This window comes from Rhipicephalus microplus, chromosome 6 (genome assembly GCF_043290135.1).
Source record: "Rhipicephalus microplus isolate Deutch F79 chromosome 6, USDA_Rmic, whole genome shotgun sequence".
NCBI lineage: Eukaryota > Metazoa > Arthropoda > Arachnida > Ixodida > Ixodidae > Rhipicephalus > Rhipicephalus microplus.
In genome coordinates this window covers 123,721,091-123,793,179 of record NC_134705.1, presented here as the reverse complement: position 1 = coordinate 123,793,179, position 72,089 = coordinate 123,721,091, and the positions used below count along the sequence as shown (strand labels likewise).

The 72,089-nt window shown below is 42.5% G+C and overlaps 1 long non-coding RNA gene across 1 annotated transcript; it reads left to right on the top strand.

The window, feature by feature from the left end:
- Positions 1-27,931: 27,931 nt before the first annotated feature.
- LOC142764924 (uncharacterized) lies at positions 27,932-33,217 on the top strand. The gene is made up of 3 exons (XR_012883967.1): positions 27,932-28,088; positions 29,990-30,034; positions 32,924-33,217. It is a non-coding gene; the product is annotated as an uncharacterized LOC142764924 (long non-coding RNA).
- Positions 33,218-72,089: the final 38,872 nt, after the last annotated feature.

Here is a 72,089-nt window from a genome sequence, read left to right as displayed (position 1 = left end):
GCTTTCTATGACGCTCCTTATTTTTGTCCTTCTTCGTCAAGCCACATATGCAGCTTTACGCGTGGAGGCGAGAATAGACAATGCGAGTTAGTTCATATTTTCACATCGCGTGATTTTAAAATTATCTCATATAAGCCCTAGTGAAACGTTGCGTATCATGCGGAGACCTCAAGGAAGGAATTATTGAAATACGGAAGCCGTATGATGCAGACTCCGCATTTTATAAAAAGACTTATGATGCGGACTGCGCATGTTATAGAGAGACGTATGACGTGGACTCCGCATTTTATGGAAGGACGTATTATGCGGAAATGATACGGCACTCCACATTTTCTGGAAAGATGAATCACGCAGAAATTACTGAAATGTGTGCATGTTACAGAAGTGTGTGCATGTGTGCATGTTACGTCCGAATCTAGTGTAAATCAATATAATGTATAAATTGAATAGACGTCCACATCTTGAGTACATGAAATACTGTGTACAAATCACAATATTTCCTAAATATGAATGATAAGGGATTTAATCATCGGCATCTTTCTAATTGTCGTGATGCGTAAGCAAAATTAGCTTTTAAATAAAATACGTTACAAAGCTACTAAATTAACATGCTAGCAACCATAAATGGTGGTTACATTGCAACACTTGAATTCAGTGTTCTATGCAAGACCTAAAAAACTTATAAAGTTATTATTTGCAATAGAGAAGCATTCATATACACATCAGCCCTGCTACAATCAATGTATTTTTTTATTTCTCTGTATGCTCCAGCTGTGAATAGCGACATTGCTGTGTTGATGGTACGCAAATGAGGTGACTGCACCGTAATTTCACAAGCTCCACCTTAGCCATAGGATGGTGGCACAAAACACATTGTAACAGCAATTTTGGAACGAAATCTTTGAACAGAAATAATAATCATAGCAGTGTGAAAGTGTGGCGCTGTGTTTATCTCATGAACGCCTTGTGGAGATCGGCGAAATGCAGCTTGCGGCTCCAGCACCACTGTAGATTTGGGAGATCATTGCCATAGAACTTATGTGTCCTTCCTAGGCACCTGAAAATGTAAATAATTGGCACAAATATAGTTAGAGACAGACACATGTTAGCACCTTAGTTCACATGCACAAGAAATATAGCACACAGAATGAAACTGAAGATGTAAGGTACACAATCCTTCATGTTAAGCATATGCGACTAATAGAAGAAATAAGTGTATAAATTAGTTCTACCACATGAAAGAGAACAGCATGCCTATCACAGTGAAAATAACTAGGTTGTTGTCACAATTTTCAATGGTAGAGATAATCGAATAATATGTCCTTATGAAATTATGATTTAAATGCTTCCTGCACAGTAAAACTTTAGAAACTGCCAGTAAAAGCTCTCGATGTACATTTAATAGTGCCTATATGTACATTTGCTGCCTTTAAATTATTTAGTTTGTGCACAAAATTGGCATCTTGCACAATTTGGAGACGTAAAACTATGTTACCTATGAAGGTTAAAATCACCATGAAAGCAAGCAGGATCAGGCAGGTGCCAATAAAAATCTGTGCAAGCCAGACAACTATAACCAAACTGCACAGAAATAGGGGAGCAAGAGTAACAGAAGTTCAGCTGCTGACCCGCAGGTCGTGGTATCAAAATCCGGCTGCATTTCCGTAGGAAGCAGAAATTCTGAAGGCGCGTGCGCTCAGATTTGGGTGCACGTTAATAACCCCAAGTGTTCGAAGTTTCCAGAGCCCTCCACTACGGCGTCTCTCATAATCATATAGTGGTTTTGGGACGTGAAACCACACATATCAATCAAGAATAACAGAAATATACTGCCAACAGAAAAGTTGGGTGCATGTGCCATTTGTAAGTGCTTACACCTTATTACATACAGCATGCTCATTCCATTTCAAATACCGATATTGAAAATAACTGCTCTATTAGGAAATTAAAAGGTGAGGTAGAACTGAACGACTTTATAAAAAGTGACCCTATTATGACATCACATTTTCCTATAACAAAATTGACTAAGACTCTCAAACATCATTAGGCAAGAAAAAAATCTCCAAAAGAACAACCAAGTTTGAAGTCCTAATTTTTAATATGGCTACTATGACTATAACCAAGAAATTGACCTCAACATGGCTAATGTTTGTTTTTAAGGCCTATGTTTACTAGACAATAAACTTTACCACAAAAAGCACAGCGTTCAGAAAAAGCACCACACAAAAATGAAAGCAGACCTTTTTGTTATTACCTAAAATGCCTTTAAAATGGTATTTTTACCTCTACTTGCCGCTTTTTATCTAAGTAACTGGTGTGAAACAATTTAGCTGAAAATGCACTGTGCCTCTAAAACCTGTTGATTGAATCTGAATTTATAAAAATGGTGAAGCTTGCACTAAATTAGGCTTCACAAGCCATCGAACAGCGAGAATGCATGACTCTTAGGACTACTTTCGTTACTCGTGTTTTGTTTCTGGGCCTAAGCATGAAGACAAGGTCTTAATTGAATTGCTGCTAACAAAAAATGCTATCGAAATTACCCGATCGTCAAAGGACGCTGAGACATTTGTTGTTTATCACATTGGGCCATTCTACACCAATCATCCAAACTTTACTGCCTGGTGACCATCACAAATATATAGTTTCAAAAATAATGGTAATTTACTGTTTTGAAAACAGTTATTTGCTGAAATATTTTGAAGAGAAAAAAGTAGTGGTCACGTGGGTACCTTCAAAATTTTAGCATTTTAGCATTTTTATATTTTAGCATTTTGCTGTTTGCAATACAGTAAACGAGCACCATACTTTTTTTTTAAAAAAACCTATTTAGGACGGTTGGCGAAATGGCTAGGATGTTTGATGTGGCATTGCCTCACTGCCAGCATTTATTCTTCCGAAGCTCAAGCTATCACCTCTCTGTTACTGCCTTCCTTACATACAATGCCTCCATAAGAAAGAAAAAGAAAGGCAGGTCTGACAAAGTTCACAAGGCAAGATATTTTCATGTTTTATAAATTCATTATCATAAACAGCAGCAAAATAACATTCATTTTCAGTAGTCTAAGACACAAGCTATATACCAGTTTACTAAGAGCCAAGCACAAACTTTTCATTTGATCATGTGTGGTCATAGACAGGAAGCACTTATTGCAAGACTTATCAGCCTGTAATTAACTGAATGAAGTGCCATGCACTGTTCAATACAACAGCACATAGGCATCTTTGTTATAGCAAAGCCATGTGTCATTGATTCATGCACTAGATGGGACAACGCAAATGTAACAAAAAAGATGAAAAAAGAAAACAAGAGAAAAAAAGAAAAAAGGGAAGATGCAAAGTAGGAGCAGTGAAGCACACTACTTTTACTTCGCATCCCCCTTTTCTTTCTTCTTTTTCCTTTTTTTCTTTCTTTTACCTTTTTTTGCTTCCCTTACCCCCACCCTTCGACAGGAGAACACTTTGTATCATCGCAACCTAACTTGAAAAGAAGCGAGGGCTGCACTCTTCTGTGTTATAGGTTTTTTGTTCAGACAAACATTTCCAACTGGCACACACGCCTACACCAAAAGATGATGTCAATACTAACCCTATTTAAACTAATACGCCAAGGATGACAAGGTGACTTCTAAAAAATAGGTCCTCTTATCGCAACATCGGCCAGCCTGTCTGAGGCACTTCCACTGTTCACCCTGATTACCCCACTAGATGCTTCAATCTGTCGACTCGCATCTTCATTTTGGAAAACACTAAGACGAGCTCACGTTGATGAATACGCGCGAAAGTTTAGTGATGTATTATGCATCAGATTAAGCAACTGTGTTAAAAAATAATTGATAGCTTGCTTTCAGGCTTTCTATATTACAATAAGGTGCTTGAAGTAACCTGAAACTGCATAATGTCTTCTATGCACATGAACCAGATTGACAAAGTAATGCACAACATGCTTAAGAATATTGCGAGAAACGTAATAACGACAAAATGACCAGCCACCCAAATTTTTCGCTGTACATGTTTAATATGTATATGTTCACCCAAACGAGCTGCTTATGATACAAGCCGAAAAAACCTACAAGAGGGCCTTGGGGCCTTCTGTAAGTAGACGTGTAGATTTTTTCTACGCAAGGCTTTACACCCATAAGTGAGGAAGAAAACTCTTGTACAATGAAGAATGTTGGCAGCTTTAAAATATAGGAAAAATTAATGCAGTGAATCTTCCCCGACACATCTGTATATTAAGAGAGGTGACGAAGCTTCTGTCATTGGTGGCAGAAACTCCAACAGGACCAGTGTGAAAATTGGCACTACTTGGCAAGACAAATGTCCAAACATGCCTGCCCGACTCCCTCTAGCCGTCCCGGCTGAATCTGACACATGATTTCTTGACTTCTGGCTGGACAAAAACAAAACCACTGAAGCACTCACAATACACAGCGTGTAGTTCCTCTGGAGTGGTCAACATCGTGTTCTGTGATGAAAGAGCAGCACAGTACTGATAAGGCACTTCTTGATGGTTTTCAATGTCATGCTAAATTGATATGTGGGGTTTAACGTCCCAAAACCACCATATGGTTATGAGAGACGCCGTAGTGGAGGGCTCCGGAAATTTATACCAGCTGGGGTTCTTTAACGTGCACCCAAATCTGAGCACACGGGCCTTCTTCATTTCCGCCTCCTTCGGAAATGCAGCCACCGCAGCTGGGATTCGAACCCGCGACCTGCGGGTCAGCAGCCGAGTACCTTAGCCACTAGACTACAGCGGCGGGGCTTTTCAATGCCATCCAGTGACTTTGCTGTTCCTATCGAAGAGAGTTGGGTAGCTTGGAGGGTGCTTGCTCTTTTCCGGGGGCTGCTGCCGCTCCTCGTTTTCTGCTCAAGGTCAACCTGCAGAAAGTTGTAAACGAGGCTTTAAGAGTTGTATATATATTGATATATAAATTTTTTGCTGAACACACATTTCCTCGTGGCACACTGAGGAATTTCTTATAAAACTGAAGGCCTTGCATATGCAAACATTTACAATCAACCCGAAGATGCACTTGACTCTAAAGGAGCAAGTTTGTTATGTAGTGTATATGAAGAAAGGTCATTCAGCACAACTACAACTACAGTTGCACACGAAAACAACATTAGCTGAAAGCTGTGGGCCGCTTTTTTGGCATAGCTTAAGCTAACACTGATCGTGAAACGAAACTAAAAATGTGCAAAGATAGCCTGATTGATTACAGGCAGTGCTGAAGGGTAGGGCACTAATCTATCTTTCTACTCATGAGCAACGCACAAAATTCAACATCAGCACCAACCCATTCAGCTAAAAATTTTGCTGAGGATTTCTTCAATAAAGACACTGACAAGTCGCCAGAATGTGTGATTGGAGGTGGAAATCTAAATCCGTGAATTTAACTGCATTGTTTTTGCAGCTTGAGTGACATTTGCTTTTAAAATTGCACTTAAAAAGCCTAAAAATCAGTATGTCATACAGCCTGTTTGTTTACTGAAAATTATTGATGCTTTAACATGCAAAAAGATTAGTGGTCAAATATACAGCATATATCCATTTTACCTGTGCCAGCATTATTCTGCGCTGCCTACGCAGAGGAGTCAACCCTCAAAAAGTAGCACTGCCATCGTGGCAAACAGTGCGGAATATGTGCATTTCCCACGCACGTGAAATGCATGCTTTCGCTGCAAACTGCAATGCACAAACATATAAAGCTGTTATGCTGACCTCCCACTGTTTGCAGCCTGTGTTGTGTGACACTTCGTAGCAGTCAGAGACCCGAAACTTCTTGAAATGTTTCCAGCACTTTCTGTGTTACCACTAAATGTACTCATGAAAGCCATGTCAAACAAAAAGAAACAAACCCCAAAAATTCTCTTCTTTCACTGCATTATTATAAGCTCAGACCAGTACGCTTTCTATTGCAGAAAAAAACAGCTACTATAAAACTGATATTTGGTCCCAATAGCTGCTTTATGATTTAAGCCATGTTATTAAGTTAAAGACTAAAACACTTATGTTAAAGTTGTAAAAGACTATGTCTACGTAGGGCAGGTAATAACCGCAGAGCCGAACCACGAGATTGAAGTAACTAGAAGAATAAGAATGGGGTAGAGCACATTCCGCAAGCGCTCTCAAACTATGACAGGTAGATTGCCACTATCCCTCAAGAGGAAGGTATATAACAGCTGTATCTTGCCGGTACTTAGGTACGGAGCAGAAACCTGGAAACTTAAAAAGAGGGTTCAGCTTAAATTGAGGACGACGCCGCGAGCAATGGAAAGAAAAATGGTAGGTGTAACCTTAAGAGACAAGAAGAGAGCAGAGGGGATTAGGGGACAAACGATGGTTAAGGATATCATAGTTGAAATAAAGACGAGAAAATGGACATAGGCCGGGCATGTAGTGCGTAGACAGGATAACCACTGGTCACTAAGGGTAACTAACTGAATTTCCAGAGAAGGGAAGTGGGTTAGGGGGAGACAGAAGGTTAGGTGGGCAGATGAGATTAAGAAGTTTGCGGGCATAAATTCGCAGCAGCAAGCACAGGACCGGGTTAACTGCCGGAACATTGGAGAGGCCTTTTTCCTGCAGTGGACATAGTCAGGCTGATGATGATAATTATGTTAAACGGGTGTCCTGTTGTACACGATCTGGTCTGCATGAACTCTTGAACCGGGCACCATATAGGTTGAAAGACACACACAGAGTTTGAGACAAACCTAGTTTCATGTGGAGCATCCTTACGCACTAAAACAACACATCTCAATCTAGTTAGTTGATCAGAACGAGGTGAAAACAGCTCGCGTTTGAAAAGGACAGCTAAAAGGAATGGCTTCTGCACCCTGTGCTCCCTGTACATTCTCGTTGAGGGTCCAGTTTTCACCTTACCCTTATGCAATTTCGCATTTATAACATTGTTCGCTGCATATTCTTTGTGGCATTAAAGTGTGTAGTACCATCTTGTGTAGCCCATGTAAATTATAAATACAGAATTCAAGATATCTCGATTCAAAAATAACAAAGTGCATCCAGCACCATGTCCTGTAGCCATTCTTTAGGTAAGTGGCAGATTGACTTATTCTTCAAAACATATCTTACTTGTAATCCCTACAAGAGCTAACTCGCACACTGGTACATTCTCTTTGCCTCTTCAGATTATAAGGTACCTTTTTTACACCAGAAAATCTGCAAAAAGAATAGAAGTGTTGTAATTGTGAACAAAGAAAAGTAGAAGGAAAAAAGATAACCTGCCCTGGACAGGAATTGAGCCTGCGACCTTCGAATAACATGTCCGATGCTCTATCAACTGAGCTGCCATGGCGGCTATACCCCATCCGTTTTGTATGGTATATACGTGCATTTAATCATGAAAGAGTCAGTCAGCGCTGCCTGTTACCATTATGGCGAGTGTTGGACACCTTTTTTTTCTACTGGCGGCACGGAGCACGCGTTATTATTACACGAGCTAATAGCTGACGAGTTATCCCTCATATAAAACCTCATGGCACCAAGCCTACCATAACAAGTTCCTCACTACGAATGAAGGAAAGAAGGGCTCGTTTTTCTTTGTTAGAAACTATATTATTGAGAATTGACAATGCTGCCAAAAAAGTAGTAGGGATAATAATGAAAGTATTCGTAATGTGATTGAGAAGAAAGTAACGTGAAAGAAAAGGTAACTTGTCGTGCGCAATAGCCGAATCTGGAAACTTTTGAATAATGCCTCTGAAGCCCTACTAAATGCGCTACTATGACAGTTATCTGTCACATAACCGCTTGCATAACCGCTTGCATAACCGCTGGCAAGGTATATATGTGTACCTTGCCAAGCGGAAGGGGCAATAGCTGCTGTGGTTCGTAGCATAGTTGGTAGAGCACCGCACGCTTTATTCGTAGGTAGCAGGTTTAGTCCCTCGCCATGGCAAATTATCTTTTCTTCCACTTTTCTTTCTCGACAATTACGTTACGATTACTTCCAATATCGCTATACTTCTTTGGCAGCTTTATGCATCTGTTATTTCTCAGAAAATCTGCTAGTCACAGGAGGTGGCAATGGTTCACCCTCCCACCTAAATGACTGTACTTGAACACACGCACAACTGATAAAAAAACAAGTCACACACTGCTAAGATTACTGAGATTCACTCTTTCAGATTTATGAGTTCAGGAAAGAACTATAAATTTATGGGGTCGTTGTCTTTGATGAACACATTTTATTGAGAATTAACAGGCAATGCTGCCAAACAAACTATAGGGGATGTATCAAAAACAACTTTAACAAAATTGTTAAAAGAAAAGTGAAAAAAAACGTAACTTGGCGACAAGTTACAATTGAGACACGTTTTTTGACAATTGAATTGACATTACTTTTTAAAACATCCCTATATTACCTGGGTATTGTTGTCGGGTAATTCTCATTATTTAGAGTAGTGAGTAGGCTGACAAAGGAAGGATATGGCAATGATACTTCTTTTGAACACCTAATAGTTTGAGGTCCTTAAAAGAGTGGAAGCTGCTTTGAGTAGACCGGAATATTTAGTTGGAGCGAAGAAAAAGTACACACATTTTTGCCAGGCTTTCTAAAACAATTTGAGACATAAAAGTGTATGCTGCCAGTAATGTTAAGTACCATTATTTTTGTCACACTATGCACTGTAGCAGGTGTAGTTAGAGTGGTGATAGTGAAGCATTAATCAAGCATGCCACCAACTGCGATGACATCTAGGGTTGCGTATTTTAAAAATAAACCTGCTGTATAGTAAAAAAAATTAGAGCACTTATGATTTTATTAAAATCAAGTTATACCGACTGGGTAAGCAAACCATTTGCATAAAATCAAAAGGCATAAAGTCATTCATGCATTATAACTATGTGAACAATTTCAGCAACACAGGCAAAAAGACAACAGCTCTCTTAAAAACCCCTCTCATTATAACATGCATAAAAAGCACCACACCAGAATATTTTATAGTACATGTATATAGAGACTACTATACTGTCTATTGACCTTTTAGAAGAAGGGTATCTCTTTCAGGTTCAAAGGGCAACCACGTAGCCTTTGCCTGGGCTTTTCAGTAAATATTTCCTGAATTTCAGATACCATTAGGATAAATTTACAGTAAACAGATTTTGATTACGCATTGAAACCTAGTTTTGTACGTAAAAGCAATAAAGAATGCCAAACCAACTCCAATTATTTTTTAACCCGTCAAACAAAAGTGTGAAACGACTTCAGAATAGTGTCCTGATCAACAATGAGAACTGCAGCAGCACAACTAGCTATGGGTGCCCAAAAAGTAGCTAAAAACAATACATTTTCTTTTTTGAGCCTTTTGAAAGTGTTCAGCCCCTCAGTGCTCACCTTACAACAACAATTTTTTAAATACGTCTTTGCGTGCCCACTGCTCTTGCTCCTTGTACAGTGAGGAGGAGCACATGGCAAGAGACAAGATGCATAGCGAAAAAAAGCTAAATAAGCGAGAACCTCTTTTGTGTTGTCCAATGTATGTAACATTACTATTGCGACAACATCTAGAAAAATCATCACAGCTATGCATCCATTGTAGAGTCATACACAGCTGCAACACCACGACTAAATTTCAACCTTGTGTTGGTTTAAGATCCCTCTATAGTGGCAAGCTAAAGATATGTGCATTTGTTCCACACATATTAAGATGCAGTGAAATGTGATATAGTAATCTCATTTAAAGTGCACATCATATGGTTTTATTGTATATGTGGCCACAAGTAACTGGTTGCAAAGCAATATGACACAGCCTAAACAGACGTCACCGGCCACTCCAATCTGAACTTGCCTTTGCTACTTATTCATTATCATCACAGCAAAAACTGAACAATTGAATCTGCTTTATATGTGTGCAAGCTTATGCTAAGGACAAAGTATGAAGGGTGTTCTGTCATTATTGAGATCAGTTATTTGTTCAATAACACTTACTGTCAAACAAAAATACATTGCTGTCGAAGAATCAAGACTCAAATATAAAGCAAAAAGAAGTGTCTCTTTAAAAATTACAGGCCACAAGGTGCAAGATAAATATTTGATATACTTGGGATGTAAGGCATGCACAAGAGGTGCTGCAATATTATACTTTCCCATGTGTTGAAACCTGCTTGCTTTACTCGCCCAACACATCTGTAAAGATGCCGCGAAATTACCAAGCAGCTGATGCAGCATGGTTGAACACATGTCCAGGGATTCCACCATTCATATTGGCTAAGCAGCCCTACAGCTTCCACAGTCCTGCAACCATTTGTAAAACAAATATAGTTCTATTTGAAGTTCTTGGTTTACAGACACACATGCAAGACGCATACCCATTCTATAGGAAGTTTGCATGATAATGCGCTGGGTAGCAAAACGGATGCCAATATCAAGTAAGTATCCCGGCCTGCTGCTTCTTTCGTTCCGTTTTTAAAAATTAATCAATCTATGTTAAATAAATGTTCCCCCAATGTGAAGTGTACTGGCAGTCCGGTGAAGAATTGTAATTTGTTTCAAACACAGTCCAATTCATGGCAAGTAAGCATGCAAAAGCGTTTTGTCAGCTGTTCAAGAAAACAGCATGAAGTTTAGCTCAAACCCACGTTTTTTTATAAACACAACTCCATTTGATATAAACGTTGTGAGAATTATATGAAAGAACACGGATTCCTGTTCAATCAATGATTACTTATAATGTACTGATATGAATGCACCTAACTGAATATGAAAGGATAATTTTTGCTTGAGCTTTTGGAGTTATGAACACTATCGCACTTGCCAGCTGCATCTTGTCCAAAACAGCGGCAAGCTAGGCTAGTTTCTGAAGGTGAGCAGTAATGAACAGTGCAAAGTAACAACGAGAAACACCAGTAACAACAGTATGGGGCAAGCACAGACTGCCAACTGTATAACTTATTGCACAAAAGTTCGCCTGAATATCAGTCAGACAACTTGTGTATCTGAATTTCTGGTTGGAAATGAACAAGTAACGAAATCAACAATGCCTGCTTTCTCTAACAAGACCCTCATTCACATAAATTATGCAGCGATAGGCCCCTACCGAGGTACGTCACAACATGATGTCACTGGCTTACGTAAAAGGTGTTGCTGGAAAAACACTTCCACTGGTGGCTCAGCCCGGTAAAGTCATGCAGTGTGTGGGGAAAGTTTTAATTTTTCAAAGCTTACACTTCGTGTTACAATGTCGACATTAGCTGTAGTATGTGTCAGCAAATATCTAGCTGTGTGGTAAACTGTGTGGTAAAATATTTGGCACGCTGTCTGTTTATCTTGAAGAAGTGAACAAAAGTGGTTGCCTGTGCGAGGAACAGCGGCATAGTCTTCAGAAATGTGCACTGTTAATTGCGGCATGTAGTGTGTATTGAAAGGTAATGAAAATATTGGTTCAACTAAGAATATTGTGTGTGGTGTGTGCAGTGTCAATAACAATGTGTCTTGTTTGCGAAGACGTTAGCAATCGTGGCAGCAACCGGTTGCTGAAAAAACTTGATTCGACATTTTAGTCAAGGTAAATATGCACTTGACGCGATCATCTGCGAGTGGGTACATCTCGGTGTTTGCGCTGTGTGCAGAAAAAAATTGCATGGTCACCGTGCTGGAAGATACCAATTGCTGAAGCTGCATATGTGAATCGCCCCGACCGAGTACGCAAGCCCAATAAAGGCATAACTCGTTTTATCGAAGGCCTCACATGTCTTCATGTAATAGGCAGAGATTCTTCTTTCCCATATACTCAGTACCTTTACCGCTCGATATTCATGAAGTGACAATGCACACTACAAGTTTGTGTGTTAGGTCCTAAGGGATCAATGTAAATATGCAAATAAGTTGTAGGTGTCAAATACAGCGATGTAACTGCACAAAAGATTTCGTATATATTAGGCTACAGGTTCAGAATCGCATTCATCTCAGTGGGCTATCAGGAAAATTACCAACAACTTCCATTCCAACCAGTCTTTGCACCGAGGAAGGGAATGGCTGGCATGGTGCTCGAAGTGACGTCACACTATTTGCAAACATAGAGAGGTTTTTTTACTTAGGCAACATTTTGCACAATACATTTTTTAAATGCAAGACTGTACTCGTCCCACATTGATCATACTGGTATCTTTTGTTCTTACTTTGTGCTGTGAATTACTAGATATTGAGTCCTCAAAATTTTTAAAAGCTAATTTAGGTGTTCTCTCTCATATTGTTACGTGGAAAATAACAGTTGTCGGTCCGCAGCCACAACGCAGCTCACTCACAACGTCCACTTCTTTCTCTCAGTCCGAGGCACCTTACTTGGGTATGCCCCACTATACCCTCTTTCAGTCAGACGAAATCACGTAACACGACCCCCGGCGGCAAAAGCGCCGACCCGGCGAGTTTACGGGGCCACAGCAGGAGCAGTGTGGTAACGCTTGAGCCTTGATACGTGGACGATGTCCCTTGACAGCAGAGCGGAAGAGGTTGATGGACTATCAGGGACAATTTCATATGTAGTGTCGGTCACTCGTCTAAGCACGCGGTATGGGCCCGTGAAACGAGAGAGAAGTTTTTCTGACAGGCCTGCATGTCGCGTAGGGGACCAAAGAAGAACGAGGCAGCTTGTTGGAAAGTGTTCGTCGCGATGCCGCTCGTCGTAACGATGCTTCTGCGAGTCTTGGGACGCCATTAATCTGCTGCGGGCAAGCTGACGAGCATGGTCAACTCGGGTAATAGCGTCGCGTGCATATTCAGAAGTATACTGCGCAGCGGCTGGCGGGAAGGTATCCAACGGCAATGTTGGTTCGCGTCCAAACAGAAGGTAAAATGGCGAGTACCCGGCAGTGTCATGCCGGGAGGAATTGTATGCGAACGTCACGTAGGGTAGTGCAAGGTCCCAATCACGATGGTCAGCCGAGACGTATTTCGATAGCATGTCTGTCAAGGTGCGGTTTAAACGTTCTGTAAGCCCGTTTGTCTGGGGGTGGTACGATGTCGTCAGCTTATGTTGGGTAGAGCAGGAACGCAGGATATCGTCAACCACTTTCGAAAGGAACGTACGGCCTCAGTCTGTCAGCAGTTGACGAGGGGCTCCATACACTAAAATGAGATCGCGTTGTAGAAAATCAGCGACGTCTGTAGCGCAGCTTGTTGGCATGGCTCGCGTAACTGCATAACGGGTCGCGTAATCCGTAGCCACCGCGACCCACTTGTTTCCGGAGGCGGATGTTGGGAAGGGACCGAGAAGGTCCAAACCAACACGGAAGAATGGCTCCGATGGGATGTCGATGGGCTGAAGATATCCGGAAGGTAGTCTCGACGGCTTTTTGCGACGCTGGCAAATTTCACAAGCGTTGACATAGCGACGTACAGAACGTGAAAGGCCAGGCCAGTAGAAGCGGCGGCGTACACGGTCATATGTGCGAGAGACACCAAGGTGACCCGCGGTTGGCGCGTCATGGAGCTCGCGTAGGACTGTAGAACGCAGGTGCTTTGGTATGACCAGAAGTAGGTCGTGACCATGGGGCGATAAATTACGCCGATATAATGTGTGGTCCTTTAAGGTAAACATGCGAACGGAAGCGTCTTGCGGTGAAGATTCGAGCTTTTGTATTAGGCGGCTGATATCCGGATCGCGACGCTGCTCGTCCCCGAGATGAAGCAGCTGGGAGGTGGAAAGGACGCAGCCCACAGAATCAGTGCTCGTAGGATCGCAGTTGGCCACAGGGTAGCGTGACAGACAATCCACATCTTTGTGCAGTTTTCCTGATTTGTACACTACGGTGTAAGAATACTCCTGGAGGCGGAGTGCCCAGCGGGCGAGACGACCTGTGGGATCTTTGAGGGAGGCGAGCCAGCAGAGAGCGTGGTGGTCGGTAAGAACTATAAATGGTCGGCCGTATAAGTAAGGGCGAAATTTCGCGACTGCCCACACCAGCGCTAGGCATTCGCGCTCTGTGATGGAATAATTACGCTCCAAGGTGGACAGCAGCCTGCTGGCATAAGCTATGACGCGATGCTGCCCACGTTGTCGCTGAGCCAACACAGCGCCTATTCCGTAACCGCTGGCATCGGTGCGCACTTCCGTCGGTGCCGTAGGGTCGAAGTGAGCCAGCACAGGAGAAGAAGTGAGCCAAGTGGTCAGGTCGGAAAATGCTGCTGCTTGCGAGGGACCCCAGGTAAACGTCTCATCCGGTTTGAGTAAATCTGTTAGGGGCCGAGCGATTTCCGCGAAGTTCTTGATGAACCGCCGAAAATAGGAGCAGAGCCCCACAAAGCTGCGGACATCTTTGGCGGTTTTCGGCACAGGAAACTCCTTCACAGCTCGAACTTTTTCTGGGTCAGGCTGTACACCGTAAGCGTCAACAATATGTCCAAGTATTGTAATGCGACGGCGACCATACCGGCACTTAGATGAATTCAGCTGAAGGCCGGCGAGACGGAATACATCAAGAATTTTTGACAGTCTCTCAAGGTGCGCTTCAAAAGTGGGAGCAAACACAATCACGTCATCCAGATAACAAAGACACGTAGACCACTTGAATCCATGGAGCAGGGAGTCCATCATTCGTTCAAAGGTGGCGGGGGCATTACATAAGCCGAAAGGCATGACTTTGAATTGGTAGAGGCCATCGGGTGTTACAAAAGCCGTCTTCTCTCGGTTCATGGGGTCCACGGCAATCTGCCAATAACCAGAACGAAGATCGATGGAAGAAAAGTAGGCGGCACCATGGAGGCAATCAAGGGCTAACATTTTGGTGGAGGTCGTGTTACGTGATTTCGTCTGACTGAAAGAGGGCATAGTGGGGCATACCCAAGTAAGGTGCCTCGGACTGAGAGAAAGAAGTGGACGTTGTGAGTGAGCTGCGTTGTGGCTGCGGACCGACAACTGTTATTTTCCACGTAACATTTTTGGTGGAGGTGCTGGGTATCGATCCCAGTACCTCTCGCAGTAAGGAACCTAGAAGAGTCTTCTGTGCTTCTAGGTCTGACGTGGTGAGTTGCGCCTGCCATTGCTCAAGGGTGTTAGATGATAACTGCCTTAGTAGGTGTTTAAATTTGGTAGTTTGTTTTGCCAACGCGATGTAATGCATGTGACTTGCTATAAAAAAGGCAGACATGACTTGGTGGGAAAGGTTCGTTCCATTTTGCAGTGAACATGAGGTAAGTCCACCTCATGTAGAGGGTATTATAAGTCACCGCACCCCGTCTATCCTCCTTTTCGGTCTGGCACTCTGTCCAAACGTTAGCTCCACCCAAAATATTGTTACGTGGAAAATAACAGTTGTCGGACCGCAGCCACAACGCAGCTCACTCACAACGTCCACTTCTTTCTCTCAGTCCGAGGCACCTTACTTGGGTATGCCCCACTATGCCCTCTTTCAGTCAGACGAAATCACGTAACACGACCTCCACCAAAATGTTACGTGGAAAATAACAGTTGTCGGTCCGCAGCCACAACGCAGCTCACTCACAACGTCCACTTCTTTCTCTCAGTCCGAGGCACCTTACTTGGGTATGCCCCACTATGCTCTCTTTCAGTCAGACGAAATCACGTAACAATATTGCTGACAACACTGTCGTTGCATAAATTGGGCTAAAAAGCAACACAGAAAGGCTGTCACAAGAAATACACCAACATGGGTATTCTCCTGCAAACAAAAGTCGACACTGATCCTTTCATTACCCGTCTTCCTTTTCTCATTGCCTTGTTTGCGCTGAAAAAGCCAAATACCTGATAAGTTAGATGAAAAATATTAATGCATCAAAACTATAAGTGCTTGCATCAGCAACTACACAACAGCGTGATAACCGCACCTCTGCCACACAGCAGCGAAACATATCTTGAACATGCTGGCACTGTATTATTTTATAAAAAGCAACTCTGGCAGATTACAAAATCTCACAATGTGCATGCAAGTTTTCTTCAAAGTCATTCGTACAATGTAGGTGCTGGCCGGTACATTATTAGTTACAAGAAAAGGCGTCTTGCAGGTACACATACAGATTGCACGAACACCTCTCTCTCTCTCTCTACACTAGGCACACACATTATATCTTCTAACAAGCACACGCCACTGTTTAGGGGCATAATGATGCTCTACCGTAAACGTATGCTTATCAGCCCACTTTTGCGGTTGGCTAGGTGAATCGAGCCGTTACAAACTGTATCGCCCGCGAACGTGAACAAATTGCTGCTTCGCATCAAATGGCACTGCAGGCTTCGTTTAATCAACAACGTAGCAAGCGCAGTGCGCGTCCTTTTCACTACAATGCACATATGAAAAAATCGGTCACCCTACACATGCAAGTTGCCGCAGTTGTCCCGAATTAGCTCCAGTAAGGCCGCGCCGATGCGCCATGGCTCTGCTGGCGATAGCGTTGTCAAAGCAAATCGGCAGCCGCACTCGCAAAGGCGCGTGAGGTTGCCGTTTCACGGCGCCTCGTTCGAGTGCGGTAACACACACTTGCACTGAGTGGCATACTTAGTCTACATAAGAAAGTGTTCTCCTTACCTTTAGTTTCTTTCACACTGTCCTTAGGGAAGCGACCACAGGCGTCAGCCGTAACCTCGGAATCCTTCGAGCGCCCGCACAGCCCGCCGATTCCTTGGACGACTCACACTTGATCCGCACTCGAACAACCGCGGGAATAGGGCGCAATCTTAGCACATCACACGAACGAGGAACGGCGCTTCCTTGCGTAAATTTAACATTTCGTGCTCTCGTGTGTAGCAGCGCGAACACGTGAGAGACGCACTGAAACGGCATGCCCACGGAAACAAAGAAGACAAACAACATGTGGCTTTAGCTGTGAATGGATTTGACTTAGATATCTGTGTGAGAAAAATAAAAAAAAACATCTGTCGCAGCTATAAACTGAAAAAAATGTGTGTTATCAAGCAAAATAACTTTAAAAGTGATAAATGATTATTCAAAAAACAAGTTACAAATAATGAATATTTTTTGCAGGTCTTTGTTTTGTTTTGTTTTCTGTTCTAGCAGACGACAACCTCCTACTGCTTCTATGATGGACGTAGTGTGGTTTTACGTTCGAAGCGTGTCGCCGACGCGATGCTCTATAGTAGTCGTATCCGAGTTATCAATTTTCAATGAATCATAGGATGACTACAAAGCAGTAACATTTCGACATAGTGCAGTACGCGATCTTTCAAGGCATGATATTTCTTTGCTCTGAAGCAAATCGAAGCAAGCCGGCCGGCGCAATCAGCTGATGTCGCCGCTACGCGAGGCATTGTCGTGCGCAATAGCGTCGCGCCCCGCGCTCGATTTGTCATCGAGCGAGAGAGCTACTAAGTAGAACACAGCTAGATGGAGGAATTAATGGCGTATCACTCTAATTTCCTGTGGTGACTGACTTAATCGCAAAAGAGCCCCGGGAAACAACCTTCAACTTCTCAAGCTTGTGTGTGGGCGTAAAAACACTTGTTTTTATCCATGAGGGGGCGGCAATCAATAGTTGAAAGACATGCGAAAACCATGTGACGTAGATACAATCACAAAATATATGCACACAAAAATAGATACGATCGCATATTGTACATAAATATGCCAACACATAGTACGTAAACAGCAAATTTGTAAATATAACCTAAATAGACTCATACTATGGCTTAGCACGCTAACGCGCTGAGTTCACGTTCACGAGCACGCCTCAGGGGCACAGGTTCGAATCCCGTTAAGTCTCGTTTTTTTGTTTTTTTGTGTTTATGTACTGCTATCTTATCTAATGCGTTAGGTACTAAAACAAAATAAAAGCAATATTGCATTCAAGTACGTATGTGGGACTGTGTTTTTTGCACAACAGTTATTAGTATTTTTATTTTCAATACTACATTTTTTATTTATTTCATAATATAACAAAATTAAGGACTAAGGGGAACATTGGGTCTGCTTGATTGTAAAGGGATTCGAGAAGTGAGAAAAGTCTGACCAAAAATTTATTTGAGAAAAAAACTGAGCATTTCATAGCCGGACCAGCTTCTTCTTCAAGGGTAGGCCCTAGGTATGCGCGAGACTTGCTATGACTCATCGCAAGCGTTGGCAGTTAAGGGAAGGCAATATCACCGAGAAGCAGTTCTAAAATATATTTTGGTTGACGTTTTTTGATTCCTCCAAAATAAGGGCTGCACATTTGTGATCGAGCCAAATCGAGAATTGCAGGCACGAAGTCAAGAGACAGAAAATGAACAATGTTCATTGTTTGAAAAATTGTCCTAAATAAAAGGAAGAGTTATGGCGCGCTACGTAGCTTTACTCGCAGTAGGAATTCTAGGTATATATATAGATAGTTTAAAATGGACAAAGTTGCACACACAGACATTGGTTAAATTTATTTGCAGCACAGTTGAAGCATCCATGTATAACTGAAGCGTCAGGAGAAGCTCATGCGTCCTCCCTTTATTGCGCTTTACATTGCTTGTATGCGTCCATGCAGCCATGATATATTTAAAAGCATTTGTTTCATCTATAATCTTCTTATTCATTGAAGCTGGCCCATAGGTTCTGTCTTATATAGCACTACGATTGAAGCATAATCTGCACAGCGGGCTGAAACAATGCTTTTGAATATCTCAAAACGACACAGCTCTCTACACGACCATCCGTGCATCAATGATAAGCACCATTATGCGTCCGTACATATCAGTTGTGCTCTCATACTTAATTATTTTTCTGACCACTCCCTCTACCTTTACCTACGCTGTAGGGCAGCAAATCATCAACCTGGTGAGCTACCTGCCTTTCTTCTGTCTTCTTCCTCTCTTTTTTGTTTCATTTCATTTTCCTGTGTACTTCACAGAGGCAATATTCATGTGCATGAGGATTCACTGCCTATCGTAAAGTAAAGCAGAGAGGCAATTTGGATTCATGCATCTGTATTTTAAATTTGCTCTTTTGATTACTTGCATGAAAGCTAATAACCAAGTAGCTCGACATGTGTGCGGTCGCACCACAAGATACCAGGTGTTCATCTGTAACTTCGCGTTCTAAAAAACCTGAATAGAACTGAGACGTTGTGTTTGCCGTTTAGTTTTTTTGTCACGCCGCGCACGCCGTGTTGCTTGTGGTTAATTTATCGGCTGTGTGTATACTAGTTAAGTGGGTCGTCTTGGCTCATTGTGACCATTTATTCTGCGATATAAAATTTTTATGCGTATTTATTTAGCAAATTTGCATGTTTTCAAGAGGAATAACTCAAGGAATAAACATTGCAAGTGAGCGCTCGTCCTGTCAACATTTTTTTCGTTTATGTGCTCTTCATTTTGGCACGGTACTAACTATTTCTATATATATTCACTTTTTATCACTGTACATTTTCCTTCTTCAATTTTTGCGGCCATTTCTTTCTGAACTGTTCACATTGACATCACGTACAATCGCAATGACATTACTTTTTCTGGCCGCAGTGTAGCACCACCACGGATCGAATGGTATTCGTACCTCAGACCGCCATTTGAATCTAGTGACATTAACATCGCCATTCTTATTAGTCTGTTCGCACTCTTTATTCTTCCATATTTCCGTAAGAAATGTTCCGTATGCTCCGTAAAACTTCCTTAATGAAGGTTCCGTATACTCCATATATCTTCCATATTTGCTCATCTTTTCATATTTTTTTGTAAGTAATGTTCCGTATAGCGACATGACTTCCGTATCTTTCCATATATTTCATAAAAAACTTTCCGTATGTTCCATATAATTTTCGTATCCTTCCATATTTTTCTTAAAAATTCTTCCATATATGCCATACACAATCGGTATGCTTCCATAAAATCCATATCTTTTCCGTATAGCTCATAAGGAAATCGTACGGAGTCCATTTGTTTTCCGTAAGTTTTCATACGCAACGTTTCAGTAGGGAGGCTTCTTGCCTCGCAAAGGGATGGCAAGGTGGGCCTGTTGGTTAGAATCACATCTTGAACATGGTTACTAGCGCATCAGTAGAAACACGCACAGAAAGAAGAAAGGTTAGAGTCACCACCATGTTTGTTTCCTTCATCTTTGTGTTCGTATTTCTAGAGTTGCGCTGTTAACTAAGTTCGACATAAACTGTTGTGTCAACCGTGCATTATATTGAATAAATTGCATATTGTAAGACGACACTGTAGGCTTTGATTATCCATCATGATAAGGTAGATTGTTTATTATAAGACTCAATATGCAATTTAATGAGAAGTAAAAAGTTACACCTAGATACTATTACGGTAGTGGTTGCTTTTAGCTGCGAAGCAGCTCATTGACTAACCTGTGAAACGCTGTACGTTCGTCGGTGCGTGCCAAGGCACAGCACCACGTTCTCCCTGCCATAGTTGTTGGAGCGATGCCAAGTAGGTCAATTCACAGCTTCGCGTTGACGTCACACTCTCCCTTACCCGTAGCAGCTAGCTCCTCCCAACACATGTGGGTGATGTTACCCAACCCGCAACACACTTCTCTCTCGCTTCACCCTCTCCACCAGCCGCAACGCTCGACCGCACGTCGAGTTGAAACACTCTTTCAGCTCGTTTATCTGCGATGAATCTTACACAAAACCCAACCAGCCTGCAGTGTCTTAGCGTTTCAAAAAGACGTTTCCTCTAGTAAAGGTAACACCGAGTTTCGCTTCAAACCTCTCTTCCAGCACACGCGTCGACGCCCGTTTCAGCCGGATAAATGACCTTCACACCACTGCTGCTTCGCAACCCATCGTGGTTCCCTTCTGGGAGATGGTGCACAACTGTTTTTGTAGCAATGTTTTCGTGCTCCTATATCATTGGAAAGGTTTCACTGCTTCTATTGGTGTGACCGGGCTCGACGTTTATTGAGGCTGCATTTAGCATCTAGTGAAGCCAAATAATGGTTCTGAAAAGCAAAGATTTCCTGCGATTAGCACTCTGCAGTATCAATGGCATGATAGGAAAACCCAGTGGTGGCTTTGTTCTGAAAGGATGTGGCCTTTCACACGCCAGTGGGGTCTTCAAATAACGAGTAAAGTCGGAACTACCGCGCGGGAGAAGTTTGAAATTTTGCTGTCCTGACATGTTTCTATGGCGTCGTCTTCGAGCTTGAAAAGTCTCAAGATTTGACCCGTTTATATCGCGCTGAAATCGGCGTTAAAAGGCACAAACTTAGGACGACGTAAGACGTAGCGAGGCTTTATTGTTCTGAAACCTTGCAAATCTAAGTCGTTCGTGCCTGGTAGCTGAAAAATGTCATCGAAGCATCAACAGCGATATTAAAACATGGTTTCATTGGACCAACTGCGCCGCCATTATCTATTGTTGTTTGCATGTTTTACAGATTTAAAGATGTCTTACGATACGGCCCAACAAGAAATTTTTTTCTTTTTCAAACCGCTCTCCTCAGCGTCGAGAAAGAAGCGACGAGTGGTGCCAATAAACAAAACACTAGCTAATGTCTCTATTCCAGTCAATGTCTACACTGCTTCTCCGGCCAATCGCTAGGCGTACAAGTCAACATGTTAGGAAATTATATGTCGCCTTGTACTGCTAAGCGCAAGAAGCTTAGCTTCTGATGGCATCCTTTTTTGCATAAGATGAGCTGATAGTAAAGTTTTTTTTTTTGTGACTATGTCAAATTGAAGTACTCGTATTTTCTTCATTGCTGAAAATTTAATCAAACAAAATTTGGCCTTGGTTTTCAGCAGGTAATAATAAAAATTTTCAATATTCACCAGTCGTTTTCAACCACGCTGTTTATCAAAAAAAAAATAAATTTTTCTACGACACGCTATTCAAGTGGCATTAGTAATGTCGGTATTAATGCGAATAACTGAGGTTCTCTGACAATAATTCAGATAGAATCCATGACCTTTATTTAGTATGCACTACACATATCAGTGGCAAGCAGCAGATGTAGGAACGTGATGCGTTATTAATTTGTTGAGCAAACAGGAACTCCTATCAACGCGGGAAGTTAATAACACAAGCATTATCAAAAAATATATTCACGTCGTAACAATTTTATTGATTTACTTTTGAGCTACAGAACCGATAGCAATTTACTTCTAAATACGCATTAAATTCTGCATAGCCTCTTCTAAAATATGACAGGCGTATCGTTCGTGTATGCTCAGTATGCCAGACTCCGTCAACACAGATAGGCCTACAAACTCACGAAAACATCAAGGTTAGAAGAGGGTAGCAAATGCCGCAGCTAGTGCCTTTTTACTGCTGGGTTTCAGAATTCTTCGCATTTGAAGCTTCATATGTCTTACATACACTATGTACAGCATTTTCTTCTGCAGAGTTTGTGTTAATTAAGGCCAATCATATACGCTTGAAGAACGTTGCTGTCTTTTAGCAGTACTGTTAACACTATGTCAATAAAGTGACAATTTTATTGTTTGCACCAAGTCGCGCAGAGCTTGGCACAGCGAAGCAAGAGATTATCTCTGCTCGTCCTGTCTGACCGACAAGTCCTGCTTTGATTATCGTGGGGTTCCTCTCAAGAGTCCACCAGGTTGTACACTGTCGAGAGGAGGCGGGGAGCGACGTCTAAGTCTTCGGCTGTGGCTTGCTTGTGTTGTATTTCAGTCTATCTTTATTGCCTCTTTCTGTTTCTTTCTCTCCCTTTTATTGATGTTCTTTGGTCTGTCTTTCTATTGCTCTTTTTCCATAATTTTGGGCTACTCTTTGCTCTCTGCTTTCTTCTCTTTTTTGTTTCTCACCATGACACTTTTCCCCATCATGCTTACTTCCCTTCCCCACGCTCCATCTACACTATACTATACATAGTTGCACTACGCTTTGCTAGAGTATCTGGAGAGCCGAGTGGGTTGGATGTTCGCTCTCTCTGTACCCTTTCTCTCACACGTTGTGGTTATTCCAGGAAACGCAGTAGCGATTAATGGCGGGATTTCGCTAAGTTCGGTTGCTAGCACTCATTGATGACGTTTACACTTTCGCGAAAGGATGCACATTCTATCGGTGAGCTAAAACGTCTGGCTTTTAATAAGCGAAGATACTTTATGTGTTTAGACCTGAGTGTCCTCGACAGAGCTCCAATGCAAGGCTAAACTGTACGACGTTCCTTCTGTACATAAATATAGAGCATGTAACATTAAAAACCGCAATGCAACACGTATACCTTTATATAGGCATTCACATGTGAACTTTCTTTATTCTTAGTAACATGAATTTCATGGGTGAAGTCATCTTCTCATTACTCTGTTACCGTACCTGAACGCGATCGTTTTACAAATAACTGGATGCTGCAAGCTCCTAAATGTTTAGTTTATGATGCCTTAAGTTCATCACACCTAATGTATTACGCCCGAGCACCTGGTTGCGTATTGTCCACAATTTGTTTGTGTGTTTGATATCCATCAACACGAATGATTAGCCGATTCTCGATGTAGCGCCACTCTTGGTGGACGCAACCAGAAATTAGCGTAGACTTCCTGCTGTGCAGTATCAATCCTACAAGTGTCCTGATGCTCACATTTAACCTCACGGAATGTTCAGATACACAGGTCAAGCCCACAACGCACGCCATCATAGTAAGTTAGAGCTGTTCCCCTAAACCACAGCGAGAGCTGGAAGCTCTAAAATCTATTTGGGGCTTCTGCTACAGGTAAACGACACAAGTTGCCAAGTTGACAATCATAACATTCGGTGAAGTAAAAAGAAAAATTGCAACATCTTCTTTTTCATCATTCTATGGAGAAGCAATGCACCTGATACAAACACGGAAGGCAATATTTCCACTCATTGCTATGGCTGATGGCGATGAAGAAGAAAAGTTGATCTCTTTATAATGCGTTGGTAGCAATGCATTGGAAGCAGTTCGAATGTGCTATACCTGAGTGTTATTTTACACTTCTTGCACGACATATTGCGTATGTTACTTGATTTATTGCCCTACGTCAAGCCTGTCGGGTCTTTTTGCTAAGCAGTTTCAAGCTCCAGCACACCTGCGTGATACAATGCTATACGGTGAAGAGAAGTACCCAGGCTAACAACCCAAATGAATTTTGATAATATTCTCTTTATCTGCGTGTTGGTGATTGCAAATACCAGTGGTTGTGGCGGACTATATACGTTACCGAAAAAGGCTGTTTTAGTCTCATGCCGCTTACGTCATAGATAAACAAATTGTTAGGCTAGAAAGAACGCGTGTGGGTGACTCAGGAGCGTCTTTCGCAACAATACGTGCACACGGTTGTCATTAAATACCAAATAGATTCGATTGGAAAACATCAGTTATTGGAGCCATGTTGGCCAAAAAATTGCGTTGAATACGTTAGTCATAGCGTGGTAGAACTGTAAAATGGCAGCCTCGTGGCACCCTGCAAACCGCGTAACTGGTGGACCTATTGAACTTCCCATACATTTCTAAGGACTCAGGCGTAATTTCTCATTGTTGTCAGCAACGTAAAAATACGCACAATGTCTTAGAGATGCAAAACGACTCACTTGTTTCTGCCATGAAGCACGAATATTGTTACAGGAAGTGCTTCTTTGCTAAAAATGGTAATTTATGGCATAGTGGAACCGTGGGCGCGCTATTTTAGCAGTCTTCCGAAAACATTACAAGGGGCACTAGAGAGGCTACCCTCCATGCTTTTTCTGAGACTGTGTCATGTGTTTCTTGCATACACAATGTTTCTCATCTGCAATTCTGCTCTGTGTGCCCTACTGCTTGTTCTTCCGTCGTGAGCCACTGCACACGGTGGTGTTTTGTCTTGTACTGGTTTTAATAAAGCATTCCCGTCGTTTTTGTACAGCATTGATTTCAGTGCGTATATTCTGGTCTCCGCTCAGCAATATGCTTGTACAGTTGTGCCGGCGTGATCACACTCTGCCGTCTTGTTATCTCCAGTTTTTACAGTTCCCCTTGTCCAGGTTACAGCACTGCCACCTAACAACGCCAAGAGAAGCGCCGGACAAAAACCTTGAGTTTCACCTGTCTCTATAGCAGTAACGCGCTTCGTCCTCGTCAAGGCCTACACGCACGCCGAAACTCACAGTACCGACGCTTCTACTGTGATATGCCTGAAGGGGAAAATTGTGTGAAGACCTAGAACGTATGGTAAACGAACCAAGGAACATGATTAGGAACCCATCTGAGCAAGAGGTTTTAAGAAACAGTGCAAAAAAGTAGGGTGAATTGCCACAGCAGGAACGTTGCCATTTGTTACGGTTCTCAGCCTTCAAAAGACCCCGCGTTCTTCTGAGCTATCTTTGAGTGCAGACTATGAAAGGATAATAGCAAAGTTTTTCGCAGACTGAACTAAAGAAAGTAGTCTTGGAAATACGATTTCAAAGATATAAGTACTATATTAGTCATCGTAATGTTACTATTCTTCAAACGTGTTCTCTAATTTTCCGAATTTGTGGATAAGACTGTCAAAATACTGCAGAAGCTCTTTCAACATTTCATGAAATTATTTGCGTGATTGTCTCGAAGTTGCAATTTTTAGTTACTTGTTGCACGTTCTGTGATGTAAATTGCTTCAGAAAGCAACGAAAAATGTCAGAATTTGCACACAGCCCTCGGACACCCTAGTATCGTTCGTGGCTCTCCTAAAACCGCGGAAAAGCAGTTGAACTAAAAGAAAATTACCCAGGCACAACTGTGCTACTGCCGACAACCTCGACTAATTTTTTTGCTTTTTGCGTACTTCATTTTACCTGTAATAATATTTTCTCTTTTCTTATAGTAGCCAGACACATTTGAAGAGTGGAAAAATAATTATTTTAATGCTATTTTGCAGCCTGCACTTACCGACAATAATTACGCTTAGGGGAGGCATTTTACAATGTGTATTACTATGACAATTATATTAGCTGGAGCAGACCTAACGGAGAGAATTACAACTGCAATGGATTTGATTCTTTGCTGCAGTGTTTGCTCCTCTGCCAAGCACCGGCAGCAGCCCGTTAGTTGCTCTTGAGTGCGAAACGCACTTAAATATATGAAATAATAATCATTTTAAAATAAAGGTGCCAAGGCGTAACGTGAGTGTTCACTTCTCTTTAAACCATTCAAAATACAATATTTTTGTTATGTACGCTATGTCCCACTTCATAACGTGATGTCGTCGCGTACAGATGTCATCAAAACTAAAACAGACGGAATAGGCTGGTATAGCGGGACCCGGTTGGACTGAAATTTGTGTCTTGTAGGACGCGCTTGTCACATAGCGGACGTCTCCCAGTTATATAGGGAATGATATATGGCGGCTGCTTTGTAGGTTTGCTGGATGACGAATCGTTGGCCGGCTAGAAGGGACACAAAGCCGTGCGAAAAGGCATATGGAAACTACCGCGTACCATGTCCTGTAGTGACTCTAAAACCCTGGTTTTTTCTTCGTACTAAAAGATATTGTGGTTTACACTGAGAGTAATAAGTATTTTTTACAGAGCGAAACTACTAAGATATTGGCACACCTCGCAAGCTGAATTCGGCGCAATGAAGTGACATGATGAAACATTATGGATCATTAAAAGTCTACGATAAACATGATGGTATGGCATATCAGTTCAAGTGACTTCATCAGCTTTTGTTGATGCAGAAACTTTTTCACAGGTAAAATGTCGAGCACTTTCGGAGCGCAGGCCATAGACGCCAGACCCTGTGTAATGCGTTGTTAAAATGTCTTAGCTATAATTGAACGCACGAGGTCCACAAAACGTTTTCTGCTCGCGTGCCTCAAATGACCCTTGTTAGTAAAATTTTGTTTGCGAGTTTTTTTACAGTAATTTGCAGCGTTGTGTCTGGTTGTGCCGAAATTATAAAGTATATGCTTTAAAATATCGTATATATATTGTTAGCAGCGTTACGTAGGAACGACTTTGTGTCAATATGAAATGCCAGCCTAAATATTGTAAGAAACTAGCGCCCCACAGCGAATTAGCGGTTGAGACTGCTTTTAAAAAAGGGGTACTCGCGTGTGGTCAAGAATGAAACGATGTGAGTGCCGTGAGCGTGTGCCCCTCAGAAAAAAAAACAAAAGCATTCCTGGCGTAAGCATTTAAAACCACTTTGAGAGCAGCCAGACAAAAGAGTGAGAGGGGTGACCAACAGTAGTCCTCGCGAGGTGCCAGTCGAGGTATTGTGCTCGCCCCGCGAATGTTAAGCCCGCAACATCACAAGGGGAGTTTCGGCTACCTTAAACCACGGAGAATTTTGAGTGCCCCTGACTACTCGGAAGAGCACGCACCCTTACTTTAAAACCAAATTGAAACATCATCCAGGCAGCGCTCGCCACTAATAATCAATCAGAGGTTACCCCACATGCAGGACTATCAAACAACACAAGCATCTCGAGCTTCGGAATTTGGTGTCAGGGGTCCTTTAAACAAAATGACTCTTTGTTTTTGCTGCCGAGTCGTTTATGTCCCTAAAAGAGAAAAGAACAAAAAACTATTCAACGCTTATATTATCAATTCGAATAATTCATTATTTTATGGGGTTTTGTGGCACAAAAGCATCAAATGATTATGAGAAACGCCGTAGTGGAGGACTGCAGAAGTTTCGACAACCTGGGGTTTTAACGCGCACCTTGATCAGAACACACGTGCGCACAGCACTTTCGCCTCCGACGAAAATGCAGCGGCCGCAGCCGAGATTTCATCTCGCGACTTACGGGCCAGTAGCTGAGTACCTTAGCCACCAGACCACTGCGGCGGAGCAAATTAGGAATAGAAAATTTTTTGGAAGTTTATATGTATGCCCTTACAAGGGGCATTCCGTCGAACAAGCGGTAAGAGACCTCTGCATGAGATCATAAGAGATGACGTAAGTGCAAAGTATTTATTCATCAATCATTTGTTCAAAACGCGATTGTGTGCCGCAAAAATATGCTTTTTGTCAAGCTTTATATACGATAGACAAGACAAACCCGAGCCGAATGCACTAAAAATAGCTCGCAGATTTTATATCCCTTTTGGCGTTGAGTCATGTGAGAAATGCAAATCATTTATATACCATAAGTGTCTAGCCTTAGGTATGACTTCTCGGGCGGCATTGAAAATACTGATGGCTCCTATGTATACGATGCCTGTAATGCTGATGTGCATTTTCATACTTTGCCTCAATACAACATATGGACTACGAAATCCCCTACGTAAGCGTGTATTCATTTTCTTTTCAGATTTTAACAATAACTTAGGGCGACAGAAAATTTACCGCACTGTGAATGTTTATGCTTGGTTGTTCCAGGTGGTATACGTTTTAATAAAATACTATTTGGTTCTCTGTACAACTGAAAAATCTAATCAGTTTAGACGCACTTCTGCTAAATTTATTGTGTATAGAACAAGTGGTAAAGGTGCAATGTATGACTTCTTAGAGAACGTTAACTGCAGCAAAACTTTCATTTTTGTTTATGGTCAAGAATTACCTAATTCTTAATTGTACTATATTGGCCTAATGGATTCTATCGACTTCATTCGTCTAGCGTTGACGAACGAAACCTCTACCAAGTATCGATATTTGCATTACTGTATTTGTCGAGTACTTGAATGTGCTATTATTTTCAAAAAATAATAAATTTATTGGTACCAATGGGTGAAATAGCGGAGGGATTTTCTGTTTGTGTTTAGGTGCCTAAGTTTTTCGCTAAACTTTTGTCATGAGTAGATGCCACAAATAGAATCTAAGCATACAGAAATCATGTTTTAGGCGCAAAAGAAAGGCAGGGAAAGAACGTAAGGCGTCCAAAATAGGAAGGCAGAAAACGTTTAGGCGTATATTGTCGTAAACGTACGCACAATAGCTTTTTCGAAAATACAAATATATCTAATACAAATACGTGCGCTACCAGTACCTACGATCCGAACGGAAAAAAGGTATATTGTTTTTGATGGCACATAGGCAGGAAAACCTGAACATAGCTGTGCAATGCTCTGTTTTCACGTCGTTTCACAAGATAATGTCTCTTCTTTTATTCTCTAGCAGGATGATTCAGGTATCCACTATTGAATCAACACAAGCCCGGATCTATTTCATTTTGGTATGGCATAGAAGAGCCGCAAGGCAGCAGATAGCCAGACTGCTAAAAGACCAGCGAACCGAGAGATACCTCCTCTTTTCCCGGTCAAGCCACGAACGGCAAACTTCTCTACTGTAGCTGAATACCTTAAAAATGTACTATAGGCAACACAGAATCCATCTGCACACCACATGTTTTTTTCTTTACTCTCTATTGTTCCCCGGATGGCTCTCGGTGTTGTGGCGTTAACCAACGGCTAGATCCACGCCGCTGCATAGGCGTATGGTGTACAGGGTGTCTTGCTTTATTTTTAAAGTGGTTTTGTTTCAGAAGTTGGTAAAACTAAGGAACTATGATCGGGTACACTTTAAGGGGTCTGGTCAGACTCCACATATGACAGTCTAACGCATCCACGGCTAGACAAACAGTTCCTTTCATGCCCTCTGCAATATTCGATGAAAGTGCAATCACTGGTAATCAAAAGTAGGTGATCTCACTCATGAGTCAAAATATCCGGACTCACTCACAGTCCCATCAAGCCGCGAGTTTGAGTGAGTAAAATCAAGCAGTATTCTGGTGACTGAATCCAAAACAATTCGGCTCAGAAGAATTTGGATGAGTGTAAGTCTCAGTTAGGCGAATGCGTAAGGTATGTTTCTTGAGTTTGCCTGACTGAGTTCTACTCATTTTGCCTATCTATGCCAGCAGTACGGCTGATGAGGTTGTTGTATCTGACAATAGTTTTAAGCTCATAGAGTTCCGAACAGTCAAGGTCGACCGGTAACATCAATAACGGTATCAAACTGAACTCAAAAGCTAAATTTGAGATCTTGATTTAGGCTAGATATGAGAATATAAAGAAACAAAAATCGCTTTTCCAGTGCGCATAGTGAAGAGCAGTCGTCATTTTTTCTATAAGGCCTTTATGCAGAGAATGTACCTGTCGAACGAGCCTGTTTTAATTTGACTGCTCTGAAAGGTGAATGTATTATTACGGTGTTCTAATATTTTTTCTTGTATTCATTCCTTTATAGTTTGTGACAATCGGCTTGTCCTTCCTGAATGCCAGTACCCTAGCGGTATGATCAATTTTATTTTCATGGAACTGTCCTACATCTGCTATGGTTTTGATAAAATACCAGGGATAGTCTTTCAAACAAGTTTGACATTGGTTTGGCTTTAGAACTTAAAAAGTTTCTTTGGAAACACCATCAGCAGTACTAAAAGTACTGTACCAAAACGAGAAGCCAAATATTATTAGATTCCTGCTAACTGCTGGTCAACAGTGTGCACAGAGCGCTCTCAGAATCATCTGCTTTACCTTTACGATTTTTGACGTTGAGAAGGCTCTAATTATTGATTTTTAGGAGCCCTAGTATCATAAGACATTCCACATTGAGAGCAGCAAGGCAAAGCAAGCTGTTAGGAGACTCAAACCCTTCATAAAGTGCGGGAGTTCTTCCCTCATAACAACACTACTCATATCAACAACTGCAGTGGCCTTATATTCATGTAATACATGTAATAAATGCAGCTTTATTGATCAGTATCATACGCTCTGACAGTGCTTCACATTAAGCAGCGACAAGGGCAACAACGGAGAATGGGGCGGGTAGCACCAAGCAGTCTTAAATTACAGGGTCAGCTGCGGGCAATCCGAGAAATCAGCAAAGCGCCTGGTAAGGTGGCCATTCGTTTCCAACAAGGAAGTGGGCCGTTTCGGGCTGAAAATTTCGCGTTACCTGTTGAAACTCCTTCAGGTTATTCCATCGAGCCGGCCGTCAGTTCAGGAAGAAGCAACTTTTTCTTAGTTCTACCATTTCACAACAGTTAGGTCTCACAAAGCAGCATATTTTATGGCACTATCAGCACGCGATAATGATGCTAGGTTCACGTGAGCACAATGTCACGGTCGAATCAGGCCTGATGTGAGCCTCGAAATACATCTCCATGTTCCCAAAACTGAGCAGAAGCCCAATATTTTATCGTTTCGAGAGTGTCTCACCATTCTAGCAGCTGTCACAAAGTCTGTTATAGAGATAATTCACAACACCCGACTTCACAATGGGACACTCGTGTTGAAGGCGGTGTATTGATGCCAGAGGAAATTGTGCTATAACGCGACTTTTGGTACCTGCTCTTTTATTCAGTGAAGTAGACACCATCTTAATCGACAAAGAATATGAGGACTAAAAAGAGTGAAGCTGTACTCTGTCGATATTTCGAGCCACAGGTATCTAAATCCCGTTTCTTTTGTCTGTTTTGCGTAGTTTGAGATGCCTGGAGTGCACTGAAATGTCTCCGCTACACTAGAATGCGGGCAGCTCCTGCAGTGTTGGCTAACAAAAGTTGCTGTTATACAACTTGGAATAAGCAGAACTTCAATTTCAGTAGGCGTTAGCGCAACATAAAATGCGAGTCTGTGGTTTTCGATTGCAACTCATAGACGCCAGTTTTGGCATTCAGAGCGTCTGAGCCTGCATACCCGACAGAGGGAACGAGGGGCAAGAAAGACTGAATTGGAGCGCAACAGAGGACTAAAGGCAGTGGTAATCTAGACAGAACGAATCAATCAATCAATTAATCAATCAAAACCCTTTATTTTTATATAAACAAATATTTCTGGTTAAAAAGGTGGCCGAGAGAAAAGCTGTCTAATGACAGCTTGACAAAGCCTCAACCAGATATCGGTGGTGAAACTAGAGGGTAGAGCACCTCATGTGTGCGTTACAATGTACATTGCGCAATTGTATACAAATGTACATGCAAAGACACACACACGCACACACACACATTATTTATATATATATATATATATAATTTTATATATATATATATATAAATTTATATATATATATATATATATATATATATATATATATATATATATATATATATATATATATATATATATATATATATATATATATATTGTGGTCGCTGGCGGCCACAAGTTACCGCCAGCGGGGCCGCTGGCGGCGATCCCCATTGGTAGGGCAGTAGCGCTACCTTCCATCTTTGGTGATTGGTGCGATTTAGGCTGCACGCGATTCTCCGCACTAGCTGCGTTACTCTCGGCACTCTCTTCTTAATACAAACAACGTGTCTATACGATTGCTTCTCAAATAGTTGACTATACACAAATTAGTGTTTCTTATCCAGTTATTTCTGAATCACGAGCTATGCAATTGATAGATGTGCATCGTCTTCAGCTGCGCTTAAACGAGCTGCCCGAGCAGGAGCGTGACGCCACCTACTCCCCAATGCAGAGTTGCGCGCCCTAGAAAAGAATTCGCCACAACTTATCGAAAAATCGAAACACATAAATGGCTGCGCTAAGATTTTCTTTAAGGTATTATAGTAATATTCGATTAATTCTTTGAGGAATCTCTCAAGTTCACGTCGTTTGAATTGATTATTATTTTAACCAAAGACACGGTCGTTATTTTACTGGACGACTTAGTCTTTGTAGGAATGTACCTTTTCAAAAAGCCTTCTTCGGCAAGAAAAGTGTGTTGAGTTAATATTGCGGCTAAAGGGGCTCCGCTTTAAATACTGCGAGTTGTAATAAAATACAAGAAGCCACTGTTCAGAGCCAACAGCGTTCCACTTGTAAAGAAAAGACAATGTTTTTATAAGAAGGGTTACACAAGTGTCGGTGCATGTGCGAGCAATTTTTTTTTCACGTTTGTACAAGTACAAATATCTCAGGGTACAAATAATCTGTGAAACATTCCCATATTTTCTCTACGGACCAATAGCAATCAGACGTAGCATGAAGTGGAACGCGCGGGCGCAGTAAAAAAGCACATATATTACCCTACCTAAGAGCAGTGGTCGTAGTAATGTAAGAGGTATATCCACAAGACAGACTAAACTTTTTATCATTTTCATAGTTATAAGACATTTTTTTTCATACGGCAAGCTTTGCACCTAAAAAGTGATATCATCTTTTGTTTTATTTGCAGCCTGCTACTGCGACCAGCTTCAAAGGCTTGGACCTGTGTTTAGACCACTGTATTACTACGACAAAATTACGAATAGATGTCGTAGGTATGGACAGATATACAGCTGCAATTCATTTACCTCAAAACAATTATGTGAAATTACTTGCGTAGTGCCTGACGCTGCGCGGTAGCCAGATACTGACATGTTTTTCAATGACGATTGTGTATTGAAACTGCATTACACGAAGGCACTATTGCTGTGCAAAAGCTCGCTAGATTTGCTCAAACAATAAGCAGACAGCGCGTTATCTATTCCATAAGACTTTCACAATTCAAGAATAAATGCAAAGCATTTCTTAGTGAACTTCGGCGACTTTGAGCGTATCTATCTATCTATCTATCTATCTATCTATACATCTATCTATCTATCTATCTATCTATCTATCTATCTATCTATCTCTCTCTCTCTCTCTCTCTCTCTATATATATATATATATATATATATATATATCTATATATATCTATATATATATATATATATATATATATATATATATATATATATATATATATATATATATATATATATATATATATATATATATATATATCTAGCCACCTACGACTTGTAGCTCTCCTGGCCGTTTTGATAATGCTATCAATACCAAACTAGGTATTGCATAACATTACTGCCTGAAGAACATATTTGACTAGTCGTAACATGAAAATCATCATAGGTATGACAAGGATTCTATGAAATACAATTCAAGGTGCTGCAGCACTTGCGATGGTTTCGTTCACATGGCATATTGCAAAACTTGTATGGTATGGCTTGATTGCTTGGTGAACACAAGCGACAGACCCTAACATGATAATCGTGAGATTCGTGTCATGTAACAACATGACTATATGACACACTCATGATGCGCTGGCGGCCGTTTCGCTAGCTTCATTTATAACAATTTTTGTATTACTGGACGTGAATGGATGACGAAGGCATGATACTGGTGCAAATAAGATAATTATGAGATGCGTGTCGTGTAACAACATGACTACATGATATGTTCATGATGCGCTCGGTGCCGTTTCTCTAGCTTCACATGTACTAAACTCTGTATCACGCAAAGCGAACGGACGTCATAGGTAAATTACACATCCGAACGTGATAATCACGACATGCGTGTCATGTAACAACATGACTACATGCCACACTGATGATGCGCTCGCGGCTGTTTCGCTAGCTTCATATATGACAAATTTGGTATTACGTGACGGCAATCGATGCCTTAGGTATGTTAATGGTGCAAACATGATAATCATAAGATGGCGTCATTTGACATGGTGTGATGTGACTACAAACCACAGCCAAGGCGCCAATACATTTCAACTTGACGCGGGGCGCGTGCTCACGGGCGTTCATTTTGTCGCACGAGTGTTGAAGATTGCGCGAGTTAGTTCGTCGTACTTGAACTGGTATAGCGCATTATGGGGAAGAAGAAACGGCCGAGCAGACCGACACAAGAGGACAGAGCGCTAAGTTCCAACGACAAGTTAGCAGTTGGAAGTTAGCGGTTGGAAGACAAGTTAGCGGTTGGAAGTTAGCGCTCTGTCCTCTTGTGTCGGTCTGCTCGGCCGTTTCTTCTTCCCCATAATGCGCTATACCATTTCAAGTACCATTTTGTCGCGTCACTCCGGCGTTGCCACACCAGGCGCTGGTCCAGCCACATACTCGCAGACGTACGCCGGGCTGTGTTGCTTTGACGCATGCGTGTTTCAGCGCGTCCGGCGTCCCTGCGTCACGAAAAGAGGGAGACGCAGTGTTGTCTGGGTGACGCATCGGCGCGAAATGCAGCGTGCCGCATTTTTCGCCGTTTGCTTTGGGCCATGCCGACGGACGCTGGTTGCGCCTTTCGTCAGACTATAGAGTGTTCGCGTTTTGCTAACGTAGCGTCGCTGTGACCAGTGTGCACGCGTGTCAACGCTAAGTTTAAGTATATTGGGCCGTTCATGATGCGCTCGCAACCGTTTTGCTAAGTCCACATATACCTAATTTAGTGTTACGCGCTGCCAACAGATGACGAACTATATGACTGGTGCAAACGTGATAATTGTTACACGTGTTTCATATAAGAACATGACAACATACCACGCTAATATCATGCTCGCGGTCGTTTCGCTAGCTCCACAAAAACTAAACTTGGTATCACCTGACGTTTATAGATGATGAAGTTAAAAGACACATTCAAACATCATAATCATGACACAGAAGTCATGTATGGCATCAATTGCCTCCACCTAGTACATTGCGCTCATTTCAAAGTGACTTAGCAACATTTCTCAGTCGTGCTTCGCATATCATCGATTCCAATTGTACGTGGGATCTGCCAACTTTATTACCATTGTTTGCAAGTTTGGAAGACAATACTCTGGTACTCTCGTGTCCATATTGACTTACCGCCGCAATAGGACCACAAGAACGACTGCTTCTTGGCTACCATAAGTATAGCATCTACTTCGCTGGACGACCGCAAGCCCGTTCTGAAGTCAACGGCCACGTCTAGCACCTTAAGGGTGCGACTGCCGTTGTGCCAAACGTAGTAAGGCGAGAACCAGTCTCATTTTTGTTGAAAAATAATATGAACGTAAAGAATAACTTCTTTCCAGCTCACTATAGCTGCGTCATCGTTTACAGTTGGCGCTGTGACTAAAGGTGTTGCAGGCCTTGATGACGGCTCGACGGTGGGTCACCTATAGGTTTTTCGTGCACGCTCTCGAGGATACAACAAATGTGCTATTAGCGATGTCGCTGGTTACGTTAGGAAGTACCGGGACTGGCAGCGACCGAAGACACCACAGGCGCGATCAGTAGGACTTCTGCAGCTCATCGAGCCACCTCATGACAATATCCGCAAATAGGTATGTACTTATTGAGGTTGTTCCCGACATCAATTGTTGAAGACAAAAAGATCGTCGTAGCCACTGACTACCTCACGTGCTACGCAAAGCGGAATAATTGCCCAAAGATAAGGTCAGCTGAGCATCCAAGTGTTTCCTAAAAAACATCGTTCTTCATCATACTGTCCGACAGCTCTTCATCAACAACAGTAGTACGGCCTTTACAGCCAACTTTACTCCGGCTACCTCTAGAGATACAGCAAAACAAGAGATCGCTGGATCACCACTTAATACCCCTAGAGCAATGGCCTCACGAAGCGGCTGAATAAGAGCATCACTTGGATGCTGGCCACGCACGTCAACGTCGAGCATAAGATGGTGATCACATCATTATGAAATTGACCTTGGCATACGAAAGTCCCTTACAGGAAATGACGCAGAATATGCCATACATGTTAGTGTGCGAAAAGAGGCCGGCAATGACGCCTAATACCATGTTACCCGACATAACTGACGACGTAGTAATTGATATCACCACCTTCCTACAGCGCGCCGAAACAGCCCGAGAACTCACTCATCTGCGCATCTACGCCAGCAAAAGTGTGCCAGCCATGGCTACCATGTTCGGTGTCACCGCGTAGAAGACAAGCTCTATGGCCGTGGACGAGTTTGAACACAAAGTTGCCGGCGTGGACTCTCTGAAAGGTTAATTTCGTGGTACTTCTGGCCATAGGAAACAATTCCTCGTGTTTTGGCTCTCTTGAGAACGAGGTTCCCCAGACGGCATCACGATCTCAACGGTGCCGTGCACAGAGCGACGTCTTCCGTGTCTTGGGTTCGAAGCCGTTTTACGCATAGCAGCTAACCCGAGCACTTTGCTTCCTGCTTCGTTTTTCTAGTGATTGATCACTATACTTTCTTGCTTTGTCAGTGTACCTCCAACTTCTGTTAACGCATTGAGACGTTGCCTTTTCAGATGGGACAATGTCACACGCTCATTTTTATGGGTTTTCGTTACCGTCTCATTGCCCGGGGAGTTTCTGCTTGGCGCGATCTCTGGCAGAATTTATGGGAGCGTATCAGAATATTCTAGTATTTTCAAAGAAACCCCAGGTGGTCGAAATTTCCGGAGCCTTCCACTACGGCGTCTCTCATAATCATAAGGTGGTTTCGGGACGTTAAACCCCACATATCAATCCTCATTAGTATTTTCAAAGAAGCAGCGCACAAACACACGCAGAGCGCGCGCACATAAACAGACAAAAGTTCAAGCGTAGTACTTATTTTGACGCATGCATTAGCGTTTTGTATATGTGTGTGGGTGTGTGTGTGTATGTGTGTTTGGTGCGGTTTTGCTTGTTACTTCTCCGAAAATCCTTCATCAGCAACTATCCCGTCAAAAAGTAAATATTTTATGGAAATCGTTTAAGCTTGAGCTTGCAAGCACAAACTTACTGTACTCTCGAAGAACCGCGACCACCTGCGGTAACGATCAAATTTGTGATGCCGCTTGCATAGTTGGCGACGTGCCGCACCACGGTTGAAGTTATCAATAGCCGACGCTGTGCTCACTGATATCAGTGTGGTAAGCGTGAATCTACCATTTACAAGTTCTACCAAATACACCTTGTGCAAACTTTCTGCCATCTGTTGAAGGTTCAACGAAGCTACCGAGTGGGTACCCGGTCAGATGCTTGCATTAAAACCACATTGCGGCTGTAGCTGTAACTTGTGGCTTGTGTCTGCATTGACAGAAGCTTTCGCTACACAAACAAAAACATCAGAAAAGTGTGTAAGGGCCTCCATTCCTTACAAGCATTCCCTAGTTATCACGTTTACTATAAAAACGAGTAAACAGCTGCCTCACAACGAAAGGAAGGGGCAAGTTTTAACTGAGTCACAAGCCGGCCGTCGTTAAACGCGAATTTTTTCACAACGTTTTAAGTTTTGTCGGTTTATTTTAAGTGCAGTGAATAAAACATTGTTACCCTACCCGAATGGAATGCGAGCAGTATGTGATTGCTATGAAGAGCCTTCATTGCGTGACAGGGCTTCGTAGAGCACTGAGGCCTGTCAACCTATTTTGAAGCGCAGCATTTCATCAAAGATAGCCGACGTGGGCCTCATGAATTGTGCTTCTATTTAGAGTAAAAAGTTGATCGGTCTTTCATTTTTAAATAAAAGTTACTTCGCTGCTGTATTCACTGACTTATTTGACCTACAGATTTAGAACGCAATGAAAATCTAAAAATATACGCATTTCGTACATCTTAAAAGGCAACATCAATAGTGTTAGTTGCTGCAACAAACAGCTACATTTCCATTATCTGGGGCTTTTTTGAAGAATATCCTGACATATGACCATTATTAACAAGATGCGCTAAATGTAAACGTGTTGGAAATGTCCCTTTCCATGCCTTCAAACCATTGAAGCAAGGTAGCTTTGCGTTGAAGACTGCATGCCTATGAAACCACCTCAGCACGCAACTAACAATAACGGACCTACGGTAGGATGAAACACATATGCGAAACCAACACTTTTTTCTTTTTTTGTTTGCTCAATGCGAAAAGCACCGCACATTTCAAGCATTTGTTAGCATTAGAAAGCACGCAGGAGAAGATAGCGAATCTTCCCGAAAATGAATCACATCTTCAGAGAACCTAATCAGTGATTTCCTTGAGGTATAAACATTTCAAAAAAAATTAAACTAGGGTGATCAGAGCAAACAAGCCACCCTTCTGAATTCCTTCGTTAAGAGCAGATAATTGTCTTGAAAACTACGAATACTGACGCATTCAGCGTGCGAAACGCCCCACGCAACGCTACGTAGTTAAACTACACAGAAAAAAAACTACAAACAGCACGCTCCAGTACAATCGATCCGTTGGCTGAGAATTGATAGTGCTGACGAGGCATCAGACAATCAAGTAACTTTCATCGGAATGTAATAAACGAAGTAATTTTTTTCACAGCAGCGCAGGCATGCGCGAGTAGCTGCGATGCAGCTGAGAGTATTGAACCTGAAGCTGTTTTTACCAACATGCAAGTATGCTGCGTGAAAATTGTCTCATTTCGGCAGGACACAAAAGCGTTCTCAGATGAGTGAAGATGCTCTCAGTTCTCGCATATATTAGCAAAGGTGACCGTAAGCACGTTGTTAGGCGAAAGCAGCATCCGGAGCAACGGAACGATCTGCTACTTCGTGTGGGCAGCGAGGAAACTTAATAAAAAATTATTGTCCCACAAATCTTTTTCAGCATTCGTATTCGCTCGATTTATTCAACGCAGTACGCCAAAATTTGTCCGCATCGCCACCTCCACCAGCTGCCTCCCATTGCTACACACGCTTCGTTTGGGCACACTTGGAGTGCGGATCACCTTCAAAATGGCGGAAACGCGCTCTGCGCCCGCTAGATGGCAGCGGATTTTACATAAGGTTTACAACAAGTTTATTCTTGGATCTGCCTGCTGCGGCCTTCATCAGCGTCAAGAATCCAGGGCAGCATATAAACCATCTGTCTGTGAAGACGTTCTGTATTCAGTTCCTTCAGCCATCAATACCCAAAACCAGGCGCAATTGTGTAATGCATATGTTTTTTTTTGTTTGGAAGGTTCTTGTGCAATGAAGCAGAGTCTAGAAATCGTCTGGTTGCCTTAGATAAATGTTTTTCTCGCTATATAAAATGAAAATTAGTTATCATTTAGAGAATGTGCATGTCTATACTTGTTATCACTTTCGCCAGAAGAACTTGCACTGGCGAGACGGCTCCTACACACGCTGCCTTTCATGCTGCTCTGTATGTGTCTATTTTGTTTCATAGGAATCCATGGGTTGCGAAATTCACGAAGTAAGATGTTTCGAATTTTTATGTTTCTTCCTTCACTGTTGCCTGGCAGAAACCTTTAAAGCCGCTTTACCAATTGATGTTGCGCCGTATCCGAAAGTAAGCACTTAGCTTGACTTAGCGTGGTACATATGAGAAAAGAAAACATGACACATAAAAAAAGGTAGGCGCTAACTTGCGCCTACCATTCTTTTTGTTGGGCCTATTTTTCGCCTGTGTCGGGCTTCCTGTTTATATGTACTTCGCTAATATTTGCCAAATTCATGGGTTACCAACTCGCCCAAGTCAAAAGATATTTCAAAAGTATAGATGACGTACATACATTCCTAGCAGTTCACAATTTCTGTGGCCTGCATAAAGGCGAGATCGCACTGTGAACACTATGAAAGAAGCAAAACACATGTGCGCCCATATAGTAGGAGCTGCATTTGGAAACTAATACCGGGAAAACAATTATCCTACCCAAGTGTCAGCCACGTATACCCGGAAATACCGCATTGCCAACAGTTGCTTACCTTTTAGTGGTGTTCCTTCATTCACGTAATTCCTTTTTTACATGCATAACGTTTTCAAGCTTCTCTTCATCTAATTACACGAACCATAATTTAAACGTTTTTGGTAAATGGTTTTAGTTCCAAGGTTACCAAATTTTTAGCATATAGACTGTTGATGTTGGTGTACAGTGGTTAGCCTCTTGATGAAGGTTTTAAACCCAAAGCAAAAACAGTAAACCTAAACACCAACAGAATAAAGTGCGCAAACAAGAAGGGTAATTGATTGATTGATCTGTGGGGTTTAACGTCCCAAAACCACCATACGAACAAAAGGGAAATTTAAAATCACCGTTGCATAACTCTGGGTTTTGTCCAGGGCCATGTTATTTTGAACAAACGCGCACTTTTGCGAGAGCCCATCACATCATGTATTATTCGACATGCGCATATTTCTAGTCAATTTATATATACGAGAATGCTTGAGCTCAATTCTGTGTGGCTTTAAAAACTGGGTGCTGATTTTTTGAACGAGTTGACTAAAAATCTTTACTATATTCACTCTTTTCCAGTTTGTGACCGACAACGAAACCGTAATCAGTGCCAGTATTCAACAGGTATGAATGGACAAATGGAAGAACATTATTTTTAGTCCTGAACAACGTAACTAGCACACCATAGGCTTCTGCCTCTTGGGACGCGCACGCTCTGTCCTAGTTTTATTCACTAATACTAATACGTTATTTTATTTTCTTCGGGTATTGCTATAATATATCAAGTAACGTGGTTGTTTAGATTCTGGACTAAATTTGGGTGCACTAATATAATGCTTACACCTGTGCGTCTGGTGCTGGTTCCAAAATAGTTTACTTGGCACAAACTACACCGCCACTTCTTTACTGCACATTCAGTCTGTCAGGTAAGAGTGACAAGATTACTGATTTTGTTTCGTCAGAGTATACAAGTAGTTATACTTAATAAAATATCAACAGATGTAGTGACCAAAGTGATCTAATTATCGAACGCTAAATCACTCACTATAAAGACGCATATTGAATGTAACCATAAAGATAAGGTGGGTTGCGGACAAAACAATGTACTTTATTGGATGGTACGCATAGACTGCATTTTGATATTGTAATTTGGCTCCGATGTTACCCAGTTGCGTCACTTTCTGATGTATGTTCAGGGCATTCATGCATTAGTGTACAGTACATCATTTGCCAATATGTTTCTTCTTGCTTTTAGTCATGCCTCTTTCATTTCAATTGGCGTAGTATATTCAATATACACCAAGAACGGCTGCCTATTCAGCCCACGTAGGCTGTCGAAAGCGTGCAGCGGATGAGCGAGCTCTTCGCTGAGGGGTATTCAGCGGAGTGAGGCCATCGCTTAGGGGTAGTACTTATGATGGCAGTGCTTGACGCTGAAGTAAGGTACTGCTGTTTATTCACCGTCACCTGACAGGTTCTTCAGCCTGCACCACCTGACGACGATAACCAACTCGTAAGCCTAATAGTGAAGAAAAAGAACCCCACCATCCCAGTTGCCGGCGATTACCTGTCTAATTTGCTATCCTTCATTGCTGGCCCGTCAATTATAAATAGGGATTTCAACGCCCACAATACGCTGTGGGTGAGCCCGAAGATCTGCACAAAAGGCAAAAGTGTGGGAAAGTTTCCTTGAGACATTAAGCTGTGCTTGTCAAGTGGTGGCAGTCACATGTTTTTATGTGGCCCTTAATACAGCAGCTGCGTCGTCTTGGCTTCTGTCTGTCGAGCTCTAATGAGACGTGCCAGATGGTGTGCGGACATAAAAACACATCGGAACGACGACATTCCCATCTATCAGAATATAAGAGGATTATCAAGTAGTGGTGTACGTGGCACTATACAAGTATTGAACTGGACTAAGTTTCAGTTTTTTAGAAAAGAACGATGTGAAGACAACTCACTTTACTTAAGAGAGGCGATCAAGAGCACCATGCAAGACATGGTGTGCACCCTCCCATGCTATTCGAAAGCAACAAACTTGTATCGATTTCGGACGACTTCGGTCTGTCTTTCAACGTGCGGAACAATGGTACCACAGCACGAAAGCAATCGACGATTTACGGACCACTAGATGCCTACAGAAGAAGATGCAACGCGGCTTAGAGAAGTTAGAGTCACAATGTTTGGCTGCCTTTTGTGGGTTGTTACATTGCTGCAAGTCTTTATTATGCGAATAGATGACAATAAGAGGGCTCCCGACACGTCACGTCCAGTGGTCTTCATTGGGCCTCTAGCCTTATCTCATCAGTGATCAGAGGTTGACGCGGAGAAAGAGTTCTGTGCAAAGTACTGGTCAGCTCATATTTGAAACAGCTTCAACCCGTCATGTGGTGGTTCGCAATCGCTTGATCACCATATCTGCCTATGCTTTTGAATTCATGAGCCTAAAGCACCACTGGATTTTTGTAGACAAACATGAGCACCCAAGCCTCGGAGAATTTCTTAGAGAGAAATGCGCCACAAAAGAAAGCGTTCGAGAGCGGTCGTCCTCGAGATGTACAATGAATCGTCGCGAGAGGGCACCACCTAGTTAAGTGGAAGACCTGTCGTCTGGTTCCATTACTGAAGCCTGGAAAGTCACCAATGGTGCTCACGTCCTACCGACAGACAGCACTGGCTGGTTGCATGGGCAGAGTACTGGAGGGGATGCTACTAGGACACCTAGAAGGGTACCTGGAACAACACAACATGTACCCAGACGCTATGAAAAAATACGCCGTGGTTCATCATTAATTCATAGCATCGTCGACCAGACCGCCTACATAGAGCACAAGAAGGGCCGTAAGCGGCTCTGAGACTCTTTATTCCTCAATGCTAAAGGGGCGTATAACAACGTAACGCATGAAGCTATAGCCGTCGCTTTCAAAAAGGCAGGACCGGCCAGTCTCATGTTTTAGTAGCCTCGCAGTTATTTCTTTGAGTGGTACTTTTATTGTGACAGAAGTTATATGGACAATCTCTGCTGGATTTTGCAGCCGGAGTTAGCGTTGACATTGATGTTGGCGTCACCGTAAATCACCATACATGCATACGTATCTACATGCATAAAGACTCAAAAACGAAAAATAAGCCAGACAAAGACTCCGACGTGCGGAATCGAAGATGAGAACTGTGAAACGTGAAAACGAAACGTAAAGCAGTGAGCCAAGGAGGAGCACGTCGTTCAAGGTTCAAACGGCAAGATATTTATATCTACTACTTACCGACGGTGACGGGCATCTCAGGGTTGGGGGGGACTATCGTGTTTTCAGTATTACCAGCAAGATGTCGTAATGCTCACACGTCACCAAATTCACACGACGCGGCAGCGCATGCTTTCATCTCAAGCGCGTACTTCGCCCCTCGAAGAGGAGGGGGTGGCCGCTCACTCGCCTGCGCTTATCTGGTGGTGGGGAGGATGGTACGTCCTGGATGGCCTTCAAGTCTCCGTTTGCACAAAAATTGCGCTTTCCAGACACAGCGAACAAACAACTGCGATACTTATTCGTATTCATCTGTACCTGTGAGTATGTTTAGTGCATTATTTGTGCACGAGAAACGAGCGGAACGTTTCGATCTGCTTACCATTCTGCACATATTCTTCCATTCGTTGCTATCACGTTCACTGCGTCGCCTTTGCGGCAAATATAACTTTTTTCATGAGAACCAAGGGCGGCGACACTTCGCTACATCACAGCTTTCATTGTGTTCTCCAGAGGGCTTTTCTTAACCCTGTACTGTTCAACTGGGTGCTAATCACTCATCATGAACATCTGCCAAATACTGTAAGATTGTCAATGTACGCATAGACGACATCTCTGTAGGGATGGCTGCTGTGACGTACCTACAGCTGAGAGCACGAATTAGGAAAGCCTACCCTCAAGCTGCCATTTACCCCCGTAAAGAATGTTCGGAAGTTTTCCCTGAAATTGTGTGTTTGTGGCATTTATGTGCAAAACAATAGAGAGCTACAGCGTTCGGATAAATGGCGAAAGGATACCTTACGTCCGATCGTACAATTGATTAGGTGTTATATTCGACAGTGACCTCTTATAGAGCTTTAATGTATCCTACATGAAAAAGCAGTTGACAGTCATCTGGCACGTGTTGAAGTTCTTCGCTTGGAAAAGTTGACGAATCTCTACAGCTGTTATGTTTCAACTTTACAGGGTTGTTTTCTTTGAGTTACTTTGGTAAAAGCTGCCTACGTGAACCAACGCAACTAAAACAAGTCCATGCATAATTCAAAATGTTCAGACTCAAGCACTTCGAATTTCTGATCGGGAACGACGTAGCAGATAACCTAGCCAGTGGAGACCGCTCATAACACCGCTGCAAAGCAGATATTCGTTTCTTCGGGCCATTTAAATCTTTCGAACTAAAACAAAATAATATATCTAATCTTGATGTGGTACTTTCTTATTTTGTTACATTTTCGTATTATTGCTGTACAACAGGCAGAAATAAACCTATGCAGGGTATATATAAACACTGTAACATTTTGCGTGCCGAAAGTGATCGCGCGAGGCACTTAGGGTCGCTATTTAGACTGCTTCTATATATTTCTAACCAAATACAAGCTGAGAAGCATGTGTTTGGTTCGGCATTGAGCTATAAAAGGGAAAGTGCACCCCGCAAATGCCCCTCGCAAGGGAACACACTTAAGAAGTAATGCACAGAGTTAAAGGCGTGAGGACTGAAATATATGTGACGAAAAGAGAGAGCGGGAAACAAAAAGAAACAGAAGTACCCATCATACGTATGTAGAGTTGAGGCACTGCGCACCAAGCACCGCTGACAGGCAAGCCATTAAGGGGGCCGGGAAAAATATTCGCTGAAGTAGCAGCATAACAGGCTGGAGTGGCGCTCTAGAAAAGCAGGAGCACGTGAAGCTTCTGCCCGACCACGAAGCCAAGGCAGAAGAAAAATTGAGTCCTGATGAACTCACGGGTCAGAGCCCTTTTAGCCTCGGTGAGGTCTCAACTGGCTGGCCAAATTCCTACCACGATGAGCTCATGTGCAAAGACAGCTCACTAACATGATCCAAGCACCCTAGAATCAGCCAGCAGCATCGCGAGCATCGTATAAACCACCACAGCAAGTGCGGCTATTACTGCATCCATTTTATCGATGGCGGGGGCCATCAAAGTCGAAGGACAGTGTGGGGCCGGCAATCTGCATGTCACTGAGATGCACCGGTATTACGAAGTGATCCACCGTAATTTGTTCTGCTCGTGTTACACCTAGAACGAGCACGGCTACAAGTGCCTTCTGTGCAATCTCAAAACGAAAGTCTGAAACAGCTGTTATGTTTCGAAAAATTGTGGGATGACCTGCCACGCGTAGTATTGAAATGCGTTCGTGGGTGCAGCCAAATCAGAATACCGCAAAATAATTAGGGAGCAATATGCAGTCCTGTAGTCGCCGAACAGTAGTCCACTTCAGATCTCTGCAGAAATACGCGAACGGGCACTATGTATGATCTACTGATTGGTTCACTTGAGCAGGCGCTTCATTTGCGTAAACATGTTTTCTGCGGTCAAACATGACTATTGGCATTACGTCGAGGCATGGTCTATTCTGCATGTGATAAGGTAATTGACATGCCAGGTATGCCTTCTAGATAACCAGAATCACTCAATTTTGGTCAATTTTTTTATTCAGCATTGCATAAAAGGCATCATTATAAATGTGTCTTAGCAACTTCGCACTGATGTATTTACATTACATAAATTCAAGCAAAGAACTTCATCTGACGTGATTTTTTTCATTGACTCGCTAGAATAATTGTGTCAATCACAAATATAATAGTATTTTTACATTACTTATTGTGATACTGTCTTCATAATTGCAGCCTGCTACTGCGATCATCCTTTAGTTTTTGGAAGGAGGTTTTCAAGTCTATATTACTACAACAGACGTACAAATAGGTGTCCAAGAAATGGAGAGATATTCAACTGCAACGCATTCAACTCACGGCAGTTATGCGAGGATACATGCTTAATGGTTGACGCAGCACGGTAGTCAGGCCTTCATCTGTTTGCAACCAAATTAATTGTAGTAATAAAATGGTTGACAAAAAATAGATAGTTCAGCAAATATTTTTTTAACTGCATTTCTCCACACCAGTCTATCTTTTAGTGGAAGTGAATAAACATCGCAGTAGTTCCTTGTTCACGACTGTTCATTACTAACACTGCAAAAAAGGCGCTGGTTGATGCTCAATTGATACGATGACGCAAATATATGCACCCAATAGAAATAGCCTGAAGAAAAATGCAAATATCATGCTAATATCACGAACAATTTATAAAGAGCTTGTACACGTGTCCAGAATTTGTGTTTATTTATTGCTGCGTGAATTTCAGTTACGTTAATCACGTAAGCTTATTTATAAAATTTATGCAAATGCCATATCAGGTGCACAGGTCCTACGTCAAGTCACCGCCTTTTTGTGTATCGCACACGTGGCCCAGTAGCGTTATGAGAGTATATTATTTTATGTCGTATGTTACGGCACAATAAGTAGGCAGCGAGGTGCATTTTGCTACGGGCAAAAAAACAGCTGGCTCTCCCATAATCGTGGTTAAAATGGCTACCAGAAAACAAGATTGATTGTAGACAACACCAGCCGCAATCTCTTCCGTGTGCGCCGGGCCTCACTCCAGAAAAAATACAGCGGGCTACAATATGAAGATGAATATGAGCCCCGAGAAAGAACACTGTCGTCACTGCTTTCAAAGCGATGTGACCTTACGGCGAAGATTCAGCTCTTCCCCTCCGCTTTTCGCGCTTCACTGCACCCATTGTGTACCCAATAGGTAGCGATATGGTAGTGATTACTGAATTTCGCAACGGAAATTTTTCAAGGTACCATGCAGAAGGTTCCATAACAAGAGAAGGTTATTGAAGTTTAAAGGGACAGGACGTATGCGATTGAGGAGGCCAAAAATTAGGTCACGAAGGTGAGCGCAGAAGTGGATGACAGGTTGGAACTATCAGCTTCATCGTCTGCCTTTTACTGCCTCGGGTGGCAAGCGCATGCACTGGAGGACGTATACGATTGAGAAGGCCAGTTATGAGGTCACGAAGGCGAGCGCAGGAGTGGATGACAGAATGTATCAATAAGGATGGTCGTCCTCCTTTTAACTGGCTCGGGGAACAAGCCCGACAAGAAGGACGTATACAATTGAGGAGGCCGTTTATTACGCCGCGAAGTTGAGCGAAGGAAGGAATGACATGTTGGAACTACCAGCTTCATTGTCTGTCTTTTAGCTTCCTCGGGGAGGAAGCACGTGCATTGGAGGACGTATACGATTGAGAAGGCCATTTATGAGGTCACGAAGGCGAGCGCAGGAGCGGATGACCTGTTGTTTCTATCAGGATAATCGTCCTTTCTTAACTGCCTAGGGGAACAAGCACATACAAGAGGACGTATAAGATTGAGGAGGCAATTTACTAGGTCGCGAAGGCGAGCGCAGGATCGGATGACAGGATGTATCAATCACGATAATCGTCCTCCTTTTACTGCCTCGGGGAGCAAGCACGTACAGGAGAACATATATGATTGAGGATGCCGTTTATTAGGTTGTGAAGGTGAGCGCAAGAGCAGATGACAGGTTGGATCTATGAGTATAATCCTCCTCCTTTTGCCTGTCTCCGGCAGCAAGCACGTGCAGGAGGACGTACGCGATTGAGAACGGCAAATATTAGGTCGCGAAAGAGAGCACAGAAGGAGATGACAGGTTTGATCTATCAGAATAATCGTCCTGATTTTAACTGCTTTGGGGAGCAAGCACGTACAGGAGGACGTATACGATTGGAGAGGCAGTTTATTAGGTCGCGAAGGTGAGCGCAGGAGTGGATGATAGGTTCGATCTATGAGCTTCATCGTCTGCTTTTTAGCTGCCTCGGGGAACAAGCATGTGCACCCGAGCACGTACACGACTTAGAAGGCCATTTATAAGGTCACAAAGACGAGCGCAGGAGCAAAGGACAGGTGGTATCGATCGGGATAATCGTCCTCCTTTTAACTGCCAGGGGAGCAAGCATGTACAGTGGGGCGTATAGGATTGAGAAGGCCATTTATTAGGTCGCGAAGGTGAGCGCAGGAATGAATGACATGTTGGATCTACCAGCTTCATCGTCTGTCTCTTAGCTGCCTCGTGGAGCAAGCACGTGCACCAGAGGACGTAAACGATTGATAAGGCCATTTATGAGGTCACAAAGGCGAGCGCAGAAGCAGATGACAGATGTATCTATCAGGATAATTATTCTTTTTTAACTGCCTAGGGAAACAAGCACATGCAGGAGGACGTATACGATTGAGGAGGCAATGAGATCACCATTATGTAAGGTTATATGAACAAATTATCGGTAAATCAAGTCCAGGCGCTTATTTTCTTGCATACCATCTGACAGCATCTTTAAATCTTTTGCATCCCACCTGAGTGAAATAAAGGAATATGGCTGTCCCAGGGAGCGAAATGGCTTTGCAGGCTTGAAGCTGTCTGATGCTTCAACATGAAGATGTGAGAGCACAGCACGTATGTTGAAGGGTATGTATGAACCGCGTACTGATGCTAGGCAAGAGAGTGCACGCTTCTTCCCTCACGGCCAGTTTTGTAATGTCTAGGGTCACAGTTGTGCTACAGCAACGCGGCCACTACGCCAGCCCCACTCACAGGTGCGCCCTTGTGCAAACTCACCAGATGAGAGACAGACAGTATCTCCTCTTAAGCAGCCATAAGCGAAGGCTTTTCATGTGAACTGTTTTCATCGCACGTGCCCCTCGAGCAATGGGGAAAGGCTGGCTTGTTTCTTAGCTCCTTGAATCACATGTGCAGACAGCCTTGGCGCGATCCTATTGTCATATACCATGGTTTATATACAGAACATGACGGTGACGCGAACGGAGAAAACGAAAATTTGTCTAAAACGCCCGTATAATCACTGTCAAAGTAACACAAAATATCGGAAAAAGTCACCTCTTTCGCTCAGGCCCTGTTCTCATGTTGCAAGTAGTCACAGAAACACCAGCATTCCGTGGTACTGAATGGGAAGCTTTTAAGCAGTTAGAAGCGACGGTGCAAGCGTTGCTATCTTTTGCTCTGGTCATTGTCCACGCAAAGAACCGAAAGGAGACTGAAAAGGCAATGAATAAAGAACAAGCTGCTTACCCGCTTACATGATTTTGCTTTTGTTAAGTGTACCATTGGTGTTCTTCATCTTTAACATTGCCTGCTGGAATACGGCTACTTATGTCGAATGCGGCCCATAATGGTAAAGAAAGGGATTTTGTTAATTCTGCTGCCTCAACGTGAAGCGATGGGACCACATCACTTAAAAAGACATACGAGTCATTCGGTGACGTGTGTCAAGATTTAGCGCATGGCACGTCTAGCAGGCAGCTTGATGATGTGACGGTCTGCATGGGCGCGACGGAATCGGCTTGTTTGTTTCACCTTTGCTTTGCAATGTTGATCACTTCCCGCTTACTTTATTTAGCTCTGAAATAAAACTACGTTGAGTGGGATGATGTTATCGACTTTTTCTTTGTACATAGCATGACAAGGACGGCAAAAACCTGTTAATTATGTGTGTATTTACTATCGCATTTATATAAACACGCAATGCGACGACGTACTGAACTACAACCTTCGATTTTCAACTCTCATACGTTGTTCGGGGTTCGGCGACACAGTGACATAGTACAGACGAAAAACAGAAGTCGAATAATAAGGTCAATTATTGTATTTTGTGCTCATCAATGGAAATGTGGTTCATGGTGCAGAATTCTCTAAACCTAATTCATCCTTACGATGGGAAACTTATTTTCACGAAGTATATTTTTGTCTATAATGGGGAATGCGCTTCAATCCTAAATTATACGTCATTTATCTACAGTATACAATGGCCACAACTATCTTGGAGAAACGTTGTGGCTGATCACTTTAGTACTCAATACTGCCTGTCTCCAAACGTTTTTTATATGTTTGAAGTGGTCTGAGCATGGTAAAAAAAGCTTTCGCGGCCATGAAATAATTGATCACATATCAACAACTCAAATGAAACCTTGTTTGAAATGCCCATTGCCGGAACCTTGAAACTTGATTGGACATGATGAAGTAGAATTGCTTTTTATATAGCGCCATTGGTTTTCAGCTCAGCGAAGTTATAATGTCGCAGCAGATATCAAAGAGCCTAACTGTGGTTCTAGAAGAATACTCGTCTCAACATACGTAAGAAATGGTTTGTATGCACGAGATGCTTTCTATGACGCTCCTTATTTTTATTCTTCTTCGTCAAGCCACATATGCAGCTTTACGCGTGGAGGCGAGAATCGACCACGACAGTTAGTTCATATTTCCACATCGCGTGATTTTAAAATTATCTTGTATAAGGCTTCTTGCCTCGCACAGGGACGGTAAGTTGGGCCTGTTGGTTTGAATTTATCTTGAACATGGTTTTAATAGCGCAACACCAGAAACACGCACAGAAAGAAGAAAGGTTAGAGTCACCACCTTGTTTGTTTCCTCCATCTTTGTGTTCGTGTTTCCAGAGTTGCGCTGTTAACCAAGTTCGACATAAACTGTTGTGTCACCCGTGCATGACATTGAATAAATTGAATATTGTGACATGACGCTGTAGGCTTTGATTATCAATCATGATAAAGCAGATTGTTTATTATGTGACTCGATATGTAATTTAATGAGAGGTGAAACGTTACACCTAGATGTTATTACGGTAGTGGTTGCTTTTAGCTGCGAAGCAGCTCTTTGGCTAGCCTGTGAAACGCCGTACGTTTGTCGGTCCATGCCAACGCACAGCACCACGTTCTCTCTGCCATAGTTGTTGGAGCGAGTCCAAGTAGGTCAATTCGCAGCTTCGCGTTGACGTCACTCTCCCTTACCCGTAGCAGCTAGATCCTCCCAACACAAGTGGGTGATGTTGTTACCCAACCCGCAACACACTTCTCTCTCGCTTCACACTCTCCACCAGCCGCAACGCTCGACCGCACGTCGAGTTGAAACACTCTTTCAGCTCGTTTATCTGCGATGAATCTTACACAAAACCCAACCAGCCTGCAGTGTCTTAGCGTTTCAAAAAGACGTTTCCTCTAGTAAAGGTAACACCGAGTTTCGCTTCAAACTCCTCTTTCAGCACCCACATCGACGCCTGTTTCAGCCGGGTAAATGGCGTTCACACCACTGCTGCTTCGCATCTCAACGTGGTTCCCTTCTGGGAGATGGTGCACAACTGTTTTTGTAGCAATGTTTTCGTGCTCCTATATCATTGGAAAGGTTTCACTTCTTCTATTGGTGTGACCTTGCACGACGTTTTTTGACGCTGCCTTTAGCATCTAGTGAAGCCCAATAATGGTTTTGGGAAGCGTAGGTTTCCTCCGATTAACACTCAGCAGTATCAATGGCATGATAAGAAAACCCAGTGGTGGCTTTGTTCTGAAATGATGTGGCCTTTCACACGCCAGTGGGGTCTTCGAATAACGAGTAAAGGCGGAATTACTGCGCGGGAAAAGCTTCAAATTTTGCTGTCCTGACATGTTTCTACGGCTTCGTCTTCGAGCTTGAAAGGTCTCAAGATTCGATCCGTTCATACCGCGCTAAAATTGGCGTTAAAACGCACAGACTTGGGACGATGTAAGACATAGCGAGGCTTTATTGTTCTGAAACCTCCTAAATCTAAGTCGTTCGTACCTGGTAGCTGCTGAAAGTCATCAAAGCATCATCAGTGATGTTGAAATATTGTTTCATGGGACCAACCGTGCCGTCATTATCTATCGTTGTTTGCATTTTTTACAGATTTAATGAAGTCTTACGATATGGCCCAACAAGATTTTTTTTAACCGCTCTCCTCAGCGTCAAGGCAGAAGCGATGAGTGGTGCCACTTAGCAAAACACTAGCTAATGTCTTTATTCCAGTCAACGTCTCTTCTGCTTCTCCGGCCAATCGCTAGGCGTACAAGTCGACATGTTTGGAAATTATATGTCACCTCGTACTGCTAAGCGCAAGAAGCTTCGCTTCTGACGGCATCCCTTTTTGTTTTAGATGAGCTGATAGTAAAGAATATTTTTGGCTATAAGTCAAACTTGAAGTACTGGTATTTTCTTCAATGCTGAAAATTTATTAAAACAAAACTTGTCCTCGGTGTTGAGCTGGTAATTATAAATATTTTGAATATTCACTAGTCGTTTCCAACCACGTTGTTTATCAAAAAAATACCTTTCTACGACACCCTATTCAAGAGGTATTAGTAATGTCAATATTATTGCGAATAACGGAGGTTCGCTGACAATAATTCAAATAGAATACAAGGCCTTTATTTAGAATGCAATATACATATCAGTGGCAAGCAGCAGATGTAGCAACGTGATACGTTTTCATTTAGTTGGGCAAACAGGCACCCCTATCAACGCGGGAAGCTATCAACACAGGCGTTATCAAGAAATATATTCATGTTGTAACAAGTTTATTGATTTACTTTTGATCTACTTAACTGATTGCAATTTACTTCTAATTATGCAATAAATTCTGCATAGTCTTTTCTAGAATATGACAGCCGCATCGTTTGTGTATGCTAAGCATGCCATACTCCGTCAACACATATAGGCCTACAAACTCACGAAAACCTCAAGGTTAGAAGAGAGAAGGAAATGCCGCAGCTAGTGCCTTTTTACTGCAGAGTTTCAGAATTCTTCGCATTTAAAGCTTCATATGCCTTACATACACTATATACAGCATTTTCTTCTGCAGAGTTTGTGTTAGATAAGGACAATCATATACGCTTGAAGAACGTTGCTGTCTATATGCAGTACTATTATCTCAAATCAATAAAGCGACAATTTTATTGTCTGCACCAAGTCGCGCAGAGCTTTGCACAGCGAAGCAAGAGATTATCTTTGCTCGTCCTGTCTGACCGACAAGTCCTGCTTTGATAAACGTGGGGTTCCTCTCAAGAGTCCACCAGGTTGTACACTGTCGAGAGGAGGTGGGGAGCGACGTCTAAGTCTTCGGCTGTGGCTTGCTTGTGTTGTATTTCAGTCTATCTTTATTGCCTCTTTCTGTTTCTTTCTCTCCCTTTTATTGATGTTCTTTGGTCTGTCTTTTTATTGCTTTTTTTCATTATTTCTGGGCTACTCTTTGCTCTCTGCTTTTCTCTCTTCTTTCTTTCTCACCATGACACTTTTCCCCATCATGCTCCCTTCCCTTCCCCACGCCCTATCTACACTATACTGAACATAGTTGCACTATGCTTTGCTAGCGTAGCTGGAGAGCCGAGTGGGTAGGATGTTCGCTCTCTCTGTACTTCTTCTCTCACGCGTTGTGAATATTGCAGGAAACGCAGTAGCGTTTATTGGCGGGATTTCGCCAAGTTCGGTTGCTAACATTCATTGATGACGTTTATACTTTTGCGAAAGGGTGCACATTGTGGGAGATTTAAATCATCTGCCTTTTAATAGGCGAATATGCTTTATGTGTTTAGACCTGAGTTGCCTCGACAGAGCTCCAATGCACGGCTAAACTGTACAACGTTTCTTCTGTACATAAATAATGATCATGTAACATAAAAAAGTCCACGTTGCAACCCGTATACTTTTATATAGGCATTAAACATGAACTTTCTTTATTCCTAGTAAAATTAATTTCATGGGTCAAGTCATCTTCTGTTTACTCCGTTACCGTACCTGAACGCGAACATTTTACAAATAACTGGGTGCTGCAATCTCCTAAATGTTTAGTTGTGACACAATAAGTTCATCACACCTAATGTATTACGCCCGAGCACCTGGTTGCGTATTTTTCACAATGTTTTTGTGTGTTTGATAACCATCAACAGGAATTATTAGCCGATTCTCGAGGTAGCGCCATTCTTGTTGGACGCAACCAGAAATTAGCGTAGTCTTCCCGCTGTGCAGTATCAGGCCTACAATTGTTCTGATGCTCGGATTTCACCTAACGGAAGGTTCAGATACACAGGTCAACCCCACAACGCACGCCATCATAGTAAGAGAGAGCTGTTCCCCAAAACCACAGCGAGAGCTCGAAGTTCTAAACTCTTTTGGGGCTTCTGCCACAGGTAAACGCCACAAGGTGCCACGCTGACAATCATAACATTCGGTGAAGAAAAAACAAAAAGTGCAACGTTTTCTTTTTCATTATTTTATGTAGAAGCAAAATAACTGATACAAACCTGCAAGGCATTATTTCCACTTAGTGCTAAGGCTGATGACCAGGAAGAAGAAAAGTTGAGTTCTTTAGAATGTGTTGGTAGCAATGCAATGGCAGCAGTTCGAATGTGCGATATCTGGATGTTATTTTACACTTCTTGCACGATATATTGCGTATGATGCGTAATTTCTTGCCCTACGTGAAGCCTGTAGGGTCTTTTTGCGAAGGAGTTTCAAGCGTCAGCACAACTGCGTCGTATAATGTTGTACGATGAAGAGGAAGACCGAGGCTCACAACCCAAGTGAATTGGGATGATATTACTTTATCTGCGTGTTGGTGGTTGCAGATACCGGTGTTGGCGGCGGACTATATACATTATCGAAAGAGGCTGTTTTATTCCCACGCCGCTTTCGTCATAGATAAACAAATTGTTAGGCAACAGAGAACGCATGCGGGTGACTCAGAAGCGTCATCGCAACGATATGTGCACATGGCTGTCATAAAATACTATATAGATTTGATTGCAAAACATCATTGATTGGAGCCATGTTGGCCAATAAATCGCGTAAATACGTTAAGCATAGTGTGGCAGAACTTTAAAATAGCAGCCTCGTGGCACCCTGCAAATCGCGTAACCCGTGGACCTTTTGAACCACCCATATATTACCAAGGCCTCAGGCGTAATTTCTCATTGTTGTCAGCCACATAGAAAAATAACGCACAATGCTTTAGAGATGCAAAATGGCTCACTTGTTTCTCCCATAAAGCACGAATAATGTTACAGAATGTGCTTCTTTCCTAAAAGTGATAATTTATAGCGTAGTGGAACCGTGGACGCGCTATTTCAGCAGTCTTCCGAAAACAGTTTACAAGGGGCACTAGAGAGGCTACCCTCAAGGCTTTTTCTGAGACTGTGCCATGTGTTTCTTGCGTACACGATATTTCTCATCTGCAATTCTGCTCTGTGTGCCCCACTGCTTGTCCATCCGTCGTGAGCCACTGCACACGGCGGTGTTCTGTCTTGTAGTGGTTTTATTAAAGCACGCCCATCGTTCTTGTAAAGCATTGATTTCAGTGCGTGTATTCCAGGCTCCGCTCAACAATATGCTTGGACAGTTGTGCCGGCGTGATCACACTATGCCGTCTTGTTATCTTCAGTTTTTACAGTTCATGTCCACGTTACAGCACTGCAACCCCACAACGCCAAGGGAAGCGCCGGACAAAAACATCGAGTTTCACCTGTCTCTATAGCAGAACGCACTTCGTCCGCGTCAAAGGCTTCATGCACGCCAAATTCCACAGTACCGACGTTCCTATTGTGCTATGCGTGAAGAGGAAAGTTGTGTGAAGACGTAAAACGGATGGTAAACGAACCAAAGAACATATTTAGGAACCCCTCTGAGCAAGAGATTTTGAGAAAAAGTGCCAAAAATAGGGTGAATTGCCACGTATGAACGTTGCCATTTGTTATGGTTCTGAACCTTCAAAGGACCCCGCGTTCTTCTGAGCTATCTTCGAGTGAAGACTATCAAAGAAGAAGTAGCAAAGTTTATTGCAGACCGATCTAAGGAAAGTAGTCTTGGAAATATGATTTCAAGGATATAAGTACTATATTAGTCATCGTCTTGTTACTGTTCTTCAAATGTGTTCTCTAAGTTTCAGAATTTGTGGATAAGACTTTCAAAATACTGCGAAAGCTCTTTCAACATTTCATGAAGTAATTTGCGTGATTATCTTGAAGTTGCAATTTTCGGTTACTTGTTTATTGTTGTTGGATGTACATTGCTTCAGAAAACAACGAGAAATGTCAGAATTTGCACACAGCCTTCGGACACCCTAGTATTGTTCGTGGCTCTCCTAAACCCGCAGAAAAGCGGTTTAACTAAAAGAAAATTACCCAGGGACAACTGCGCTACTGTCGGCCACCTCGACTAATCTTTTGCTTTTTGCGTACTTCATTTTACCCGTAATTATATTTTCTTTTCGTCTATAGTAGCCAGACACATGTGAAGAGTGGAAAAATTATCATTTTAATGCTATTTTGCAGCCTGCACATACCGACATCAATTACGCTTAGGGGAGACATTTTACAACGTGTATTACTATTACGTTTATATTAACTGGTGAAGACCTAACGGAGAAAACTACAACTGCAATGGATTTGATTCTATGCTGCAGTGTCTGCTCCCCTGCCGCCACCGGCAGCAGCCCGTTAGTTGCTCGTGAGTGCGAAACGCACTTAAATATACGAAATAATAATCATTTTAAAATAAAGGTGCCAAGGCTTAACGTGAGTGTTCACTTCTCTTTAAACCATTCACAATCCAATATTTTTGTTATGTACACTATGTCCCATTTCATAACGTGAAGTCTTCGCGTACAGATGTCATCAAAACTAAAACAGACGGAATAGGCTGGTATAGCGGGACCCGGTTGGACTGAAATTTGTGTCTTGTAGGACGCGCTTGTCACATAGCGGACAACTCCCAGTTATATAGGGAATGATATATGGCGGCAGCTTTGTAGGTTTGCTGGATGACGAATCGATGGCCGGCTAAGAGGGACACAAAGCCGTGCGAAAAGGCACATGGAGACCACCACGTTCCATGTCCTGTAGTGACTCTAAAACCCTGGTTTTTTCTTCGTACTAAGAGATATTGTGGTTTACACTGAGAGTATTAAAAATTTTTTACAGAGCGGCACTACTAAGATATTGGCACACCTCGCAAGCTGGATTCGGCGCAATGAGGTGACATGATGAAACATTATGGATCATTAAAAGTCTACGACAAACATGATGGTATGGCATATCAGGTCAAGTGACTAAATCAGCTTCTGTTGATACAGAAACTTTTTCACAGGTAAAATGTCGAGCGCTTTCGGTGCGCAGGTCATAGACGCCAGACCCTGTGTAATTCGTTGTCATAACGTCTTAGCTATAATTGAACGCACGAGGTCCACGAAAAGTTTTCTGCTCGCGTGCCTCAAAGAACCCTTTTTAGTAAAAGTTTTCTTTGCGAGTTTTTTTACAGTAATTTGTAGCGTTGCGTCTGGTAATGCCGAAATTTTAAAGTAAATGCTTTAAACTATCGTATAATTATTGTTAGCAGCGTTACGTAGAAACGACTTTGTGTCTAAATGAAATTCTAGCCTAAATATTGTAAGAAACTAGCGCCCCACAGCGAAGCAGCGGTTGAGACTGCTTTTAAAAAGGGAGACTCCCGTGTGGTCAACAATGAAACGATGTGAGTGCCTTGAGCGTGTGCCCCTCCGAAAAAAAGAAAAGCATTCCTGGCGTGAGCAGTGAAAACCACCTTGAGAGCAGCCAGACAACAGAGTGAGAGGGGTGACCAACAATAGTCCTCGCGAGGTGCCAGTCGGGGTATTGTGCTCGCCCCGCGATTGTTAAGCCCGCAACATCACAAGGGTAGTTTCGTCTACCTTAAACCACAGAAAATTTTGATTGCCCCTGACTACTCGGAAGAGACGCACCCTTACTTTAAAACCAAATTGAAACATCTTCCAGGCAGCGCTCACCACTTATAATCGATCAGAGGTTACCCCAGATGCAGGACTATCAAACAACACAAGCATCTCGAGCTTCGGAATTTGGTGTTAGGGGTCCTTCAAACAAAATGACTCTTTGTTTTTGCTGCCGAGTCATTGATATGACTCGGCAGCAAAAAAGATATATTGTTTTTTGTGAGGAAAAAAGATATATTGTTTTTTGATGGCACATAGGCACAAAAAGCTGAACATAGCTGTGCAATGCTCTGTTTTCACGTCGTTTCACAAGATATTGTCTCTTCTTTTATTCTCTAGCAGGATGATTCAGGTATCCACTATTGAATCAACACAAGCCTGGATCAATTTCATTTCGGTATGGCATAGAAGAGCCGCAAGGCAGCAGATATCCAGACTGCTAAAAGACCAACGAACAGAGAGATACCTCCTCTTTTCCTGGTCAAGCCACGAATGGCGAACTTCTCTGCTGTAGCTGAATACCTTAAAAATGTACTATAGGCAACACAGGATTCATCTGCACACCACATGTTTTTTTTCTTTGCTCTCTATTGTTGCCCGGACGGCTCTCGGTGTTGTGGCATTAACCAACGGCTAGATCCACGCCGCTGCATAGGCGTATGATTTACAGAATGTCTTGCTTTATATTTAAAGTGGTTTTGTTTCGGAAGTTGGTAAAACTAAGGAACCATGATCGGGTACACTTTAAGGGGTCTGGTCAGACTCCACCTATGACGGCCCAACGCCTCCATGGCTAGACAAATAGTTCCTTTCATGCCCTCTGCAATATTCGATGAAAGTGCAATCACCGGTAATCAAAAGTAGGTGATCTCACTCATGAGTCAAAATATCCGGACTCACTCACAGACCGATCAAGCCGCGAGTTTGAGTGAGTGAGTGCAAGCAGCATTCTGGTGACTGAGTCCAAGTGAATCCGGCTCAGAAGAATTTGTACGAGTGTGAGTCTCAGTTAGGCGAATGCGTAAGGTGTGTTTCTTGAGTTTGCTTGACTAAGTTCTACTCATTTTGCCTATCTATGCCAGCAGTACGGCTGATGAGGTTGTTGTATCTGACAATCGTTTTAAGCTCATAGAGTTCCGAACAGTCAAGGTCGACCGGTAACATCAATAACGGTATCAAACTGAACTCAAAAGCTAAATTTGAGATTTTGATTTAGGCTAGATATGAGAATATAAAGACACAAAAATTGCTTTTCCAGTGCGCATAGCGAAGAGCAGTCGTCATTTTTTCTAAAAGACCTTTATGCAGAGAATGTACCTGTCGAACGAGCCTGTTTTAATTTGACTGCTTTGAAAGGTGAATTTATTATTATGGTGTTCTAATATTTTTTTCTTGTACTCATTCCTTTATAGCTTGTGACACTCGGCTTGTCCTTCCTGAATGCCAGTACCCTAGAGGTATGATCAATTTTATTTTCTTGGAACTGTCCTACATCTGCTATGGGTTTGATAAAATACCAGTGATAGTCTTTCAAACATGTTTGAAATTGGTTTGGCATTAGAACTTACAAAGTTTCTTCGGAAACACCATCAGCAGTACTAAAGGTACTGTACCAAAACCAGAAGCTAAATATTATTAGATTCCTGCTTACTGCTGGTCAACAGTGTGCACAGAGCGCTCTCAGAATCATCTGCTTTACCTTTACGATTTTTGACGTTGAGAAGGCTCTAATTATTGATTTTTGGTAGCCCTAGTATAATCAGACATTCGACATTGAGAGCAGCAAGGCAAAGCAAGCCGTTAGGAGACTAAAACCCTTAATAAAGTGCGGGAGTGCTTCCCATATAGCAACACTACTCCTATCAACAACTGCAGTGGCCTTATATTCTATCTGATCCCGTCTCTACCGGAATCTATCCTACATGTAATAATTGCAGTTTTATTGATCACTATCATACGCTCTGACAGTGCTTCACATTAAGCAGCGACAAGGGCAACAACGGAGAATGGGGCAGGTAGCACCAAGCAGTCTTAAATTACAGGGTCAGCTGCGGGCAATCCGAGAAATCAGCAAAGCGCCTGGTAAGGTGGCCATTCATTTCCAACATAGAAGTGGGCCGTTTCGGGCTGCAAATTTCGCGTGACCTATTGAACCTCCTTCAGGTTATTCCATAGAGCCGGCCGTCAGTTAAAGAAGAAGCAACTTTTTCTTAGTTCTACCAATTCACAACAGTTAGGTCTCACAAAGCAGCATATTTATGGCACTATCAGCACGCGATTTTGATGCTAGGTTCACGTGAGCACATTATCACGGTTGAATCAGGCCTAATGTGAGCCTCGAAATACATCTCCAAGTTCCCAAAACTGAGCAGAAGCCCGATATTTTATCGTTTCGAGAGTGTCTCACCATTCTAGCAGCTGTCACGAAGTCTGTTTTAGAGATAATTCACAACACCCGACTTCACAGTGGGACACTCGTGTTGAAGGCGGTGTATTGATGCCAGAGGAAATTGTGCTATACCGCGACTTTTGGTACCTGCTCTTTTATTCAATGAAGTAGACACCATCTTAATCGACAGAGAATATGAGGACTAAAAAGAGTGAAGCTGTACTCTGTCGATATTGCGAGCCACAGGTATCTAAACCCCGTTTCTATTGTCTGTTTTGCGTAGTTTGAGATGCCTGGAGTGCACAGAAATGGCTCCGTTACACTCGAATGCGGGATGCTCCTGCAGTGTTGGCTGGATATTCCAGTTGGTTATACAACTTGGAATATCCAGAACTTCAATTTCAGTTGGCGTTAGCGCAACATAAAATGTGAGTCTGTGGTTTTCGATTGCAACTCATAGACGCCAGTTTTCGCATTCAGAGCGTCTGCGCCTGCATACCCGACAGAGGGAACGAGGGGCAAGAAAGACTGAATTGGAGCGCAACAGAGGACTAAAGGCAGTGGTAACCTAGACAGAACGAATCAATCAATAAACCAATCAAAACCCTTTATTTTCGTTAAAAACAAATATTTCCGGTTAAAAAGGTGGCCGGGAGAAAAGCTGTCCAATGACAGCTTGACAAAGCCTCAACCAGCCATCGGCGGTGAAATGAGAGGGTACAGCACTTCATGTAAGCGTTACAATGTACATTGCGCAAATGTATACAAATGTGTAAGCAAAGACAGACACACGCACACACACACACATTATATATATATATATATATATATATATATATATATATATATATATATATATAAATATATATATATATATATATATATATATATATATATATATATATATATTTATATGTATATATATTGTGGTCGCTGGCGGCCATAAGTTACCGCCAGCTGCCACGCTGGCGGCGATCCCCATTGGTGGGGCAGTAGCGCTACCCTCCATCTTTGGTGATTGGTGCGATTTAGGCTGCACGCAATTCTCCGCCCTAGCTTCGTTACTCTCAGCACTCTCTTCTTAATAAAAAAAACGTGTCTATTCGATTGCTTGTCAAATGGTTGACTATACACAAATTAGTGTTTCTTATCCAGTTATTTCTGAATAACGAGCTATGCAGTTGATTGATGTGCATCGTCTTCAGCAGCGCTTAAACGAGCTGCCCGAGCAGAAGCGCGACGCCACCTACTCCCGAATACATAGTTGCGCGCTTTAGAAAAGAATTCGCCACAACTTATCGGAAAATCAAAACAAATAAATGGCTGCGCTAAGATTTTTTTTAAGGTACTATAGTAATAATCGATGAATTCTTCGAGGAATCTCTCAAGTTCGCATCGTTTGAATTGATTATTATTTTACCCAAAGACACAGTCGTTAGTTTACTGCACGACTTAGTCTTTGTAAGAATGTACCTTTTCAAAAAGCCTACTTTGGCAAGAAAAGTTTGTGGAGTTATTATTGCGGCTAAAGGGGCTCCGCTTTAAATACTGCGAGTTGTAATAAAATACAAATAGCCACTGTTCAGAGCCAGCAGCGTTCCACTTGTAAAGAAAAGACAATGTTTTTATAAGAAGGGTTACACAAGTGTCGGTGCATGTGCGAGCAATTTTTTTTCACGTTTGTACAAGTACAAATATCTTACGGTACTAATAATCTGTGAAACGATCCTTAATTTTCTCTACGGACCAATAGCAATCAGACGTAGCATGAAGTGGAACGCGCGGGCGCAGTAAAAAAGCACATATATTACCTTACCTAAGAGCAGTGGTCGTAGTAATGTAAGAGGCAGATCCACAAGACAGACTAAACTTTTTATCAATCTCACAGTTATGAGACATTTTTTTTTTCATATGGCAAGCTTTGCACCTAAAAAGTGATGTCATCTTTTGTTTTATTTGCAGCCTGCTACTGCGACCAGCTTCAAAGGCTTGGACCTGCGTTTAGACCACTGTATTACTACGACAAAATTACGAATACATGTCGTAGGTATGGGCAGATATACAGCTGCAATTCATTTACCTCAAAACAGTTATGTGAAATTACTTGCGTAGTGCCTGACGCTGCGCGGTAGACAGCTACTGACATGTTTTGCACTGACGATTGTGTATTAAAACTGCATTACACGAAAGCATTATTGCTGTGCAAAAGCTTGCTGGATTTGCTCAAACAATAGGCAGACAGCGCGTTATCTATTCCTTAAGACTTTCAATATTAAAGAGTAAATGCAAAGCATTTCTTAGTGAAATTCAGCGACTTTAAGCGTATCTATCTATGTATGTATGTATGTATGTATCTATCTATCTATCTATTTATATATATATATATATATATATATATATATATATATATATATATATATATATATATATATATATATATATAGATAGATACATACATACATACATACATAGATGAATGGTCGCCACAGTTGCTGCGAAAACAAACAACCAAGGACTCTCCACTCGTGAAAGGTCTGGAAACATTTCTTTGTCTCAACGGTACCCTTTAAGAAAATGCAATCGTGAGAGAAGCACTGTATCTTCAAAGAATCGACTAATACCGATCTCATGCGACAACCCTATTCAGAGTCGTGACTTTGTCAGAATTAGAAAAATTGTGGAAAAACGTGTAAAATACAAACTTCACGCATCTACGCTAAAAACATATCTAAACGCCTTGACTGTATCGAAAGGACTTGTGATTTCGCTCAAACCACCAACTTCCCAAATGTCACAACGCAACGTCGAGAAATGGAACGATACGTTAAAGAATGCGTCCCTAGCTCTCATGCGCATCATCATCGACCATTATAATTCAGCTGTCAAAGCGTTGCTAAACAGTGAACGACAGTTGCGCAAGGCTCGTATGTTAGACTCTCTGAATCGGCTTCGCTAGTTAAATACGAACAGAGAAAACAATTAGAAATTGAGCAGAAGAAAGCAAAAAAGTTTTTGCGTGACCACATTACCCTTCCAAAACCACTGACCAACGCAGATTCCCTTCCCGTCGAATCATCCTGTTCTAGACGAGACAAACTATCAGCTAGACCTAACGTAGTAAACGTTTCAAACGTGGTTTTATCTGACTCAGAAATGAGTGTGCTTGCTCGAGGCTTGAATTTCTGTCCAGCTACTGGCGGCTACAATGAATTTAACTTGGTGAAAGACTTAGACGAATTCGCGCGCAGTATGAGGCTAAGCGAATTCTTCCATAAACGTTCATCATCCAAGAGTAACAGGTCTTCCCATCAACACTGGACGCCGCCTACACAACGTGATAAATTCCTCGATATGTACATTTCTGCAGTTCAGCGTGACATCCTGCAGGCTCATGGGAACCGCATTTCAATCAAAGGAAACCTCACATTCAAAGAACGGAATGCAGTTAAATGTTTACAAGAACGCGCAGATATTGTAATAAAACCCACTGATAAAGAGGCGCAATCGTGATAATGAACACAACTTACTACGTTTGTGAAGCTCAGAGACAGCTAGATAATGACACGTTTCACAAGCGACTCAGTGAAAACCCCACCGAAGAATTTAAGGACATCGTTACTGGTACAATCAAGCATTTAATACTGGATGACAAACTTCCCGATAAAGCAAAGTACTCATTAGTCCCACTGAGCCCTGTTCCAGGAAGGTTTTACCTATTGCCTAAAATACATAAGCCCAATAACCCCGGTCGTCCAATAGTGTCAGGCATTGGCACTGTCACCGAACTACTTTCAAGCTATGTCGATGGCCTGATTAGTATACTACCTCCAACTTTTCCATCCTATCTGAAGGACACTTCTCATTTTCTCGCTGACATCATCGACCTGAATATACCTGCTGACTCATTTCTGGTAACATTAGATGTTGCGTCACTTTACACTAATATTCCCCACAAAGACGGCATTCGTGCAGTAGTGGACGCTTATAACGACTCATCATGTGACAAATCTGTCGATAGCCGTACATTAGCCACATTATTAAAACTCATCCTGGAGTTTAACAATTTTTAGTTTGAAGGTGTTCACTACGTACAAGTTAGTGGCACTTCAATGGGCACCAAAATTGGTCCAAATTACGCGAATCTATTTATGGGCCAATTGGAAAATCATTTTCTTTCAACGCGCAGACTACAGCCATATTACTACAAACGATTTATAGACGAAATATTTTTAATCTGGCATCACAGCGAAGCGGAACTAATGACTTTCATTGCAGACTTTAACAAAGTTCATCCATCCATTTCATTGTCACATTCGTACTCGAAGGCATCCATCTGTTTCCTGGATGTAACAGTATCCCTTTGCGGCCAAAAATTATCTACTAAATTATACAGAAAACCCACCGACGCTCACCGATACCTTCATTTCAAAAGCAGCCATGTAAAACATTGTAAGACAAGTATACCCTACAGTCAAGCACTTCGTTTCAAAAGACTGTGCTCTGAAAATTCAGACTTTGTTGAAAACTGTGATAAGATTCGCGATGCCCTAACTGTACAACAGTACCCGCCTCAGATTATCGACAATGCGATTATGCGCGCCGATGCAATTGACCGAAGAGCGCTTCTAAAATCAAATAAAGAACCTGCGCACCGAAAACACATCAATTTCATTCTGACACATTCTCCGTCAATTCCAAATGCTAACGCGATCCTCAAAAAGCACTACAACATACTAATGCAGAGAAATCGTCTCAAATACGTCTTCCCGGAGCCTCCACGAGCAGTTTACCGCCGATCGAGAAACCTACGAGACATACTTACGTGATCCAAATTATCAACGCCAGCCCCAGTGGGGTGTCACCCATGCAACAAGGCACGCTGCAAGGTGTGCCCCCACATGACCACGTCGCGTATTGTTAAGAGCTCTGCGTCGAACTTCACTCTCTGGATAAAAGGCAATTTCGACTGTGACACGAGCAACGCAATCTACTTGCTCCAATGCTCATTGTGTGACCTCCAATATATTGGTCAAACAGAGACAGCTTTCCGGTTGCGCTTTAATAATCACAGGTCACACGTCAGGTGCCTGCCTAGCCTTCCCCTGTCCAAACACCTCGCTACCCCAGGCCACTCTTTCGACAACATAACTGCCACAATACTCGAATCTGGTTTCGAATCGCACTACGAAAGGGAAGTTCGTGAATCTTTTCTTATTCATAAATTTAACGCCATAGCGTCTGGAATAAACGAAAACTTAGGGAGGCTTACGTTTTTACCGGCAAATCAGATAAATCAACCGCCGTAGCCCACATACACGTTTGTCCACTGCCGTGATTACGTTGCGGTGTCATTTTTGACACATTAGTTAGTTGACCAGAATGCATGCACACTCTGTTACCACATTGGTGACATCAATGGTGATATTATGCTCATGTATATTTCACTGACAACAAACGTAACTTACCATGGCATTGCCTTTTTTTGTTCATTCACAAATGTTGCGATATCACAAGTGTCCATCATAATATTTGTATCTATGATTTCAAGTCACCTTGCCCTACCATATTCTGCATAGCGCGCTGCTGCTCCGCTATCAACAAAATGCTGCGCATGTCTGAATATCTTTTTGTTAACATGTATGTCAATATTGCTAAGAGTGATGATTCACAATGGGGGCCCCCATGCTATGTCTTTAAGAAGTGCGTGTTAGTGTAATATGCACGTATGCCCTGACGAAGGCCGGTCCCCGGCCGTAACGTTGGCAATAAAGCATCGTTTTTCGTTTGCTCGTTCGCTTCTTCTGGTGACTTATAACTCGACTGGAATCCAGGAAGACTTTCAAGAAATATATGTATATATATATATATATATATATATATATATATATATATATATATATATATATATATATATATATATATATATATATATATATATATATATATGTATGTATGTATGTATATATCTAGCCACCTACAACTTGTAGCTCTCCTGGCCGTTTCGATAATCCTATCAATACCAAACTAGGTATTGCGTAACATTACTGTCTGAAGAACATACTCGACTAGTCGTAACATGAAAATCATCATAGGTATGTCAACATTTCTATGAATTACATTTCAAGGTGCTGAAGCACTTGCGATGGTTTCTTTCACATGGCATATTGCAAAACTCGTATGGCATGGCTTGATCGCTTGGTGAACACAAGCGACAGACCCTAACATGATAATCGTGAGATTCATGTCATATAACAACCTGACTATATGCCACACTCGAGATGCGCTGGCGGCCGTTTCGCTAGCTTCACTTATAACAAATTTTGTATTACTGGATGTGAATGGATGACGAAGGCACGATACTGGTGCAAACAAGATAATTATGAGATGCGTGTCGTGTAACAACATGACTCCATAATATGCTCATGATGCGCTCGCGGCCGTTTCGCTAGCTTCACAAGTACTAAACTCTGTATCGCGCAAAGCGAACGGACGTCATAGGTAAACGACACATCCGAACGTGATAATCACGACATGCGTGTCATGTAACAACATGACTACATGCCACACTGATGATGCGTTCGCGGCTGTTTCGCTAGCTTCATATATGACAAATTTGTTATTACGTGACGGCAATTGATGCCTTAGGTATGTTAATGGTGGTAATCATAAGATGGCGTCATGTGACATGGTGTAATGTGACTACAAACCACAGCCAAGGCGCCAATACATTTCGACTTGACGCGGTGCGCGTGCTCATGGGCGTTCATTTTGTCGCGTCAATCCGGCGTTGCCACACCAGGCGCTGGTCCAGCCACATACTCGCAGACGCGCGCCGCGCTGTGTTGCTTTGACGCATGCGTGTTTCAGCGCGTCCGGCGTCCCTGCGTCACGAAAAGAGGGAGACGCAGTGTTGTCTGGGTAACTCATGGGCGCGAAATGCAGCATGCCGCATTTTTCGCCGTTTGCTTTGGGCAGTGCCGACGGACGCTGGTTGCGCCTGTCGTCACACTATAGAGTGTTCACGTTTTGCTAACGTAGCGTCACTGTGACCAGTGTGCACGCGTGTCAACGCTAAGTTTAAGTATATTGGGCCCTTCATGATGCGCTCGCAGCCGTTTCGCTAGCTCCACATATACCTAATTTAGTGTTACGCGCTGCCAATAGATGACGAACTATATAACTGGTCCAAACGTGATAATTGTAACACGTGTGTCATGTAAGAACATGACAACATACCACGCTAATATCATGCTCGCGGTCGTTTCGCTAGCTCCACAAAAACTAAACTTGGTATCACCTGACGTTAATAGATGACAACGGTGAAAGACACATTCAAATATCATAACCATATCACAGAAGTCATGTACGGCATCAATTACCTACACCTCGTATATTGCGCTCATTTCCAAGTGACTTACCAACATTTCTCAGTCGTGCTTCGCATATCATCGATTCCAATTGTACGTGGGATCTGCCAACTTTATTACTATTGTTCGCAAGTTTGGAAGAGAATACTCTGGTACTATATTGTCCATAATGACTTACCGCCGCAATGGGACCACAACAACGACTGCTTCTTGGCTAAAATAAGTATAGCATCTACTTCGCTGGACGACCGCGAGCCCGTTCTGAAGTCCACGGCCCCATCTAGTACCTTAAGGATGGGACTGCCGTTGTGCCAAACGTAGTAAGGCGAGAATCAGTCTCATTTTTGTTGAAAAATAATATGAACGTAAAGAATAACTTCTTTCCAGCTCAATCTATAGCTTCGTCATCGTTTACAGTTGGCGCTGCGACTAAAGATGTTGCAGGCCTTGACGACGGCTCGACGGTGGGTCACCTATAGGTTTTTCGTGCACGCGCTCGTGGATACAACAAATGTGCTATTAGCGATGTCGCTGGTTACGTTAGGAAGTACTGGGACTGGCAGCGACCAAAGACACCACAGACACGACCAGTATGATTTCTGCAGCACATCGAGCTACCTCATGACAATTGCAGCAAATGGGTATGTACTTATTGTTGTTGTTCCTGGCATCAATTGTCGAAAACAAATAGATCGCCGTAGCCACTGACTGCCTCAGATGCTACGCAAAGCAAAATATCTGCCCAAAGGTAGGGTCAGCTGAGCATCCAAGTGTTTCCTAAAAAACATCGTTCTTCATCATACTGTCCGACAGCTCTTCATCAACAACAGTAGTACGGCCTTTACAGCCGACTTTACTCAGACATCCTATAGAGATACAGCAAAAGAAGTGATTGCTTGATCACGACTTAATACCCCTAGAGCAATGGCCTCACAAAGCGGCTGAATAAAACCATCACTTGGATGCTGGCCACGCACGTCAACGTCGGGCATAAGATGGTGATCACATCATTAGGAAATTGACCTTGGCATACGAATTCCCTTACAGGAAATGACGCAGAATATGCCATACAAGTTAGTGTGCGAAAAGGGGCCGGCAACGACGCTTAATACCATGTTACCCGACATAACTGACGACGTAGTACTTGATATCACCACCTACCTACAGCGCACCGAAGCAGCCCAAGAACTTACTCATCTACATCTACGCCAGCAAAAGTGTGCCAGCCATCGCTACCGTGTTAAGTGTCACCAAGTAGAAGACGAACCCGACAACCATGGACGAGTCTGAACACGAAGCTACTGATGTGGACTCTCTGAAAAATTGCTTTTGTGGTACTTCTGACCATAAGAAACAATTCCACGTGTCTTGGCTCTCTTGAAGACGAAGTTCCCCGGACGGCATCACGAGCTCAAAGGTGCCATGCACAGCCTGAAGTCTTCCGTGCCGTGCGTCTGAAGCCGTTTTACGCATAGTAGCTAGAGCGCGCGCAAATAAACAGACAAAAGTTCAAGCGTAGTACTTATTTTGATGCATGCATTAGCGTTTTGTATATGTGTGTGGGTGTGTGTGTGTATGTGTGTTTGGTGCGGTTTTGCTTGTTACTTCTCCGAAAATCATTCATCAGCAACTATCCCGTCAAAAAGTAAATATTTTATGGAAATCGTTTAAGCTTGAGCTTGCAAGCACAAACTTACTATATTGTCGATCAACCGCGACCACCAGCGTTAACGATCAAATTTGTGATGCTGCTTGCATAGTTGGCGACGTGCCGCACCGCGGTTGAAGTTATCAATAGCCGACGCTGTGCTCACTGCTATCAGTGTGGTAAGCGTGAATCTACTATTTACAAGTTCTACCAAATACACCTTGTGCAAAATTTCTGCCATTTGTTGAAGGTTCAACGAAGCTACCGAGTGGGTACGCGGTCGGATGCTTGCGTTGAAACCACATTGCGGCTGTAGGTGTAACTTGTGGCTTATGTCTGCATTTACAGAAGCTTTCGCTACATAAACAAAAATATCAGGAAAGTGTGTAAGGGCCTCCGTTCCTTACAAACATTCCCTAGGTATCACGTTTACTATAATTACGAGTAAACAGCTGCCTCACAACGAAAGGAGTGTGCAAGTTTTTTAAGCGAGTCACAAGGCTTCCGTCGTTAATAGCGAATTTTTTCACAACGTTTTAAGTTTTGTCGGTTTATTTTTAGTGCAGTGAATAAAACATTGTTACCCTACCCGAATAGAATGCGAGCAGTATGTGATCGCTATGAAGAGCCTTCATTGCGTGACAGGGCTTGGTAGATCACTGAGGCCTGTCAACCTATTTTGAAGCGCCGCATTTCATCAAAGATAGCCGACGTCGGCCTAATGAATTGTGCTTCTATTTAGAGTAAAAGGTTGATCGGTCTTTCATTTTTAAACAAAATTTACTTCGCTGCTGTAGTCACAGACTTATTTGACCTACAGATTTAGTACGCAATTAAAATCTAAAAATATACGCATTTCGTGCATCTTGAAAGGGATCATCAATAGTGTTAGTTGCTGCAACAAACAGCTACATTCCCAATATCTGGAGCTTTTTCGAAGAAAGTCCTGACATATGACCATTTATAACACGATGCGCTAAATGTAAACGTGTTGGCAATGTCCTTTTCTATGCCTTCAAACCATTGCAGCAAGGTAGTTTTGCGTTGAAGACTGCATGCCTACAAAACCACCTCAGCACGCAACTAACAATAACGGACCTACGGTAGAATGTAACACATATGCGAAACCAACACTTTTTTCGTTTTTTGTTTGCTCAATGCGAAAAGCACCGCACATTTCAAGCATTTGTTAGCATTAGAAAGCACGCGGGAGAAGATAGCGAATCTTCCCGAAAATGAATCACATTTTCAGAAAACCTAATCAGTGATTTCCTTGAGGTATAAACATTTCAAAAAAAAATAAACGAGGGTGATCAGAGCAAACGAGCCACCCTTCTCAATTCCTTTGTTAAGAGCGGATAATTGTCTTGAAAACTACAAATACTGATGCAATCAGCGTGCGAAACGCCCCACGCAACGCTACGTTGTTAAACTACACAGAAAAAAACTACAAACAGCACGCTCTAGTACAATCAATCCGTTGGCTGAGAATTGATAGTGCTCACGAGGCACCAGACAATCAAGTAACTTTCATCGAAATGTAATACAACGAAGTAATGTTGTTAACAGCAGCGCAGACATGCGCGAGTAGCTGCGATTCAGCTGAGAGTATTGAACCTGAAGCTGTTTTTTCCATGCATGCAAGTATGCGGCGTGAAAACTGTCTCATTTCGGCAGGACACAAAAGCGTTCTCTGATGAGTGACGATGCTGTCAGTTCCCGCATATATTACCAAAGGTGACCGTAAGTACGTTCCTAGGCGAAAGCAGCATCCGGAGCAACAGAACGATCTGCTACTTCGTGTGGGCAGCGAAGAAACGTAATAAAAATTATTGTCCCACAAATCTTTTTCAGCATTCATATTCCCTCGATTTAATCAACGCAGTACACAAAAATCTGTCGGCATCGCCACCTCCACCAGCTGCCTCCCGTTGCTACGCACGCTTCGTTTGGGCACACGTGGAGTGCGGATCACCTTCAAAATGACGGAAACGCGCACTGCCCCCGCTAGATGGCCGCGGATTTCACATAAGGTTTACAACAAGTTTATTCTTGGATCTGCCTGCTGCGGCCTTCATCAGCGTCAAGAATCCAGGGCAGCATATAAACGATCTTTCTGTGAAGACGTTCTGTATTCACTTCCCTCAGCCATCAATACCCAAAACCGGGCGCAATCGTGTGATGCATATGCTTTATTTTTTGTTTGGAAGGTTCTTGTGCAATGAAGCAGAGTCTAGCAATCGTCTGCTTGCCTTAGATGAATGTTTTTCTCGCTATATAAAATGAGAATTAGTTATCATTTATAGAATGTGCATAACTATACTTGTTATCACTTTCGCCAGAAGGACTTCTCATGGCGAGACGACTCCTACACACGCTGCCTTTCATGCTGCTCTGTATGTGTCTATTTTGTTTCATAGGAACCAATGGGTTGCGAAATTCACGAAGTAAGATGTTTCGAATTTTTATGTTTCTTCCTTCACTGTTGCCTGGCAGGAACCTTTGAAGCCACTTTACCCATTGATGTTGCTCCGTATCCGAAAGTAAGCACTTAGCTTGAATTAGCGCGGTACTTATGGAAAAAAACATGCCACATAAGAAAAAAAGGTGAGCACTAACTTGCGCCTACTATTCTTTTTATTAGCGCCTAGTTTTCGCCTGTGTCAAGCTTCCTGTTTATAAGTACTACGCTAATAAGGGCCAAGTTCAATGGGTGACCAGCTCGCCCGGGCCACAAGATATTGAGAAAGTATGGATTACGTACTTATATTCCTAGCAGGTCACAATTTCTCTGGCCTGTATAAATGCAAAGTCGCACTGCGAACACCATGAAAGAAGCAAAACGC